A 72,089-nucleotide genomic window follows, 5' to 3' on the forward strand; every position below is an offset into this window, starting at 1 on the left:
ACTCCTCACGATCAATACTTAGCATTCTAAGTTTAAGTCTAGAAATTTCCTACAAATTCCTAGTTCGCTTAAACTAATGCTCTGATACCAACTGTGACATCCCCAATTTCACGGCCAGAAAAGACCGATTTGTTTATGCTTTGTTTTTAAAATCAGAGTAATCTTTTAAAGAAAACAGTTGCGGAATTTGTTCCCAAAACAAAAATATGATAAGAATTTATCAAAGCATTCCTTTAAAGAAATGTATTTTCATTATATAACAAAATCTCGGGATGTCATGTTCAATACAGACCAAAAGCATAAACAGAACAAAATAGACCTTACAACAGTTATTCATAACTACTGATCTATAATCCAAAATCTCTCGTCAGGTCAACCAACTTATGCTCTTGTGCCATTACCTGTAATGCAAAGAAAACTGAGTGGGTCAGGCTTGGGAGTCTGGTGAGCATATAGGGTTTTCAACCCACAATAATATAATTATTACATTTAATCATCAAATAATCAACCCAATTACCCATCCCCATTATCTTCTTTATTTCTTAAGGTTTTACCCTAAGAACCAACTATCCTTCATTCATTCATTCCTAAGGATTTACCTAAGGAATTGGCACGAAGTCCATTGCTGCCAAAGTTTATCTATCAGGTACTAAATCCATAGCTATCAACATTTATCTCTCAGGTACTAAATCCATAGCTATCAGGCGCTAACTCCATAGTCACCAAGGTTCACTTAACAGTAGGCGCTAACTCCATAGTCACCAAGGTTTATCTAATAGGCGCTAACTCCATAGTCACCAAGGTTTACTTAACAGTAGGCGCTAACTCCATAGTCACCACGGTTTATCTAATAGGCGCTAACTCCATAGTCACCAAGGTTTACTTAACAGTAGGCGCTAACTCCATAGTCACCAAGGTTTACTCATACCATCTCTCATCACACACCAACTATTCCATCTACCCATGTTCTACCCAACATATTTGTAGATATAAAATACATATACAGTTTAACTCATTTAAAAACTATATAAAACATCCATTCCACACTCATCTCAAATAAACAAAAATATATAAACACATAGCACGTATTTCATAGAAAATACTTCATATTTATGTGTTAGAAGAAAGTGACTATACACTCACTTAATCAGAAGATGATCGGACAGCGTTACGGCTTGTAGAAGTAGTATTCTTCGGTGAAACCGGGAGATCTTCACAAAAACCGGGCTTCTCGCGGGAAGAGCTTCGGCTCGGAAACTCCACTTCTCGGGATCTTCGGGGATTCGGGACTTGCTTTGGGGCTCGGGATTAATACCGGGGCTTCGGGATATTTCTTGCACGCAAAACGAGGCAAAACGAGAGAGAGAGAAGAGGAATTGAGCAAGGAACTCGGCTGCCCTCGCACCCTTTATATAGGGGCTGATTCTTCAAATTACGTTGGGCGTAATTAGAGTTACGCTGGGCGTAATGTGGATAAGGCCGATGACTCCCCCCCTTTCGGATAATATCGAATTTATATTTAAATTAAATACTTTAATTATTTAATAAACTTCAAAAATTCATATCTTCCTCATACGAGCTCCGTTTTCGACGTTCTTTATATCTCCGCGTAGGTGAGACTACGATCTACAACTTTCGTTTAGACTCCGTTGGCTAATTTTGACTTTATTTTTATTATATTATTTTAGTAGGCCGGGACAGGAAAACTCCGTTATAAATTCATAACTTCTTCATCCGACGTCCGTTTTCATCTGTCTTTTTATCATTGCACTACTAATAACGAGATCTTATATTCTCGTTTAGATTTCTTCGACCAAAAATCACTCGATCTCAAATTCGAGTTTCGGGCTGCAAACTGTTAAGCTGAAATTTAGAAAAATCATAACTTCCTCATACGAAGTCAGATTTGGACGTTCTTTTTATGCACGCTCTCGGTTTAACGTATTCTACGACTTTCGATTAGATCGCTAAGGCCAAATCCCGCTCTATCTTAAATTCATTATTTACGTCGCGCTGCGTCGTGCCGGTTCGGTCGCGAAACTTCGACAGGTCATAACTTCTTCGTTATAACTCGGATTTCAACGTTCTTTATATGTACGAAATCCTTGTAACATATACTACAACTTAGTTAAGATTATTCATTCTAAATAATCTTCTATCAAAAAGTCATTTTTGACGCTTAACGTCTCTAAATTGACTAGCCCGGATCTACGGGCGTTACAATTATCTCCCCCTTAGGATGATTACGTCCCGGAATCATCAACGAAATAGGGCTTGGATAATGATTCCATACATTATCTCTTCATCCTAAGTACTAATCGTAACTTCTATGTCTCCTCGAAAGAGTATTTAACTCTAGCGCTTCTTGACTGCAGACGATGCTCAATCTTGCATCTGCTTTTGTTACCATGTTGTACTTTCAATCGTAACCTTCGAGTTACCAAATAAGTCCTTATTGTGGACTCCTTCTTCTTCTTAGGATAAATACTTTCATTTATCTATTGCAACAGACCGATGGGTCGTGCTCTATTGACCACTCATCGCACGATGCTACGCTTAGACTCGGTCTTTTTAAAGTTAAATTCCAGAATGGAATATACCTTCCTTCATATTCTAATGTGATATAATCACATTTCAGCATGTAGCATTTCTAGGTACAAACTTTATGAACAACGAGCGCGATATCAATGATCGCATTGACTTCAATCTTCTGACTTACGTCAGATGTTACTTCGAACTTGGTTCTCCGAACCACGTAACATACTCACCGTAGTCGGACTCCAATTGGATATGACCACTAGGGTCGGAACAACAACCATCTTACTAGTCATTACCGAAACAATGGTAATGACATACCAGAATAAAACGGAATCAATCACTAGCTTCTTGGTAACCTTGTGACTTTCCCTGATCCAAGTGCGAGTCCTGTGCTTCCGGTAGTATATGCATCTACTACCTTTCACACCTACTCATACTCGTCCCAAGTATTGTCTCGCAGTCCACAAGTCCTAAAATCACAAAACAATTTAACACATACGAATGTGTCCAAATAATCATAAACAATTTCCCTAGACTCTACTAGGACTTCTTCATTGCGTATCTTCAATCATCAATTCTACTTCAAATCGATTGGTCATGGAAATACCGGGTGATGAGACAACCTCAAGAATTACACCAATCTCTCCATCATCCTGCCAATCGAAGGTGTACTTCAGACGTACCGTACTCCTCTAAACGTACTGTTATTTCATAAGACATACTCTAAAGGCAAGATACCACTCTTACGATATCTTCTGATAGGTGTCATCCACTATCATAAGCCTTTTTCATTTCCTCCATTTACTCAATTTCTCTACGAGTCTTCATCATGACCCTTTGTACACCCAAGCAGACATTCGGTGTACCAAGCGAGAATTTTTTTAAGATAAGAAAGCTTTAATTACGATAAACGTATAAATCTCCTTATCACCCCGAAATGTTTACATGCTAGTTCTAATATCGTAGTCATACGCTTAGAATCCTACACACATAAGGTTTCCAGATCCGGTCGGCAACAGACCATAGATCCGAACAAATAATAGCATCAATTTAGCTATCACACAAAACAATTAGCACATAAAAGCATTTTAGGCATCATTCCTAAAATAAACTAGTGCTTGTATCCATTTAGGTGTACTACCTAACATATTTTAGTCACACTCCTCACGATCAATACTTAGCATTCTAAGTTTAAGTCTAGAAATTTCCTACAAATTCCTAGTTCGCTTAAACTAATGCTCTGATACCAACTGTGACATCCCCAATTTCACGGCCAGAAAAGACCGATTTGTTTATGCTTTGTTTTTAAAATCAGAGTAATCTTTTAAAGAAAACAGTTGCGGAATTTGTTCCCAAAACAAAAATATGATAAGAATTTATCAAAGCATTCCTTTAAAGAAATGTATTTTCATTATATAACAAAATCTCGGGATGTCATGTTCAATACAGACCAAAAGCATAAACAGAACAAAATAGACCTTACAACAGTTATTCATAACTACTGATCTATAATCCAAAATCTCTCGTCAGGTCCACCAACTTATACTCTTGTGCCATTACCTGTAATGCAAAGAAAACTGAGTGGGTCAGGCTTGGGAGTCTGGTGAGCATATAGGGTTTTCAACCCACAATAATACAATTATTACATTTAATCATCAAATAATCAACCCAATTACCCATCCCCATTATCTTCTTTATTTCTTAAGGTTTTGCCCTAAGAACCAACTATCCTTCATTCATTCATTCCTAAGGATTTACCTAAGGAATTGGCACGAAGTCCATTGCTGCCAAAGTTTATCTATCAGGTACTAAATCCATAGCTATCAACATTTATCTCTCAGGTACTAAATCCATAGCTATCAGGCGCTAACTCCATAGTCACCAAGGTTCACTTAACAGTAGGCGCTAACTCCATAGTCACCAAGGTTTATCTAATAGGCGCTAACTCCATAGTCACCAAGGTTTACTTAACAGTAGGCGCTAACTCCATAGTCACCACGGTTTATCTAATAGGCGCTAACTCCATAGTCACCAAGGTTTACTTAACAGTAGGCGCTAACTCCATAGTCACCAAGGTTTACTCATACCATCTCTCATCACACACCAACTATTCCATCTACCCATGTTCTACCCAACATATTTGTAGATATAAAATACATATACAGTTTAACTCATTTAAAAACTATATAAAACATCCATTCCACACTCATCTCAAATAAACAAAAATATATAAACTCATAGCACGTATTTCATAGAAAATACTTCATATTTATGTGTTAGAAGAAACTGACTATACACTCACTTGATCAGAAGATGATCGGACAGCGTTACGGCTTGTAGAAGTAGTATTCTTCGGTGAAACCGGGAGATCTTCACAAAAACCGGGCTTCTCGCGGGCAGAGCTTCGGCTCGGAAACTCCACTTCTCGGGATCTTCGGGGCTTCGGGACTTGCTTCGGGGCTCGGGATTAATACCGGGGCTTCGGGATATTTCTTGCTCGCAAAACGAGACAAAACGGGAGAGAGAGAAGAGGAATTGAGCAAGGAACTCGGCTGCCCTCGCACCCTTTATATAGGGGCTGATTCTTCTAATTACGTTGGGCGTAATTAGAGTTACGTTGGGCGTAATGTGGATAAGGCCGGTGACTCCCCCCCCCCCCCCCCCCTTTCGGATAATATCGAATTTATATTTAAATTAAATACTTTAATTATTTAATAAACTTCAAAAATTCATATCTTCCTCATACGAGCTCCGTTTTTGACGTTCTTTATATCTCCGCGTAGGTGAGACTACGATCTACAACTTTCGTTTAGACTAAGTCGGCTAATTTTGACTTTATTTTTATTATATTATTTTAGTAGGCCGGAACAGGAAAACTCCGTTATAAATTCATAACTTCTTCATCCGACGTCCGTTTTCGTCTGTCTTTTTATCATTGCACTACTAATAACGAGATCTTCGATTCTCGTTTAGATTGCTTCGACCAAAAATCACTCGATCTCAAATTCGAGTTTTGGGCTGCATACTATTTAGCTGAAACTTAGAAAAAAACATAACTTCCTCATACGAAGTCAGATTTGGACGTTCTTTTTATGCACGCTCTCGGTTTAACGTATTCTACGACTTTCGTTTAGATCGCTAAGGCCAAATCCAGCTCTATCGTAAATTCATTATTTACGTCGCGCTGCGTCGTGCCGGTTCTGTCGCGAAACTTCGACAGGTCATAACTTCTTCGTTATAACTCGGATTTCAACGTTCTTTATATGTACGAAATCCTTGTAACAGATACTACAACTTAGTTAATATTATTCATTCTAAATAATCTTCTATCAAAAAGTCATTTTTGACGCTTAACGTCTCTAAATTGACTAGCCCGGATCTACGGGCGTTACAATTATCTCCCCCTTAGGATGATTACGTCCCGGAATCATCAACGAAATAGGGCTTGGATAATGATTCCATACGTTATCTCTTCATCCTAAGTACTAATCGTAACTTCTATGTCTCCTCGAAAGAGTATTTAACTCTAGCGCTTCTTGACTGCAGACGATGCTCAATCTTGCATCTGCTTTTGTTACCATGTTGTACTTTCAATCGTAACCTTCGAGTTACCAAATAAGTCCTTATTGTGGACTCCTTCTTCTTCTTAGGATAAATACTTTCATTTATCTATTGCAACAGACCGATGGGTCGTGCTCTATTGACCTCTCATCGCACGATGCTACGCTTAGACTCGGTCTTTTTAAAGTTAAATTCCAGAATGGAATATACCTTCCTTCATATTCTAATGTGATATAATCACATTTCAGCATGTAGCATTTCTAGGTACAAACTTTATGAACAACGAGCGCGATATTAATGATCGCATTGACTTCAATCTTCTGACTTACGTCAGATGTTACTTCGAACTTGGTTCTCCGAACCACGTAACATACTCACCGTAGTCGGACTCCAATTGGATATGACCACTAGGGTCGGAACAACAACCATCTTACTAGTCATTACCGAAACAATGGTAATGACATACCAGAATAAAACGGAATCAATCACTAGCTTCTTGGTAACCTTGTGACTTTCCCTGATCCAGGTGCGAGTCCTCTGCTTCCGGTAGTATATGCATCTACTACCTTTCACACCTACTCATACTCGTCCCAAGTATTGTCTCGCAGTCCCCAAGTCCTAAAATCACAAAACAATTTAACACATACGAATGTGTCCAAATAATCATAAACAATTTCCCTAGACTCTACTAGGACTTCTTCATTGCGTATCTTCAATCATCAATTCTACTTCAAATCGATTGGTCATGGAAATACCGGGTGATGAGACAACCTCAAGAATTACACCAATCTCTCCATCATCCTGCCAATCGAAGGTGTACTTCAGACGTACCGTACTCCTCTAAACGTACTGTTATTTCATAAGACATACTCTAAAGGCAAGATACCACTCTTACGATATCTTCTGATAGGTGTCATCCACTATCATAAGCCTTTTTCATTTCCTCCATTTACTCAATTTATCTACGAGTCTTCATCATGACCCTTTGTACACCCAAGCAGACATTCGGTGTACCAAGCGAGAATTTTTTTAAGATAAGAAAGCTTTAATTACGATAAACGTATAAATCTCCTTATCACCCCGAAATGTTTACATGTTAGTTCTAATATCGTAGTCATACGCTTAGAATCCTACACACATAAGGTTTCCAGATCCGGTCGGCAACAGACCATAGATCCGAACAAATAATAGCATCAATTTAGATATCACACAAAACAATTAGCACATAAACGCATTTTAGGCATCATTCCTAAAATAAACTAGTGCTTGTGTCCATTTAGGTGTACTACCTAACATATTTTAGACACACTCCTCACGATCAATACTTAGCATTCTAAGTTTAAGTCTAGAAATTTCCTACAAATTCCTAGTTCGCTTAAACTAATGCTCTGATACCAACTGTGACATCCCCAATTTCACGGCCAGAAAAGACCGATTTGTTTATGCTTTGTTTTTAAAATCAGAGTAATCTTTTAAAGAAAACAGTTGCGGAATTTGTTCCCAAAACAAAAATATGATAAGAATTTATCAAAGCATTCCTTTAAAGAAATGTATTTTCATTATATAACAAAATCTCGGGATGTCATGTTCAATACAGACCAAAAGCATAAACAGAACAAAATAGACCTTACAACAGTTATTCATAACTACTGATCTATAATCCAAAATCTCTCGTCAGGTCAACCAACTTATGCTCTTGTGCCATTACCTGTAATGCAAAGAAAACTGAGTGGGTCAGGCTTGGGAGTCTGGTGAGCATATAGGGTTTTCAACCCACAATAATATAATTATTACATTTAATCATCAAATAATCAACCCAATTACCCATCCCCATTATCTTCTTTATTTCTTAAGGTTTTACCCTAAGAACCAACTATCCTTCATTCATTCATTCCTAAGGATTTACCTAAGGAATTGGCACGAAGTCCATTGCTGCCAAAGTTTATCTATCAGGTACTAAATCCATAGCTATCAACATTTATCTCTCAGGTACTAAATCCATAGCTATCAGGCGCTAACTCCATAGTCACCAAGGTTCACTTAACAGTAGGCGCTAACTCCATAGTCACCAAGGTTTATCTAATAGGCGCTAACTCCATAGTCACCAAGGTTTACTTAACAGTAGGCGCTAACTCCATAGTCACCACGGTTTATCTAATAGGCGCTAACTCCATAGTCACCAAGGTTTACTTAACAGTAGGCGCTAACTCCATAGTCACCAAGGTTTACTCATACCATCTCTCATCACACACCAACTATTCCATCTACCCATGTTCTACCCAACATATTTGTAGATATAAAATACATATACAGTTTAACTCATTTAAAAACTATATAAAACATCCATTCCACACTCATCTCAAATAAACAAAAATATATAAACACATAGCACGTATTTCATAGAAAATACTTCATATTTATGTGTTAGAAGAAAGTGACTATACACTCACTTGATCAGAAGATGATCGGACAGCGTTACGGCTTGTAAAAGTAGTATTCTTCGGTGAAACCGGGAGATCTTCACAAAAACCGGGCTTCTCGCGGGAAGAGCTTCGGCTCGGAAACTCCACTTCTCGGGATCTTCGGGGATTCGGGACTTGCTTTGGGGCTCGGGATTAATACCGGGGCTTCGGGATATTTCTTGCACGCAAAACGAGGCAAAACGAGAGAGAGAGAAGAGGAATTGAGCAAGGAACTCGGCTGCCCTCGCACCCTTTATATAGGGGCTGATTCTTCAAATTACGTTGGGCGTAATTAGAGTTACGCTGGGCGTAATGTGGATAAGGCCGATGACTCCCCCCCTTTCGGATAATATCGAATTTATATTTAAATTAAATACTTTAATTATTTAATAAACTTCAAAAATTCATATCTTCCTCATACGAGCTCCGTTTTCGACGTTCTTTATATCTCCGCGTAGGTGAGACTACGATCTACAACTTTCGTTTAGACTCCGTTGGCTAATTTTGACTTTATTTTTATTATATTATTTTAGTAGGCCGGGACAGGAAAACTCCGTTATAAATTCATAACTTCTTCATCCGACGTCCGTTTTCATCTGTCTTTTTATCATTGCACTACTAATAACGAGATCTTATATTCTCGTTTAGATTTCTTCGACCAAAAATCACTCGATCTCAAATTCGAGTTTCGGGCTGCAAACTGTTAAGCTGAAACTTAGAAAAATCATAACTTCCTCATACGAAGTCAGATTTGGACGTTCTTTTTATGCACGCTCTCGGTTTAACGTATTCTACGACTTTCGATTAGATCGCTAAGGCCAAATCCCGCTCTATCTTAAATTTATTATTTACGTCGCGCTGCGTCGTGCCGGTTCGGTCGCGAAACTTCGACAGGTCATAACTTCTTCGTTATAACTCGGATTTCAACGTTCTTTATATGTACGAAATCCTTGTAACATATACTACAACTTAGTTAAGATTATTCATTCTAAATAATCTTCTATCAAAAAGTCATTTTTGACGCTTAACGTCTCTAAATTGACTAGCCCGGATCTACGGGCGTTACAATTATCTCCCCCTTAGGATGATTACGTCCCGGAATCATCAACGAAATAGGGCTTGGATAATGATTCCATACGTTATCTCTTCATCCTAAGTACTAATCGTAACTTCTATGTCTCCTCGAAAGAGTATTTAACTCTAGCGCTTCTTGACTGCAGACGATGCTCAATCTTGCATCTGCTTTTGTTACCATGTTGTACTTTCAATCGTAACCTTCGATTTACCAAATAAGTCCTTATTGTGGACTCCTTCTTCTTCTTAGGATAAATACTTTCATTTATCTATTGCAACAGACCGATGGGTCGTGCTCTATTGACCACTCATCGCACGATGCTACGCTTAGACTCGGTCTTTTTAAAGTTAAATTCCAGAATGGAATATACCTTCCTTCATATTCTAATGTGATATAATCACATTTCAGCATGTAGCATTTCTAGGTACAAACTTTATGAACAACGAGCGCGATATCAATGATCGCATTGACTTCAATCTTCTGACTTATGTCAGATGTTACTTCGAACTTGGTTCTCCGAACCACGTAACATACTCACCGTAGTCGGACTCCAATTGGATATGACCACTAGGGTCGGAACAACAACCATCTTACTAGTCATTACCGAAACAATGGTAATGACATACCAGAATAAAACGGAATCAATCACTAGCTTCTTGGTAACCTTGTGACTTTCCCTGATCCAAGTGCGAGTCCTGTGCTTCCGGTAGTATATGCATCTACTACCTTTCACACCTACTCATACTCGTCCCAAGTATTGTCTCGCAGTCCACAAGTCCTAAAATCACAAAACAATTTAACACATACGAATGTGTCCAAATAATCATAAACAATTTCCCTAGACTCTACTAGGACTTCTTCATTGCGTATCTTCAATCATCAATTCTACTTCAAATCGATTGGTGATGGAAATACCGGGTGATGAGACAACCTCAAGAATTACACCAATCTCTCCATCATCCTGCCAATCGAAGGTGTACTTCAGACGTACCGTACTCCTCTAAACGTACTGTTATTTCATAAGACATACTCTAAAGGCAAGATACCACTCTTACGATATCTTCTGATAGGTGTCATCCACTATCATAAGCCTTTTTCATTTCCTCCATTTACTCAATTTCTCTACGAGTCTTCATCATGACCCTTTGTACACCCAAGCAGACATTCGGTGTACCAAGCGAGAATTTTTTTAAGATAAGAAAGCTTTAATTACGATAAACGTATAAATCTCCTTATCACCCCGAAATGTTTACATGCTAGTTCTAATATCGTAGTCATACGCTTAGAATCCTACACACATAAGGTTTCCAGATCCGGTCGGCAACAGACCATAGATCCGAACAAATAATAGCATCAATTTAGCTATCACACAAAACAATTAGCACATAAAAGCATTTTAGGCATCATTCCTAAAATAAATTAGTGCTTGTATCCATTTAGGTGTACTACCTAACATATTTTAGTCACACTCCTCACGATCAATACTTAGCATTCTAAGTTTAAGTCTAGAAATTTCCTATAAATTCCTAGTTCGCTTAAACTAATGCTCTGATACCAACTGTGACATCCCCAATTTCACGGCCAGAAAAGACCGATTTGTTTATGCTTTGTTTTTAAAATCAGAGTAATCTTTTAAAGAAAACAGTTGCGGAATTTGTTCCCAAAACAAAAATATGATAAGAATTTATCAAAGCATTCCTTTAAAGAAATGTATTTTCGTTATATAACAAAATCTCGGGATGTCATGTTCAATACAGACCAAAAGCATAAACAGAACAAAATAGACCTTACAACAGTTATTCATAACTACTGATCTATAATCCAAAATCTCTCGTCAGGTCCACCAACTTATACTCGTGTGCCATTACCTGTAATGCAAAGAAAACTGAGTGGGTCAGGCTTGGGAGTCTGGTGAGCATATAGGGTTTTCAACCCACAATAATATAATTATTACATTTAATCATCAAATAATCAACCCAATTACCCATCCCCATTATCTTCTTTATTTCTTAAGGTTTTACCCTAAGAACCAACTATCCTTCATTCATTCATTCCTAAGGATTTACCTAAGGAATTGGCACGAAGTCCATTGCTGCCAAAGTTTATCTATCAGGTACTAAATCCATAGCTATCAACATTTATCTCTCAGGTACTAAATCCATAGCTATCAGGCGCTAACTCCATAGTCACCAAGGTTCACTTAACAGTAGGTGCTAACTCCATAGTCACCAAGGTTTATCTAATAGGCGCTAACTCCATAGTCACCAAGGTTTACTTAACAGTAGGCGCTAACTCCATAGTCACCACGGTTTATCTAATAGGCGCTAACTCCATAGTCACCAAGGTTTACTTAACAGTAGGCGCTAACTCCATAGTCACCAAGGTTTACTCATACCATCTCTCATCACACACCAACTATTCCATCTACCCATGTTCTACCCAACATATTTGTAGATATAAAATACATATACAGTTTAACTCATTTAAAAACTATATAAAACATCAATTCCACACTCATCTCAAATAAACAACAATATATAAACACATAGCACGTATTTCATAGAAAATACTTCATATTTATGTGTTAGAAGAAAGTGACTATACACTCACTTGATCAGAAGATGATCGGACAGCGTTACGGCTTGTAGAAGTAGTATTCTTCGGTGAAACCGGGAGATCTTCACAAAAACCGGGCTTCTCGCGGGCAGAGCTTCGGCTCGGAAACTCCACTTCTCGGGATCTTCGGGGCTTCGGGACTTGCTTCGGGGCTCGGGATTAATACCGGGGCTTCGGGATATTTCTTGCACGCAAAACGAGGCAAAACGGGAGAGAGAGAATAGGAATTGAGCAAGGAACTCGGCTGCCCTCGCACCCTTTATATAGGGGCTGATTCTTCTAATTACGTTGGGCGTAATTAGAGTTACGTTGGGCGTAATGTGGATAAGGCCGGTGACTCCCCCCCACCTTTCGGATAATATCGAATTTATATTTAAATTAAATACTTTAATTATTTAATAAACTTCAAAAATTCATATCTTCCTCATACGAGCTCCGTTTTCGACGTTCTTTATATCCCCGCGTAGGTGAGACTACGATCTACAACTTTCGTTTAGACTCCGTCGGCTAATTTTGACTTTATTTTTATTATATTATTTTAGTAGGCCGGGACATGAAAACTCCGTTATAAATTCATAACTTCTTCATCCGACGTCCGTTTTCGTCTGTCTTTTTATCATTGCACTACTAATAACGAGATCTTCGATTCTCGTTTAGATTGCTTCGACCAAAAATCACTCGATCTCAAATTCGAGTTTCGGGCTGCATACTGTTAAGCTGAAACTTAGAAAAATCATAACTTCCTCATACGAAGTCAGATTTGGACGTTCTTTTTATGCACGCTCTCGGTTTAATGTATTATACGACTTTCGTTTAGATCGCTAAGGCCAAATCCCGCTCTATCGTAAATTCATTATTTACGTCGCGCTGCTTCGTGCCGGTTCTGTCGCGAAACTTCGACATGTCATAACTTCTTCGTTATAACTTGGATTTCAACGTTCTTTATATGTACGGAATCCTATACTACAACTTAGTTAAGATTATTCATTCTAAATAATCTTCTATCAAAAAGTCATTTTTGACGCTTAACGTCTCTAAATTGACTAGCCCGGATCTACGGGCGTTACAGTATTGGTACATTCAACCCGCTAAACACAATGAGGAAACTCACCTCTAGCTGCTGAATCGCGCAAACGAATCTAGTCCTGCTGATCCGGAAAAAATCCATGCGCTGACATCATCAAATAACATCTAATCAGTAATTGGATCTCGATTCCTAATCAAGAATCCCAGTTCGATGTCCAAATCTTCAGGGTAAAATTCGATTTTACCCTTTCCTCACTTTGCCCAAATCCAAAGCCCAAATTCCTTAAATGGAAACACAAGGCCCAATAAGGCCCAACTTCCAAATTGAGCCCAAAAATGACCATAAACTAATCCCAAGAAAGTCCAATACACTAGCAGATACCCACCATCAGAAGTCTAATGGCCCTACATGGCCCAAACCCTAAAAGTCCAAATCATGACCCAATCCATTAACACTAAGCCCAAAATCCCATCTGCTGAGTACGCGGGCCGTACTCAGCTCGTACGCTTAGTGTACTCCCTCCGGAGCTAGTACGCGCAGGTATGCCCAATGTACTCCCCATATCACCTTTCTACTCTATTAAGCACTTAATCAGTTAAGCCCTTACTCCAAACTCTCAGATCTGGTTCCTAAGGATGACTTATCTTGTAAAGTTGACAAATTCACTTACATGTATGGATTAATGGGACTCAAAAGCTCAAAAAGATCTTAACAAAGGTCTTAATACATGCATGGACCAAAATACTCCATAAAGCTTGCATTTTTATGAACATGGGGACTAAATGGAGCTAAGATCTAGCATCCATTTCTTCTGGAGTAGATCAAAAACTCACATTTAAACTCAAAAGTCTCCAAAAGTGCATAAATTACACCATAAACTAGATCTAACACCAAAGACCATCAAGGTGAGAGCTTTTTACCTCAAAATGCTTGCAAATGAGTAGAAGATCCTGGATCTACAAGCTCAAACCACTCCTCCAATTGTTCCTCTTATTCTTCTCCTTCACAAACAACCAACAATCACTCTTTCAAGCTTCTAGGGTTTCAATTACAGAGTAAAGGGAGATGGAGGCTGGCCTAAAATGACCAATAGATGATATAATGATGCTTAAATAGGGTGCAAACCCTAAAAATTAGGGTTTTCATCCGGCTGGAGTATGCCCCACATACTCCCAGTACGCCCAGCGTACTCCATAAAGTACCCGCGATTCCTTTTGCCTAGTACGCTCAGCGTACTCCCCTCCCTTGTACGCCCTGCGTATAAGGCTTAGCCTTTTAAACCACCAACTTCCGGATGCCATAACTTCTTCGTTTTAAGTCCGTTTCCGGTGATCTTTATATCTAGGGAAAGGTAACGAGAGGCTCTACACTTCTATCAACTCATCATTGCCTTAAAACTTCCCGAACTAAAATCCAATATTCATAAAAGCCCAAACTGCCACTTTACGATTATACCATTGGGCTTCCAATCACAAAATGAACTCCCGGATCATCTAACTTACATTACCCACACCGAAATGGGTCTAAATCTCCCTTTCCCAAAGACCCTAAGCCTTGTGATAACCGATCTTCGGTTCACAACCCCGAATTAGGAATCGATTCGGAATAGGGTGTTACATGGTATTGACTTCAACAAGACTTTTCCACTAGTTGTGAAATTGGTGACTATTAGATGTGCATTGTCATTCGTCTTAAAAATACAATAGGAAGTGCACGAGTTGGATGTAAACAATGTGTTCGTTTATAGTCATCTCAATGAAAAGGTATACATGAAAATATCTCAAGGGTTTACAAATATAGAAGAAAATTGTGTCTGTAAATTACAAAAGTACATTTATGGGCTATAACATGCTTCTATAAATTGGTATTAGAAGTTTACCAAAGCTCTCACCAACAATGGCTTTAGTCAATCCAAATTCGACCATTCGTTGCTCATTTTCAAAGAGAAAAATACACACGTTGTTGTTGCACTAATCTATGTAGATGGCATCAAGATCCTTCATTAAAAAAATAAAGATGTTAAGTTATTTGATATGGATAATGATCATACTCTATGAATCGACAATGTTAGAAACAGTTAGAGAACAAAAAATGTCATCAATAACATCTTACTTGGTGTCAGATGTAGCTTGTAGTCCTAGGAGCATATTGTTATATGAGATTCAATAGAGTCAGCCCTGCTACACACACGACAACATGGGCATGTGCTTTTTCTGCTTAGACATTTGAGTCGATACATAATAATTAAGGTACAAGTACCCACCTATAAGTTATCTTAATGACTCTTGAATATTTAATTTGTAGGTTACAATTGTTTTTTGATGACAATAAATTTACACAATATACATAATACAAAATTTTGAGACTTTTGCATGGTAACTTCACTTTGCTTTGAGTATGAAAATGTTGATATATATATATATATATATATATATATATATATATATATATATATATATATATATATATATATATATATATATATATATATAGGCTTAGGTTATTCTATTCTAACTAATTATTGTGCGGATACAGTATGCTATGAGAATGATAAAGAAAATATGTTGTTTGATAATATAAATACATTCAATCTTACATAACTATTGTCATTAACACACATTCTCACTAATTAAATCGTTTATAAGGTTATTATACACTTATTATTATTATTCTCATTTCTGTCAGAATGTTTGTCAGAATGTTTATTGGGTCGTATTCTGTCAGAATGAAAATGAGTGAAAAACGATGTGTGAGAACACAAATAAATAATAATTAGCGAGAATACATGAAAATGACGATATTTTTGTAAGGTTGAACATATTCGCATTGCTAAACAACTTATTCTCTTAGTAATTCTCATAGCATACGATATCCGCACAATAATTAGTTAGAATACTTGAACCTAGCTCTCTCTCTCTCTCTCTCTCTCTCTCTATATATATATATATATATATATATATATATATATATATATATTTGTTGTTTATAAATATTTTATAATGTATGCATGAATCATGTTTGATCTTCACAACATAATAAAGGGTTGGATTATCCTTTACCAAATTCATAACATCAGGGGAAGCATTTATATGAAAGGAAAATAATATCGAAAAACTCATTCCTACAGCATCTTGCATTGCATTACATCTTAAGGAAAGTCATGGTCTATATAAAAGCCATTTATCTTCCTTTTAATTATTTCATATTACCACTTTCTACTAACAATGTAATTTCAATCTATTTCTTAATAGGACATTACACTTTAATAAAATTACTCATTTATAGCAAGATATATGTTAAAATGCTGATTATACAATTTGTTGGTTGACATGGTTTTTCCGTTTCAGTGACTAATTTTTTCAATCTTATCTTTGTTATAGATATTTTCAATAATTTATTTGAGTTTAACATTTTAGTGTCATAAATTTCTCTGTTATGTGTACCATTTATATAGCAACATACTTATATTTATTAACCAGAATATCAACATACTTATATTTTTGACAGAAATTGCAACATACTTATATTTATCGACAAAAACAGCAAACTACTTAACAGAATTTGAAGTACAATGTTATTAACTAAGTTATTATTATTTATGATTAAGACTATTTTTTAGAGTGTATGTTATTTAAATTTATCACCCGGTGTAGTATATGAGTTATAACATAGTCATCAAAATAAAGAAGATAGTAGATAGTATCTTGGCTTCAATAGAACGTGAAAGGGGGTGTACTAAAATTGCTACTAAGAAATCCTAAAATTGAAAAAATGACAACAAATCGTTGATACCGAACACAATGAGCTTGTTTAATAAATAGCATCTTTAAGCAGATATATATGATATGGATAACTTGATAAGAGACATGAACATTACAAGAGCTTTCTAGAGTTGAGTTGGGTCGTTTCATGGGCTTAGCCCGTATTTGACTTTAGGCCCTACATATATCTCGATTGTACTTGTAAATTCTACAACTGTGACGTTACAAAATTAATATAAACTTCTCTAGTTCGTTTGTTATGGTTAAGCAATTACCTCGAATGTGAGCCACAAATTAAAAGACAAAGGGTCAAAAAAGATGACAACAGAACATACGCATAAACTAATTATGATAACATATTTTTTTATTTGGTTTATTTCCGTATACATCCAAATTGTACCTTTTCCAATGAAGAATAGGTCGGTTTGTGATGAAAATTTAACGAAGTGAATTTCATATTTAGTTCTTCGACTAAGGGATCACTTTCTATGTTGGTCTTCCAAAATTATTTTTTTCCTTTTCAGTCCCTAGATTTTAACTTTTATCATATTCATCCATCTCTATATTCGAGGTTAATTAGGCCCCATCAATAAAAAGTTTAGGGTAAATTACACCATTCGTCCCCTGTGCATATGTCAAAAAGTGTGTTTAGTCCCTATTTTCAAAAATAAACTCGGGCCGTCCCTCATTTGTATAAAACTTGCACATTTCATCCCTCTGGACATAAAATGATAATTTTGCCCTTATTCATTTATTTTTATTTATTTATTAATTATTAATTACTAATCCATTAAAAATATTATTTATTACATATGTGAGCCATTTGTATTCAGCCATTGGAAAATTACTTCCGACTACCATCACCACTAGCCTCCGGTCACCACCACCACTAACCTCCGGCGACCGCCACCACCATTAGCCTCTGTTGCTGTAGAAAACACATTCAATCCATGTTCTAATCCAAAAAAAAATGCTAACCCAAAAATCCATTCAAGACATCAAAGCTATTTAAAAAAATCAAATCCAGAAACCCATTCACGACATCAAATTCATAAATAGACAAAAAAAACTACAAATCTGGTTTATATCTTCGTATGAATATGAAGAAGAAACCCCCATATGAAAAAAAAACCTTCTTACGCAAATTCGATTTCTTATGATTTAAAGCCTAACTAGTCAGATATTGGTTCGATTTCTTCTGAACAGTTAGATATGAGGTGCAATCGTGGGGAGAATACGAAGGATAAGGAGATCTAGGGTTTGGCAGCCACAAGTCGGGTCCCAGAAATCGTTGTTGTTCGTGGTAGCCAGATGATTTGGTGGATCGATCAGGGGTAGTCAGGAGTGGTTGTGAGGTCTCCGTTAGTCGATTTCGGAGCTGCAAAGAGGGTTTCTCTTATTCTTTTTCCGATGAGATAGTTGTAGATTCGAAAATAACGATGGTCGATTTCAAGAAATTGGGTAGTTGAGTCTGTCGGTGGTTTTGAGTCCATATTTGCGACATGAATCGAGGAAGGGAAGTGAGGTGGTGGTTATTGGCGATGGTCAAGCAGGTTCTGGTGGTGGTTGTATCTCCGGTCGCCAGATTTTGATTTTAAGGGAAGGTGAGGGCGATATGAAGAGTGTGAATGGAGAATTAGGGTATTCCTAGGTAAATGGGGGGGGGGGGGTGATAGGTTTAATGGTTTATAAATTATTAACAAATGTAAAAGTAAATGATTAAAATTTATTTTTTGTTTTTCTTATAAAAACAAAATAAAAAGTAAAAAGTAAGGGCAATATAGTCATTTTATGTTAAGCAAAGGATGAATTGTGCAGATTTAAACTAACGAGGGATGAAACATGCAAGTTTAAACCAAACGATGAACGATTCGAGTTAATTTTTGAAAATAGGGACTAAACACACTTTCTGGCATATGCACGAGGGACGATTGGTGTAATTTACCCAAAAGTTTAAAATAGACAAATCAAATTGATTTTTAATTTCTTCACTGCTTTCCAAACTCAAATATTTATCATTAGACCTGGCAAAATTTGACACGACACGGACCTGACACGAAGTTAATGGGTTAGGGTCAGAGATTTCGACCCGTTTATGTACACGGGTTGACACGACACGACACGACACGATAATTAAACGGGTAGGGTTAGGGTCAAGACTTTCAACTCGAAGATGACTCGAAGATGACCCGTTTAATTATATATATATATATATATATATATATATATATATATATATATATAAATTTCATATTTTTATAAATATTTTCAATATTATACATTTGTAGTGGCCCAAATTCAAGAACTAAAAGTAAAATTCAAAATTTCAAAGTGACTTAATTTTACTCCTCCTCACTACCTATCTCATTTGCTTCCTAACTCTAACTCTTTTAATTTTGCTTTCTAAACTTACTACTACCTTCGTCCCATATTTATTGTCCAATTTTGAGTTTTGAAGTCTTTATTCTTCAAATTTGATCTCAAATATTTTTGTTTTTAATATATAACACTTAATGCAAAATATATGAATGGATTATGTTTTAAATGTCTTTTCATTGTTATAAGCTTTATCATGTAATTTATAACACAAATAAAAATATTTAAGGTCAAAGTAGAAAAAAAAAACTTCAAAAGTAAAAAATAAACAATAAATATGGGACGGAGGGAGTATAATTTTTTTTCCGTTTTACCTCCCAACTCCAGCATTTCACTTTTTCATTTTTTTTTCCTCCATTATTCTTACTTTTCAACCTTTAAAATGTTTCAACCCGGCATGACACAACATATTTATAAGGTTTAAACCTTAACCCGAAACCCGACACGAAAATAAACGGGTTGACACGACACGACACGATAATTAAACGGGTCGGGTTAGGGTCAAGCACTCTTAACCCGTTTAATGTCTTGACACGGCACGAACCCGACACGACACGACACGACACGTTTGCCAGGTCTATTTATCATCATGTTTCATCCTTACTCAAATTTAAATTTTTTAAAATGTTTAGGGAAAACCCTGTGAGTTTGAGAAAGTATAGGGACTATTTCTGTAAACATAATATTTTAAAGATATTTTGCGTTACCGTATAAGTTAGCCAATCACAGAACCCATTAAGATCTATACGATCTTTTCGACAAGGAAAACTAACTGCCTGTCATTTTCGTATCTCACAACAAAATCTTGACCATTAATTATTTTAAATCTGATGCTTGATATTTACTCTCATCTCACAAAGCATAAAGTTTCCGTCAGTTTATCAGAAAGTGCACGAAATAAATAAAAAAATACCGCCTTTTCGACAGTCGGTTGTTCTTTACCATTGACGATCGTTCTCATCTGCGATATAATTCAAACTGTGTGTGTGTGTGTTTGGGCGTTGGTGTGTGAGGTGAAATGGACTCCTTTTCGGCGGTAGAGGAGGCAACTTTTCAAGAGAAGCCAAAAAATTCTGTTGATAAAACGTCGGTGAAGCGGTGGCTGACCGGAGCGGAGAAAGACGAAGACGAAGAGGAGTGCGACACCGAAGCCTGGGAGACGCTGAATAAGAGTTTTAAGGAAGCGCAATCGGTGTTAGATCAGAACCGATTGTTGATTCAACAGGTGAACGAGAATCATCAGTCGAAGATTCCTGATAATTTGGTAAAAAATGTCGCGTTGATTCAGGAAATTAATGGTAATATCTCAAAGGTAAGCTCTGTTTATTCGAATCTATCTGTCAATTTCGCAAGCTTTGTTCATCAGCGACGCGTCAAGAACAAAAACGATAAGCTGGATCGCTCAGACTCGTGACTTGCGTTTTGCCTAAAAACCTATCGTATTTCGTCGCTTAGTTTCAGTAATTCTCGATCATCTTTTAATAAAATACTTTTAAGCCATCTGTGTTTACAGAATTTGGCAGTATATTACATCGTTGGAGTCAGTCTGAGTGTCTATTTCGATTGCTTTCATAACGTTCGTGCATGGGGTGTCTTTTGGATGACGTTTGTGGTTTTGTTGTGATTGATCGTATTTTGAAATGAAGATTCGAGTGCTTAACTAGTCATACCTTCATCTTTGATGATTAAGGTAGAGTGATTGCTGCAGATTGCTAATCTTATGAGGTATTTATGTTTTGTCTTGGTTGATTTGCCCTAATTGTGTTGGAGTTCTTGTTCAGACTTCAGTGAATAAATACATACTTGTTTTGTGACAGTGTTTTCCATATTGAGAAAATTTCCTCTGATGTTTCATAAAATTTAACATAATCTTGGAGTTCATGAACTACTGGTGTGGCTATAATTAATCTTGGTTTCCATAAGTAGGTATTCTATTGCTTTTATGTGTTAACTCTTGTCTGAAAGACTAACTGATTTGACACACTGTGCTCCAAATTTCTTTCTGTCATTAAGGAGGTTGCAGGGGACCTGGACTATGATGGGGATTTTGGAACACATTGATGTCATGGATCTGAATCTGATGGTAAGATTGGTTGATTCTAGGGTTCCATGTAATTTGTGAATGTTTTGATGTTGGGATTTTTTGTATATAATGTATGAACTGCATATAAGATTCAGAATTTGTGATTACAATTTATTTGCATCATCAATGGAAAGAATTTGTGTTTATGATTGTGAGTAAAGGGATACATCCACAAGTGAAATGGTTATTGATAGCTGTGTCCTAGTTAATGAGTTATGATCTTGAAAACACAAGACTTTGGTATGTAATATATAAACCTTAAGAGTCCCAAAGTTGTCACAATCTAGCTATTGGAGCAAGTTTCATCTGTTTCCTGGTTGCAACTTGTCACATCGCGGTGTTCTAAATTAAATGAAACGATTTCCGTATTGTATTTAATTTTTGTCCATTATATTGGACTAAGTCCTGTCCTTTTTATATTAGTTTGATCACAAATGATGATGTGTTTGCTAGATTGCTATTTTGTTGTTAATTAACAATTAAATCAGTTATATTATTAATTAACTAATAATTAGTTGTGAAATCATTTGTTAATTGATGTTATCTGAACAATGTTTTCATAGTAAATTGAATTACTTTTGTTTAAGATTGCATTTTGTGCATCACAACTAACTTCTTTTCTGAGTTTTTTAAGTTGTCATGTTTGACAAGTTAAAAAATAACTTATAAGTTAGTTTAAAAAAAAAAAGCTATTTAAACTAGTTTTTTTAGGAGCTTTTTTAAAAAAAGTTTCAAATATATTGTTGGTTAATTATAAATAACTAGGAAGTATCGCGGGGGTTAGGAAGTATTCCCCCTACCGTCATTGTCCCTATTTTCTGATATCATATTTCTTACGAATTTTCCAAATACAATAAAAATAGGCTACAATGAAAGATAATTTAGTTTTATCTACCTGTTGTTTGCATATCATTATCAAGCTATTAAAAGGGAGAAAACATTCATGTTGTTAACAAACTTGCAAGCTGCTGTTATCTATTACATAAACAACTAAATTAAACTAAGAAAAACAAAGAAATATGGGGAGGGACTGTTACTAATCAGGTTCATAAGCCAATCGTTCAGCCATATCATCAATCTCTGGAAGAAACTTGATAGAATGATAGTTAACCCTGCACCTTAGTCTGGATTTCTTGAGGATAAACTTACTTGTACTTTACTAATGATTCCTTGTATGGATGACGAAGCGCACAACCTACACAAGAAAACAAATATGAACATAAAAAAAGTACTTGTATTTGTTATTTTGGTATAAAATTTTAGTTTTATTTCTTCCTGTTATAAAATTGTACTTTGAAAACTCAACCTTATTATAGCAATGCAGTCCAAATACAAAGTAATTTTTCACTTCTATAATACCACTTGAAGACACCTAAACCATATATTCATTATGATAAGTGGAGTTTTCCATGAGTAATTATAGTTTTCTTATAATGCAAAGAGCTTAAATCATTTAGAGCATGTGTATACAGATCATGCCAGAATATTTGATTAGTATATACAATGGGAAAATTAAGTGCATACCAGTTTAAAAGCTGAATTTAACTTCACTAACTCAGGGTGGGAATTTTTCTTGGACATCTCCCCTGTGCTCATTGCAACTATTCATCATAAGCAATAAAAAGTCCAAATTAAAACACTTGTAGTTGGGATAAGAATTGTTCAAAGCAGAATCCTTCCACAGTTACAACAATCGACACATTCCTTTAAAAATCAAAACGAAGTTGTTAATTGATTTATCTGTGTCCATATCTGTATCTAAAAAAATAGATTTTTAGTAAATAAAAGTAATGAAAATGGGATAAATATGATTGTTGTTTGAATTCTGCTTGTCAAATGATCTCAACAGGTAATAAGTTTACCTTTGCACACTGTAAGTACAACCTCAATGCCAATTCAGGTGCTGGAACATATTAAAGTGCCTCAATTGTCTAAAACTGAACCCAAGGGTAAATCCGTAAATGTACAATACTGCTATCTTTCCATAAACCCATAGAGGTATATTTTCGTCCACCTAATGAAGCTGACAATTGTTGATCTGAACAAATGCCAACTAAGCAAAAAGGAACAAAGGAAATCAAGGAAATAAGCAGGTATATACGTATATGATGGTCTACCTAATGAATTTACATGTTTTACTAACTCTACTCTATGTATCTTTCCTAACGTCAATATATTTTGACTCTCTATTAATAGGGTTCCTGGTTAGATATATTAACTGGTGTTAAAGGGTAAAAAATGGAAATAAAGAAAGATAGAGCCAGTAAAGCAATAAGATAAAAGATTCAAATGAAATTATAGATCAAGTAGATGGAACTATACGGTAGATTACCAAGATAATAGGGCTGTCAACTGAAGCTCAAAAATCCTCTTGTATTCCACCCATACACACATACACTGAAAAAAAAATAGACCATTCAAACAGCCTAGAGTAAGGTTTCTGAGACAAAAGAACAAAAAGAAATTAAAGAAATAGGTAGATGAAGAACAAAATTGACAATTACCTCAAAAACTAAAGTTTATAAACTTCAACATGTCGATAATATACCAGCCAGATTCAATGAATGTAAGATCATAGGAATTCCCAAAATACCCTTTAAACAAAAGTTTATTCCAGTCGTAAAAAATTTTTAGAACCAACCACTCTTTTTTACCTTCCATGCTCCATAAACAAAACCCAGACCAGTACTTTATTCTTGGAACTGAAACCATCATTAGCAACTTTCAAGACATGGTAAGAAAATAACCTAAAATTCGAAGGACTTTATCCACGTGTATTTCACAATTTCCTTTTTCAGATTATAAAGATCTTAAAAAAACACCCAGAATTCAAGAAACAGTCATATATAACTACATATCAAAACACCCAGAAGTCATTACTCGAATCAAATTCTTGAAAAGTTTCAATTGTTTGTGCATGAAAATACAAAGGGAAATTTATGTTGAGCTTTTTCGTTCTTATAGACCTCGTTATCATCTGAAGTGGAGCAGAAACATTGCGAATAGGGGAAAGACGACTTCATTTTTAAACAACATCCAGAAATTTATAGTTAATTGTGGATGGATCTTGATTGAGTTTTGAAAGACGAAGAAGACTGACAATTTTTCATACGATCAAAACAAATACATCTACCTTTTATAGACAACTTCCTATCCAAGAGGTGAAATTGGGCATGAAGAACTTCAGAAGTGGAGCCGGTAAAGAAAAAACGGAACCGATGATTTAGAGAGAATGAAATTAATATAAAGCATATTCAATGAAACTAACCCGAAGCTTCAGGTCTGACTGATGTTGACTTTGGATAAAAGCAGAGCACAATCCCAACTTTCGTGCAACAAAGGTCCAAGTGACGCTTAAATGGGAGCTGAGTCGCAAAGGAAACAACAAATCAAATTCAAAGAAAAGAGTACATCGGAAGGATTTGGTTAGGGTTAGGAGAAAATACCTGTAATTGACTCATTTGCCCTATCATCTCCGGTCTGAAAATATGAAGAAATAGAGGCATAATCAGTTTCGCCCAAACCGAAACTGCATCTGTTGTCCAATAAAGACCAATCCACATCCAGGTGAAGAAAATTACATACGTTGAAGAAGGAACATGGAGAAGCAGAGATAACGAAGATGGTGGAGCGGGAGTCAAGCTGAAGATGTGAGAAACAATGGAAGAGACGATGGAAATAGGGAGAAAAACTGATGAGGCAAAGAAGCGGTGGGAAGGGGCTCGTGGAAGAAGTTTATTGGACAAAAGATAGGTGTATGGACAGCAAGTCCATTTTTATTGGCCTATACAGGTGGTGGTGCCTTGGTGGAAGATACGTCCCCTACAGACCACATAGAAAAAGAAAAAAAAAAGTTTGATGGTGTCCAATAAGATTATGTTACTGTGCATAAGGGAACTTAAAATTAATACTATTATAAAGTATATATTTTTAAATGTTTTTTTATGTCATTTTATATCTTTCAGGTAGTTTATCAGTTATTTTTTGTTGAAGGTTATTTTCTATCAGGTAGTTTATAAGCTAACAACTAGTTTTTAAGCTAATAGCTAGTTTTTCAACTATCAGCTAACTTTTCAGTTAATACGTCAAGCATAGGTTCAGTCATTTTAATATTATGATTGTTTGTGAGAGTTGTATTAAGTTGTTTCCAGGAGAGGGTTTTGTATGATTCAAACATATAATATATTTGATTTTGATTCAATTAAATTTTATCGGTTAAGAATCTTTTATCGTGATTAGGAAAAACAAGTTGTGGTTAGGCAAAAGGTTGAATTGAAATACGCTTTATGATGGTTACTACAAAAAAAATCCCAACCTTGAGTGTAAGGTACAATCGTAGTTTGAGAAAATCTTTCCTTTTTTACTTATGAAATTGTCAAAAAGGTGTTTATGTGCCACATGATGGTATCCGTTATAAATGGTAAAGTGATGGGATAAGATTGAGAAAGTATTGAAACATTTGGGAGGGATGATCATATGTCAGATTCTGTTAACTTATCAACACCTTTATAATGACGAGTTAGTTTAACCAAAAATGATATACAAAAACTTTTGAATCTATCACTTTTGATAAAGGAGTATATGATCTCAAACGTCACAAATATATACGATACAAAACTTAGTTGAGTCGTTTTTATGTTAATATAAAGAACACGGTATTGTATCATGTTGTGTTCGTGTTACGTAAAAACTTGTCAAGTCATATTGGATCAAACAAAAACACGACACGATTGTCTTAGTTGACACTCCTAAAGTAGAAAGATGAAGTAATAGCGTTTTATGGAATTTCCAAAATAATATTATTTTCAGGTCACAAGAAATATACAGGAGAAACTATATATGACAGAGGTGAGCAAAATTGAACTCGAAAATCGAAAAAACGATGATTGGTATTTGATTAAAAAAAAACGAAATACTGGTTCGATTTTGGTTTTAGAAAATGCAAAAATCGATTATAACAAAACCTTACCGAATTTATAAATATATTTTTTCTATACATATTATATGGATATATAGGTGTTTCGTAAAGTCATATCAAAAATTGCTTCTAGGTCGATTGGTTCAACGCGTTGCCTATAAACCTTGAGGTCCCGTGTTCGAATCTAAAATTGAACCGGGAAAAAAATTGAAAAGTTAGAAACCGTTCTTAACTTGTCATTAAATTGGATCTTTTGGTAAATAACTTAGTTCTTATGTCTATTCCATGGTAATAGTTTGAACAACACTTTAAACTACAATTAATCATTATATATCATTAGAATTCAAATTAGAAGAGTATAATGGTCGTTTATGGAGATTTTGCCATCAACTCCGACTGTATGGTCATACCAAATGAACCCATAAGAGAGCCTTAGTACATTTAATATATTTTGGGGAAAGATTATAATAGCCATAAAATATTGTATGCCTATACAGGAGCACAATATACACGCACATTTTTGACCTTATAATATTTTTGTAAGAAAACCTTTTAAAATGAATGGTATATTTGTATGAGACATTTTATAAACCATATCAGATGACGGTACAACTATACAATAAGTTTTCTAGACCATACAAATCATATTGTAGGAAAACGGGTGATAACATACATTAGATGATATGTAAGCATTATACATTAGTTGTATTGACTTATAGGAGATCAAAGGATACTCTCGGGAGTAAAAAGTTATTATTCAAGGTCATCAAGGTGAATTCATTGCCCAAGAATACATGTCCGTATTCTTTATTTTGGCTAGAACCTTTTTGAAATGATTTAGTATGTATATCTACCTATTATTATGCGTTGCACTCGTTGAAAAGATTTTTTCACAATGAGTTTTAAAATAAGGATAGATTTTGTGTTTGAATTGATTTTAATTATGATAATGTGCTTCTATTTAGGACGAGTTGAGACTTGTGTGACCGGGATACCTAATTGTGGTGTTATAGGTTTTATGTGTTTAGTGTTCTATGTACTACCTTTACAAGTGCCAAGTTTCCATCCTTTGGCATGTGGGATGTTTTGGACTTGAGATGACATAAGTTTTCAGATAGTAACATTCATGCATTGCATTCCATATAAATATTAGAAGAAGCTTGGAGATTTGGAAGAAACTTGGGTTATGATGATTGAGATAAGGTTTATATTAAATTATTTTCTTAGTTACTTTGTTATACCCTCATATCACTTATCTATTTTAACCTTTAATAAATGTGAAGGACTTAACTGTTTTAGACCATTCTCTTGATTAGTTTCTTATACTATCGTATAACTTGTCTATTTTACCACTTGTTTCACATTGGTACTTTAACGGCAATTGCTTTTGGTGTTGGAACATTCCAAAATTTTCATGGTTGATCCAAAACGGACTAACCAACAAATATAATGCTTTTTTGACCATTTGGGATTATTAGGGGCCAAAATTGATGTTTTATTTTTCATTTTCTACTATAATAATTCGTTTTGTTTTTGCCTAGAATGTATCATTGACGTAGTCTGGCTTTTTAAGATCGGTTTCGAGCGAGGTGTAGTATTGATTTCCTTTGCCCATATCTAGATCCCAATCTAGAAGCTGGGAATATTACAAGGGGGTAAAATGTAAATATGAGGTATTGGTATTTGGAGAGAAAATGTCGGTCATTGGACTTTTGGAGTAAGATGCGGGAAACGCTATCAAGTAGTTGAGCTCCCCACTCCACTCCATGTGAGAGAGACAACTCTTTGAGCAAATGATGGAAACGAAGTCTGTTTTCAGAATTATGTTTATATCGATTGTACGACACCAAATTACTATCAATCACCATTGTCACCAATATCAATTTTGAAGTATGGCATTGTTTTCGAGAAAAACAGTTCTAAGCCTCTCCCCCCTCCCCTCTTTCTTTATTGTGTTGTTAATCTTTAGTCTCACGCTTCTTGTTCTATATAAGGTACATTTTCTCCTTCTTACACATTTACTTGTTCGAAATTAAGTGATTTCACAAGATCAATTCGGCAATTTGAATTCTGGAAAAACCTTTCTGTGGTTCTGATGATTTTTCCATCATAAAATTAATTAATACGCTTCTATCCGATTGTTTATCCTTCAAAATATAATGGAAGCAATGACTGCAAAAGAAAAATTACGTAGTTTTGATGATTTTGAGATTGTTAACCAGCCATTCTTCCATGGATCGTTATACCCTTTGTAAGTTTATGTACAAGTTTTGAGTACGTACTTTATTTATCGTAGGATGTGTATTTTTTTGTCTGTGGCATTTCGTCGAACAGGTGGACAACTTGGCTAGTCAGACAAAAACTATCATCGGTCATAACTTAGAACCAACCCCGTGGCATTTATTCCCTGCGAAGACGTTCAATAACGAAACAAAGATCGGTCGAGCTTCCAAGATTGTACGATGCTCTTACCTTTCCTGCTTGACCAAGTCCAAAATCGGCCAGACGACCTTCACTCGCGAATCAGAAAAATGCCCTGATTTTTACAGATGGATACATCATGATCTTGAGCCTTGGTCTCATACTCGGATTTCATATGCCAATTTAATGGAAGCGAAGAAATTTGCTTCTTTCCGTATAGTGATCATTAGTGGGAAATTGTATGTGGATTATTACTACAATTGTGTTCTGAGCCGAGCTTTGTTTACAATTTGGGGGTTATTGCAGCTTCTTAAGAGGTATCCAGGAAGCATACCAGATGTGGATATGATGTTTGATTGCATGGATAGGCCTATTGTTCACAAGAGAGATCACTCTGCTATGCCTTTGCCAATTTTTCGTTATTGCACCACACCTGATCATTTTGACATCCCTTTTCCTGATTGGTCTTTCTGGGGTTGGTAAGCTCAAATTTTTTTGATTTTTATCATGACATTCTTTAAAATCTTGAATGTATATCAAAGTCGTTACAATAATGTGTCCAGTTGATATACATTCTTTTATCCATCATACCAATGTACTAAAAAATAATGATTTGGATATTTATATTCAGGGTGGAAGTTAATTTGGGACCTTGGGAAGAGGAATTTGAAAGCATTAAACAAGGTTCACAAACTATACCTTGGGAAAAAAAGTTACCATATGCATATTGGAAAGGAAACCCATATGTTAACTCTCCCGTTAGAGAAAAAATGCTCCTCTGTAATGACACAAAAAAGTGGGGAGCTCAAATATTGCGTCAGGTGCCTATTTTTTAAACAGTTAACACTGATTTAATGAACCCAAAGCAATAACATGTGCAATTTGTATATAATTGCTTACCTTTCTTGTTGTAACATTGTATTACAGAATTGGGCACATGAAATATCGGTTGGGTTCAAACACTCCAAACTATCTAGCCAATGCAATCATCGGTAAGTTTCAAGTGTGTTGAAGGGTATTTTAGTCTTTTTTTACAACTTTTATCAGAAAACATGTGTTTGTTTATGCAGATACAAGATATACGCTGAGGGGTATGCTTGGTCCGTAAGTTTAAAATATATCCTGTCATGTGGCTCTGTTCCTTTAATAATCAACCCGCTATATGAAGATTTCTTCAGCCGTGGCCTCTTCCCCAAACAAAACTACCTTCCTATCTCCCCAAACAACATTTGTCCTTCAATTAAAAATGCAGTCGAATGGGGGAATTCACACCCATCCGAGGTAAACCCTCATATAACACACACTGGTTATACTTATACTGATACTGATACTGATACTGATACTGATACTGATACTGATACTGACACTGATTCTTAACAGGCGGAGGCAATAGGAAAAGCAGGGCAAGGTTTTATGGAGGAATTGAATATGGAGAGGGTGTATGATTATATGTATCATTTGATAACTGAGTACTCAAAGTTGCTGGATTTCAAGCCCGTTAGGCCCAAAAGTGCACTAGAAGAGTGTATTGAGTCGCTGCTTTGTTATGCTGATGAAACTCAACGTGGGGTTCTTGAAAGATCAGCTACTTTTCCTTCATCAGCCCCTCCTTGCAAACTCCCTCCTCCAAATGCTGAAATTATTAAGAAACAGATAGAGGCGAAAAGAAACGTTATTTTAAATAAAACCCAACCCATAACTTAGTTGAGAATGCTAATTTCTTGTGTAGACCAACTTGTGTTAGTCATATTGAGGAGTTGTATTTATGATGGATCATGGGTAAATCAGTAATTTCAGTTTCACATGTTGTGGTCATTGTTTTCTTCCTATGTAAATGTAAACTGGATCCACAAATGAGTGGAATAGTTTTTCGTTTCTTAGTCGGAAAGGTAATGAAAGAAAGACTACAGTGCAAACTAATACCTATTATTAAATTCATCTTTTTTTTGTACCATGTTAAAAAGAGTTTACTCCATAAAATGTATATGGATTTTTAAATGTAACCTACTTGTGTGAGCAATTAGTTACACAAAAAGAGTTTGATACATTATTTGTGGTATCCTAGGTATAAGTATGTTGTTATAATGATACTAAACTTTTCTTTTTAATAAAAAAAATTAAAATCACAATATGTTTTTTGCTAAAAAGATCTTTTATATGTATTTTTCGGCCACTACACCTCTGCTTAGACTTTCTTTAGACGTTCAGAGTATGTGGTTGACTGCCATGTTGACTTTCTTTTAGTTGTTCGGAGTATGGGGTTGAGTTGTTTTTATCTTATCTCTATTCAGATTTATGGACATCTTATGTTCTCATCCTGAAAATATTATGTCATTTTTGGATTATTTCTCCAATTTCTTATGGGCATCTCCACTTCGTCTGAAACCTCCATACCAAAGCTGATTTAACAGTGTCATCATCCTATTTACAATTCTTTTAAAGGCCCTTAAATCAGTGCAAGATGACTATAATGCTCTTATTACAAATAGTACTTTGGTTATTTTTATAATTTGTAAACAACCCTCTTTTCAGTACTTACTTTAAGGGTTAAAGTCAAAAAATAATAACCTACTATTTTGGTTGTTTACCTTTAATTGTATTCGGTCGGTCACTAAACTTTTTTTTAGGTTCTCAGTGCACTAGTGGGGTAAATTTCAAACGGGTAAACTGATATTAGAATCCTACATGTCATCAATTGTGACATTTAATATGGCTTTATTTGTTCATTTAGGTCAACATGACATTGATATTGTGTCTACTGTGGCATCTAATAGTGACAAAATCACTTAATTGAAATGCACATTCCAACCCCTCTTTGGCCCTCATCACACTACCACCATACCTACCTCCACCTTGTCGATGCTAACTGCCACCTCCACCCCTCCTGGTCCGTTTCACCATCCCTACAACAACCCATCTAAACACCCCACATGGTGTTAGATGCCAACTCCCACCCTACCCACCACGATGCATATTGCAGCTCCTCATAATAATGCTCCCCCTCCACAAACACTCACCCAATAATCACTCGCCCGCAATATGGCCTCCACAAACCCAGGGGTGGAGCTTCAACATTTGATTCGGGGGGCCGAAAATAATATAGATATATATATATATATATATATATATATATATATATATATATATATATATATATATATAAATTGGTAAGCAGGGAGCCACAGCCAAAATTTTATATTTTTAGGCCTAAAATGTATAAAATTGAAACTATAAGGACTGTTTCTAACCAAAAAATGAGAGAGAGGGGGGGGGGGGGGGGGGGGGGGGCTAATAAAGTTTCACCAATGCACAAACCTAAATTAATCTTCACTTTGCACACCACCCCGCTAATCCCCTAGTGAAGTCCAATATTTAGTATTTCACGATCCTAACTTGAACACTTCCATGCGAGCCGAATTTAATACATTATAGAAAAATCATACATGTGATCATGTGCCTCCTCATATTCATGGTCACTTTATCATTTCTAGTTAGACAGCTCAACGTAAACAAAAATACATTTCTTCATGAGTCTTCAGAAAAATCACCTACATGCACAACCCCCTTAGTTTTGTCAAACAAATAGATTCCCCTTGTGAATGGTACCACTGCTTCAAACAGCCCCCTTGTCTATTTACTCGTGTATGTCAATGATTTCCTACTTATAGATTCAACTACCAACCTCTAGCATTGCCTTGTATCCTGGCTACCTTAGGAATTATCTATGTCAAATCTTCGACCTCTCAACTATTTCCTTGGCACCTCTGTCACACAAAAATAAAATTGGGCTATTTCTCTCCCAAAATCAATGTCACTGAGTTACTTACCCGAGCAAAAATGCAAACATCCAACCCTACGAGGCTATGACCATGCCAATTGTCTAGCACTTCGGTGCTAAAGCTGAGTACCAGAGTGTGGTCATGTAACCAGTTGGATTCATATTCTTCTCCTCGAGCTTCATATGCTTATACACATCATTACCAATTTACCATTGTCTACTGCAGCAATGTGTTTGTCGTTATTCCATCGACTTCTCCAACATCAACATATCAAATATGTAGAAATTGACATTTGATTTTTTTGTGCGAAAAAGAATGTATCAATGATATCCAGGCCCTTCATGTGCAAACCGAGTTTCATAACATATATATCTCCACATAAGGCCTCCAATGACAAATTTTTAATTATTCCAACTCGGAACGTTAAATCATGAAATATTAGACAAAATATTTATACATTTTGTATATGTCTATAAAAATTCGTATTATAATAGACTCGGTCAGTTATTAAAATGTATGTTAAATATGTTATCCCCATGAAACGTAAGAGAGAAAAAAAAAATTATAATCCTTTAAGGAAGATGTCGTTCGTACGGAAACATGTGCGGCACCACTACCGTTAAAGAAAAGTTTTGTTATAAATAGTTGAACTTTCTTTCTTTTCCCCTGAATTTATGCTCAAATTCAGATCAATTCAGATCTCCTTTTCGGCCTTTTTTAATTCAAAATTATTATATTTGGTCACATCAAATTTTGAGAGGGGATTTTGTTATTTTTAGTAGATTTTACCAAATCCAAATTAGACCGTTCGTTTTTTTATTATTAGGGTGGTTGAAGTACCGGCAACGAAGGGGTTCGTTGTCTGTGTGGCCACAAGCATTGTCCGTGCACACCAGTTCGAGCCTTCATGGTCGGGCATAGCCGTGATGATTTGTGGTGGTGAGGACGAAGGACAACGCCCGATCGTTTTCTTCTTCTATCTCTCTCTTCTAAAAAGTTTTTCAATATGATATTTTTATATGCTTCCACAATCAAAATTGATTAATGATAGTCGAGTTTATTAGTTGAATATATGGAAATATACGGAAAAGCCCAATTTTTATATGCAGAAAAACCCTTTAAGCTATTTTTTGTTCAGAAAAACCAAAACTATTTTATTTTACCGTTTAAAAAAACAAATAGCAGGTTTTCATATAAATTGACCGGCTAATTATCTGATGTGTCAAATAAATATATATTTTTTAAAACATTTAATGATGTGGATATTTTTTTTCCATAAATCGATTAGTTAAAGGGCAAAACAAACTAGGGTTAACATTTTTGAAGTATCGGCAAAGGAGGTTCGAAGATGTAGGTTCAACATAGTGAAACATAAGCCAACAAATGAAAGGAAATTAGTAGGGTTGACATTCTTGATCATGGTAGAGTCTATCACCCCACTACACACTTGTTCGATCTCTGTCCCAAGCAAGCAACATGTATCGTTTTTTTCTTGTTAACATTTTGAGTAATACACGGTTATTGTTTAACAATCATATTATTGTAACAGCCATGCCATGTTGTTTTTAGTGTTTAAATTCGTCTATTTGTTGTCATTATGTATTGTTTTTCTTGTATTTTGTAGTGCATATATGTTTAAATCTTCCATTTGTTGTCATTATGTAGTGATTTTATTTTCCATTTGGAAGGCCTAGAAATAAAGATTTTGATGATTGCAATATAAAAGCAAGAAGAGGTACAAGAGGTGGAAGAGGTAATAGAGTGGAACGTTCCAATCATAGTAAAAATTTTCATTTTTCAAAATCATTTTTATAAACCATAAGTTATACAAAACAGTGTTTCCAAATCATAGCCATAAAAATCATAGTATCAAAATCTCTCAGAAACAATTATCAGCAGGATGATGTGTACGATCACGCATTCGCATTACATCGATTATCTGATGTACCTTTTAAAACCATGAAATCAAACTGTAAGCACGAAGCTTAGTGAGTTCCCTCAAAATACCTCCCACAATAATAACAAGTACGATACATGCATATAAGGTTTGTTGGCCCATGGCCTCAACCCAAACGTCCAGGGTTTGTTGGCATATTGCCTCAACCCAACCATTCGGAGTTTGTTGGCTTATAGCCTCAACTCAACCATCCCGGATTTGTTGGTTTACCGCACGAAGCAGTACCACCTCAACCCACCTATCCAGGGTTTTTTGGCCTCCTGCCTCAACCCAACCACCAATATGTCGACATACGCAACAGATAAACAATAATCAACAAGTATAGGTAATCATACAGATCTACCAATCTAACATATAACCATGAAATATAGGTAATCATACATATATACCAATCAAACATAGCATCATCCTATATGTTGGGTGACAACAAAATAAGTTAAGCACTTCAGACAAATATCAAAACAAACTTCGGTGAACTTGCGGAAATAAAACTTCTGAAAAAAGTAAATCAAGTGAACACAATATTTAACGTGGTTCGGTCAAGGTGACCTACATCCACAGGAGAACGAGAAAGAGAGGATTTTATTAACTTCCAAGAACAAATACAATCACACACAAAGGTTACACCTCACTTGAGCTCTCAAAACAAAAGAATCTCTTTTGCTTACTAACTGCTCTAAAGGAGTGTTTCCTCACAGCGAATACTCTCTTGAAATTTCTGCACACATACAATGATGGAGATATGAATCTATTTATACTTGAGGGATCATACCTAAAACACTAATGGGCCAAGCCCATTGGCCCATGAAATGTGACAATCAATCATATCCCGCCATGCAACATCTTCTGGAACATTCTTCCATGTCATACAACCCATGAGCATCAACAACACATATGATGGACCACCTTGACCATAGTGGAGCATCATGATGCACAGGTGGCACATCATGAACACTAATGGTCCAACATCCATCATGGTGACACAACATGGTGTAATCCTCGAGCAATACCAACTTCTGAGCATCCTTGAATGATCTTGAGCATCATAGAGGACTTTATAACGTACTTGGCTCATCAGGGATACCATGGCTCAGCAAGGAACCAAAACGGAACATCTTGCACCATGATGGCGCAATAGGAATCAAGTATGGCGCAATAACTTCTAGGTTGGAACAACATCACCATCTTGGCACAACAACAACAACAACATACATGGCGCAACAAGGCCATGCTTGGCGCAACAACATACTCCATGGTGCAACATGATTACCTCATGGTGCAAGAGAGGTACCCCATGGAGCAAGGGGGAGTAGTTTGGCGCAAGAAGGAGTGCCCTTGGCGCAACAACATCCTTCTTGGCCCAATCCTTCAACAGATGGCACAACAAGGTTCCTTTGTTGCTCCATATCACTCCTAAGTGCTCCAAACCTCTTCCAGATGCTCTAATCCACCTTTTATATGATTCTTTCCTTTGGAACTTGATATGTTCCTTTGTCAGACGATCCATTCCCTTCTCAGATGATCCGTTCCTTTGTCACATGCTCCATGAACCTCAAGTGCTCCACAGAGTTCCAAGTGCTCCAAATACTCCATGAACATGATCCAAATGCTCCATGTTGGACAAGACTTCATATCTCAACAATCTCCCACTTGAAGGCTTGAACAAATTCATCTGCCATTCAAAGTCTTCATCATTCTCTCAATCCCCTCCCTCTCTACGCCAACCCCCGTCCTCAAAATCTTGGAAGGGAAGTTGAAGCCATGCCTAGCTTCAATTTTTCAGTGGTAAACACCTTAGTACATTCATCTACTGATTTCTCCATACTAAGGACTTTCTTCATCTTAGTAGCCCCTTGGTTCATTATCTTGAACTCTTTGGCTAGCCGCATCTTAAGCTCATTGATCTTCTGCGTGTTGGAGCAAACAATCAACACGTCATCAACATTTAATACAAGGATGATGTATGAAAAGCTTAACTTCTTCAAGTAACAACTGTGATCAACCTCACGTCTTATAAACCCACTCCTCCTCATGAAGTTATCAAACTTTAAGTACCATGGGCCTGGGCAAGCTGGGCGACCGTCCCGGTCCCCCAAATAGTAAAGGGCCCCATATTTCTATATGTTATTGGGTTATACTGGTGACAACCCAAATTTTTTAAGCATTATGTACTTGGCCCAAGATGATCCAAATTGAAAAGGCAGGAGTAAGCGTGCGGCATGCCTACTGACCTACTACGGTTCCGACTTCCAAGGCCAGTTTAATCTCTTCAATCTCCGGCTTTGCTTGAATCGCTTCCATGGAAAACCCAAACGACACCATCATCCATCTCTCCCGATGCAACACCCTAATGTTTCGTTCACATTCTTCTATTTCTAGTTCAAGTTAGCCAGTTCTTCTCCTTTTTCTGATTCTCCGAATTCGCAACCCAATACTCAATACTCTTTCTTTCTCTTCTAATTTCTGATTTCATTTTTCTGAAACAGCAGTAGCAGCAATCGAGATTAGTGGAAATTGAATTTCTTTTGATAGTTGAGAGTTGAAACTCGAGATTAACTGCAACACCAATTGGATTTCTTTGAATCTTTCAGAATCGGAAGTTTTTATCTGAGTAAGTCTGTAATTTCTGAATCTATGGACTTGATTTCCTTTTTTCATTAAAAATATGTTGGATGTAGACTGCAGTGGACAATAATTTTGTTTATTCATTTCTGATTCTACAACTGCCCAATCTATCTATGGACATTGATTCATTAAAATAGAAATAGGGTTTTATGATTTCGTATTTTCATTTAGAGTCTGCATAATCGATTTTGTTATGAATCATTGTTCATCATTGAAATAGAATTTTCTGATTTCGATTTTGTATGAATCATTTCTTAATTTGATTTCTCTGTTGAACTGTTTTTTAAACTTCAGAATTCTCATTTCTTTTGGGCTGCTGAAGGATTATTAGTTTATTAATAGCCAAGAGGCAAGACTAAGACTCTAAGAGAGAAATTAAGCAGCAGGTTACAGGTACTCTCTTTTTCATTTTTTTGTTAATCTGAGTTTTGTGATTTTGAATAATTCGAAATTTCTTAATTTTAAAGACATTTTGTTTTAATTTGATATCTCTATTTTTAATCTTCAGATTTCTCACTTCTGTTTTGAGCTCAATTGAACGAGGATATAAACAAACCAAGAGAGAGTTGAAGCCTGTTGTGCATGTAGTCTCTTCTAATTTTATTTTGTTTATCTGTTTGTTTGTTTTTTTTTTTTTTGTGATTATTTGTGATTGATTGTTGATATATCTTGATTTTTATAAGTTAAAAATGCTCCTAGAAAATACAATTTAATGAAGATCAAAAAGGAACTATGAATAAGTTTGTAAAAAAACTTAATTTTTTTATTGTACAACATAATGCTATCTTTAGTTTTTCTTTTCTATGTATTTTCTAACGTTTTTATAAGGGTTGAGAGTATTTTCTAACGTTTTTATTCTATTGTTTTAAATTAATAGTTGCTAGGTGTTTTGGTTTGGGGCTTTTCCTGGAGCCTTTTTTTTCATAGGTGGGGAGTATCCGGCCTTCGATTGTATTTTTTTAATCAATAAAAAACTATGAGGGTGACTCCCTCGCTTACACAACAAAAAATTCTAAGGGCCCCAAATTTTTATTTTGCCCCGGGCCCCAAATTGTTTAAGACCGGCCCTGGCCATGCAACATCTTCTGGAACATTCTTCCATGTCATACAACCCATGAGCATCAACAACACATATAATGGACCACCTTGACCATAGTGGAGCATCATGATGCACAGGTGGCACATCATGAACATTAATGGTCCAAGATCCATCATGGTGACACAACATGGTGTAATCCTCGAGCAATACCAACTTCTGAGCATCCTTGAATGATCTTGAGCATCATAGAGGACTTTATAACGTACTTGGCTCATCAGGGATACCATGGCTCAGCAAGGAACCAAAACGGAACATCTTGCACCATGATGGCGCAATAGGAATCAAGTATGGCGCAATAACTTCTAGGTTGGAACAACATCACCATCTTGGCACAACAACAACAACAACATACATGGCGCAACAAGGCCATGCTTGGCGCAACAACATACTCCATGGCGCAACATGATTACCTCATGGTGCAAGAGAGGTACCCCATGGAGCAAGGGGGAGTAGTTTGGCGCAAGAAGGAGTGCCCTTGGCGCAACACCATCCTTCTTTGCCCAATCCTTCAACAGATGGCACAACAAGGTTCCTTTGTTGCTCCATATCACTCCTAAGTGCTCCAAACCTCTTCCAGATGCTCTAATCCACCTTTTATATGATTCTTTCCTTTGGAACTTGATATGTTCCTTTGTCAGACGATCCGTTCCCTTCTCAGATGATCTGTTCCTTTGTCACATGCTCCATGAACCTCAAGTGCTCCACAGAGTTCCAAGTGCTCCAAATACTCCATGAACATGATCCAAATGCTCCATGTTGGACAAGACTTCATATCTCAACAATCTCCCACTTGAAGGCTTGAACAAATTCATCTGCCATTCAAAGTCTTCATTATTCTCTCAATCCCCTCCCTCTCTACGCCAACCCCCGTCCTCAAAATCTTGGAAGGGAAGCTGAAGCCATGCCTAGCTTTAATTTTTCAGTGGTAAACACCTTAGTACATTCATCTACTGATTTCTCCATACTAAGGACTTTCTTCATCTTAGTAGCCCCTTGGTTCATTATCTTGAACTCTTTGGCTAGCCGCATCTTAAGCTCATTGATCTTCTGCGTGTTGGAGCAAACAATCAACACGTCATCAACATTTATTACAAGGATGATGTATGAAAAACTTAACTTCTTCAAGTAACAACTGTGATCAACCTCACGTCTTATAAACCCACTCCTCATGAAGTTATCAAACTTTAAGTACCACTACTTAGAAGTTTTCTTCATTCCATATAGGGTTTCTTTCTTCTTGAACACCAGCTTTTTCTTACCAACTGTAAGAGCACTCTCTGGTTGTGCCTTCAAGATGTCTCCTTCCAAGTTATCATAAAGGAGATAAGTTGTATTCACATCTAGGTGCTCTATATGGAGATTTTCAGAGGCCACTGCATTTTACATAGAACTAATTGTAGTCATTTTTTCAAGTGGAGAATTATCCTCTCTTTTCTGTTGTATTTCCATGACCGCCAATCTTCCATCGCAAGTTTTACCACCATCTATCTCATCCTTAACTTGAAACATCTTACTGTTCTGCAGTCCGCTCAACTTGTCATCCATAACCTTCTCCCACTGTATGGAGTTCATACTCAAGGCCTCTGGTTTTGACTCATTCTCACACATCAACATGTCATTGGTTGATGGAGAATACCTCACTGTCGTACTTTACTTCATGGTCCTCTGGATAGTATGTGGTTTAATCTTTGAAACAACTACAACTCCAACCTTATAACCATTATCACCAGAGCTCCCACTATTTCCAGGTTTATCAGAGCTCCCACAACTTCTTGAACATCTGCCTATCCTTTGAACAGAGATATGTTTTGCATGATTCTAGGATCCTCCCACTAAAGAATCTGAAGTTGGATTGTAAACACCAGAATGAATTGGACCCGACTTCCCAAACTTAGGTGGATTTCCTATCTTTGTAAAACTGACTTTCTTCTTTCTGCCAATAGAACATGGATTAGAAGCATCTGTCACATTCTCCGAATCTAGCATCCTCCCACTGGATACATGCTTCCTCATTCCCTCCTCACTCATATGAACAAATCTTTGGTGGCATAAAGTGGATGTTCCAACTCCTTCAACAGTGTTTGCTTCCTCTTTAGAAACCTCCATCATATATAGTATACCTGTAATGTCCCATTTTCACAACCAAAAATTTTCATTTTTATTAAGGTAAAACTTCCCAATTTATTAATCCATTAATTAAGAAAACCGTTTATTCTGAATTACATTTATTAATAATCGGAGTATTGTAGAAACGCGGAATCTTCAATGTGGCTGATGAGTGTGTACAGTCCCGCCTTCGCCTTCCAGCAATAACCGATGATGCCTAAAACCATAAACAACTGGGTAAGCATAAAGCTTAGTGATTTTCCCTTAAAATACCACAATATAAACAAATCACATATATAATCAAACATGTCGGGTCCAGTCAACCATCGGGTTGGAATACCCCAGGCCCAGTCAACCTTCAGGTCCAGCCATCCTCAGGATGGAATACCCCAGGTTGGAATGCCAATATAAAATAGTTCCAATCATCCATCGGATTAAAATACCCAGGGTTTGTTGGCCTACCACCTCAACCATATCGCTCTTCCTAAGCCTCCGTGCCTACGACTTATAGCCGGCTCGCACCGGGTATCCTGGCCCACCGCACAAATCGGTACCGCCTCAACCCAAACCAAACACAATATGTCGACATATAAAAATCAAGATCAACTAGGCACATAATACAGGCAAACATCAATCATACAGCTCACTACTACCTACTAATCCTCTTACGATATATAGTCCCGCTACCAGCTAACCCCCCCCCCCCCCATAGAATGCGTAACCATAAGTAACCAGAGGTGAGATAGCCACCCGAACAGATGGTCCTACTCTAGAGCCACAACCAAACTGGAAACAGGAAAGAGAGCCTAGACCAAGAGTTCTCATGCTATCCTATATGACTACCGACAGTCCCTAAAGGCACTCCATAGATGATAACCAGCAAGCACAGATAACATACAGTTCTACAGATTATTACCACGAAGCAACATACTCAATACTAGGAGACAGATCTAACAAATCACTACAACATAACAACATACTCGATACCAGAACACAGATCTAACATAACACAACAACATAGTAGCATACTCAATACCAAAACACGTATCTAATAGATCACTATAGCATAACAGTATACTCAATATCCACAATCCAAGGAATGCATGGCCGTATATACTCAGAGGTGAGATAGTCACATGGACAGATGATCCCACTCTAGAACCATACCCTAATGAGGAACAGGTAGAGAGATTGGATCAAGAGTCCTCAGTCTATCCTACATGACTATACATAATCCCTAAGGTATCCCTCTACTAACATATAACCGAAACTAGTGGGCCGACATTGGTGCCTTCGACCCACGGGTATAGTGAGGCGAAACTCACCTTGATATGCGCGTAGATAATCAATGTAGCAAAAAAGAACTCTACCAGATTCAACTCACTTCCAATCACCTACAAGAAGATACTTGAGTCAATACCCGATCACAGGTCATAGTCATTAGCAACAGTGACCACCTCACATGAAATGACGATTAGGGTTTCGCATGAAATGACTATTAGGGTTAAGTAATAACACTTAACAAATTAAGGAATTAATCATCTAAGGGTAGGACTGATTAAGGTTTGACTTAGTCATTCTCGGGTGAAATAATAAGCCAATCAACAGCCCAAATACGTGCCCGGTCAGTGTCCAAATAGAGCTCCCCGACTCTAGGGTTTTCACATAAAATGATAACTAAGGTTAGTGTTCCACACTTAACACCTTAAGGACTTAATTAAGTATGTGCAATATTGCATTAAGTTAATTGTAGGGGCATTATTAAGTATTATTTAAGGTTTAATTAACAGCTTTAACACGGGTCCCGACCAACTCCAAAAACTAGGGTTTCTTGACATTAGGGTTTTCTAAACCCTAATTAGGGTTTCCAAATCCTAAATTTAGATGATTAATTAATTAAATAAATATATATTTTAATAAATCGGGCACCACCCACTACCACCACGGGCAGTGGTGGTCGGCGGCGGTCCATGGCGGCAGGAGGCGACAACCACCATTTCAAGGGAGGGAGTTATAAATTGTAGGTCCAAACACCATCCAAAGCCTCTCGGTTTACACGTAACGTTAATCCAACACCCACACACACACAACCACCCGAAGTGGCGGTTGGTAGTGGTAGAACGGCGGCAGAAGGCGGCATCCACCACCTCACGATGGTGGTGGTGGGTTTCCTTTGGTTTTCCGGATGAGCAAGGCACAAACATGCCCTACAACACTCAACACACATACTAACGCCACACAATCGGCTGAAACTAACACACACACATGCATTACACACACCCACACTTAACAACTGTGGTGAGCGATGAAAGCTAGATGGTTGTCGTTGGTTCCGCGCACGGAAGAAGGGGAAGAAGCCATATAAAAACACGTCCTTTCAGGTGAAACGAATGCAACAGTAACACCTCACCACTTCTTTATTTGATTCTCCTACTCGGCTTCTCCAATTTCTCTCCGGAAGTGACAGTAGTGACAAAAGCAAGGCGGTGGTTGCTCGGTTTCATGGCAGCAAGCCACCACGAAGAAGACGATGGTGTGACAGCCCTAATCTCCTTTTTTTCCAACTGTCTTGCTCTCTTTCTGACGTAGGGGGGAATTGCTCAGCCAAGATGGTGGCGGTCGAGTTCGGCGGAACTATGAGACTCGATAGATGGCGATGGCGGCTAGGGCACAAGGTGGCGGCCACAACGATTTTTAGGGTTAGGTTTTGGGTGTTGCACTCTTAAAAACGGGAGGGGTAAGGAACCGGGTTCAAGTCCCATGTTTTACCAAACTTGAATGCCTTTTTACGAGATTGGTCCCTGCCTCTACAATTCCTTTTCAATTTAAATCCAATATTAACTAAACAACCGTTGCTTCACGAATTTCTTACATTTCAAGCCCTAATGTTACAATATAGACCCCAAATTCAGGAAATTATCTCATTTAACTCCTTATGGCTAACACCGATAAATTATTACGGATTTAGAGCTAAAAAAATATAAAATACATCTCGGGGTTTTAGGGCTTATTATTTATTTATTTACTTATTTTATTTTATTTATTTTATTTTAAACGGAATGTTACAATTCTCCCCACTTAAATTAGATTTCGTCCTCGAAATCAGCTCTTGCTTCTACTTCATGATGCACTCCCCCACAGCAAACAAGATGAACGAAAATCCGCAGAATCAATCGGTCTCCGAGCTTCTTGGCCAAACACCGACACTTTAATCCCGCACCAAAAGGGCAGCTGCAATGAAAACTAATTGGTCCCCTACTGAACTGAACCACACTCTTACTCTGCTCCAATATCCCAGTTGAGCTATCCACTATCGACACTGGGGCTCTCCCCCGATCAGACGATAACATGCAAGCAAACCCTCAACCTGAGCTCCTAACACCTTAGGGCCTAAGCATAAGCACGCCCTATAGATGCTATGGAAAATAAATAAAATATGAATCGAAGGGAAAGTCCAACAGCTGATGGTGATCTCGTCGCGAAACCCGAAGATTTAGTATTTTCCCAGAAATCTGGAACTTAGAGAAATCCAAAAGAGAACTGAATCATGGCTAAGAGTCTACCTGCTGCGAGGTTATATTCTCCCCCACTTGAAATATGCTAAAAACTGATAAATTCATAGTCCTTCGAAACCCAGACTAGCTCGAACTCTACCACTCGATTCCAACCCCTGATATCCTGATACACGGTAGGATCTGAATCCACACATCATTCATCCATTCCAAAACACATATAATCGAGGACAAAGATAATTAATCCATTCATAATAAGAATTCAATCAGAATAGAGCTAATAAGATAATTCCAGTTAACTGATCATCCAAAATTACAACTGAACCTTGAAACACAAACAAAATTACAGATAAATACCAATACCACCACAACGGCTAACTAGAAGAACTGCCAGCTCAAATCTCGCTCCTTAGGACCCCGACGGTCCCCTGACGACCATCGGGTAACTACCAAGCTAAGGGCGTAGGATCTAGCACCCCACTAAGAAAAGGACAATGAGATCTAATGTGGCCTTCCTGACCGCAATGAAAACAAACTCGCACACTCTGCATGAAGTCCCTTCCAAAATGACCCTCATTGCCACACCGGTGACATGCAACATCTGCGCCTCCCTCCATCTGATCCCGAAACTTTGGCCGGCAGACTTGTACCGCTTCTCTGCCGGCTGGGACTGATCCGGAGCCTGGAATTTCTCCCTTATCTGGGTATATATCTCAATCTCTCGCCTCCTCGGGGCATCCTGAAGCTCAACGAGAGAACCATAATGCTGGATGGACACGAATTGTCGAATATATGTCTTGAGCATGCTCAAATACCAAGTCATCTGGCCTGCTCTGAAGCAACAAACTCAGGACTGCACAAGGCCCTCTCAGTGAATATCTTGGTGATCTTCATCACTGACTCGGTCGTCTGTCTCAGATCCAGGTACTCTTGGGCCAGTCTCTCCCTCTTTACCACGGGAACATACCTTGCACGGAACATCTTCGAGAACAGCTCCCAAGTCATCACGACCCTCTACTCAGGAGTATAAGAACTAGTCAACAGTCTCCACCAATCCCTTGTCCCCAACCTGAGAAGGTTCAGGGCGCACTTGACCTTTTGGCCATCCGTACAAGAACACGTGAAGAAACAACCCTCCACGCCAGACAGCCATCTCATCGTCATGATCGGGTCCGAGACCCCATCAAACTCTGGGGCCTTCATACGATCGAAGTCCTGATACTGGAAATCTCTCTCTCCGCGAGCCCAACTGGTAGCAACAGCCGCAGTGGCTGCAACAACATCAACCTCAGAAAGTGTAGCATATCGATCATCGAAGTACTCCATCATAGCGGCCTTGACAGGCCCAACCAGCTCTGATATTTGATCCTGAATCTCCAATAGCCTCCATACTGAAAATATATTAAGGAAAGATCAAACATCACAATACAGTGCTCTACACGAGGTCCTAGTCCTATTAGTTCTTTAGCAGCCTCAAAATTCCTCTTGAATCTCATATAGATCCTGTGCTTTCAGTAGTACGGACCCATACTACCTTCCACACCTATCCTTAATTGATTGAGAATTCCTCCCAAGGTTCTAAGTCACTGCACTAATCAACTCCTAGGTGTGCTAACACGCACTACTCCTGTGAGTTACAACTAACTTCCTAGGCACTCTTCCTAGGATTACCCACGCTCCTGCACCACTGGTTGCTTTTGTGCATGCTTGTTGTGCATAATACAAGATCAAATAGACTGTCAAATAATCGACTCCTCCCTAAATCCACAAATAAACAAGGAACAGGAAGTAAGGCCAAGTCGATCATTCTAGGGTTATTCAATCCCGACCATATACAACAAATCAACATACATGTAGCAATTACACAATCAAAAGCATATATATCAGATAAGCAACTCTCTAAATCAGAAAGTATCGCAGAAATCAAGTATCACCATCCAACAGCTTCTAAAAGGGCCTTATCCACTAGCATGCTTTTCTAACAATTCATATATCAGCAAAAATCAAAACTCAGCAAACATAACAAGTATGGGTATTTTGGGAACCACTCTCCTGTTCGGGCTCTGGCTGACTGTACACACCGCATCCTCCTGAAATTCAAGATTAAGTCAAGGTCCACATTCTCGATCCCAAGCCATCAATAAAACAAGAACATGACAAGGGAACGAACCCATGTCCTTAACCCAACTCCTTTTTATTATAATTTCTTTTTCAAAAATGTTTTGCAAAAACTCTGGAATCCTATTTTGAGACTGGATTAACACAAGTGTTCCTCCAATTCACTCAAATCGGGGATCTGATACCAACTTGTAACATCCTATTTTCACAACCAAAAGTTTTCATTTTTATTAAGGTAAAACTTCCCAATTTATTAATCCATTAATTAAGAAAACCGTTTATTCTAAATTACATTTATTAAAAATCAGAGTAATGTAGAAACTGATGGGTTTTGAGCATTCTAACACTTCCTAAGTGTACATGCAACCCTAATAACCTTGGATCTATGTTTGTCTAATTATCATGCAAAGTTGAATTCCAAGGTTATATTCCTATCTAGCATACATGGGGAACAAATTTTAACTTGCATGAAAGATAGAATAACTTACCTTATTGTTGCTTATGATCCTTGAAACCTTGTGAGCCTAGCACCCCAAGTGTGATGCCTCAAATGCTTCACACAACACCAAATGCTTTTGGAATGACTTTAGAGAGAATACACACTTCTAAAATCGGCCTAGCCCTCTTGTTTCTTATGTGTAGCCAATTTTGGTGGAGAATGGGTTTCTTATATAGTGTTGACACATCTAGGGTTACACCATGTAAACCCTAATGTGTCATGACTCTTCATTTCCATGACCCATGGGTTTGTAACTCCCATGGAGCATCCATGGAGCATCCTATGGGTGGAACCCAACTTGATAATCCATGGAGCCTCTTAGCCCACTATATAAGATATGGAAGATTTACATAATCTACCCATATATTTAATTAGTTATCTTTTGATCACTTAATTAATTCTAAATTAATTCTTGATCAAACTAATTAAATAATATTATTAATATATTAGAACTTATAATATATTAATAAACCATAAGTGTTATTTCTCTCATTTTAGTTTATCCAATTGCATGGTGCCATGCAACCCAAATGGACCATGCCGGGTCGGGTCAAGTACATACCAGAAATAGTTATGGACTTAGACACCTTATCCAACAGTCTCCCACTTGGATAAGTCTAATAACTATAACTGCAATACTTCAGGAACCGATCGGCAATCGTAGCTCTTTCAAGGTTTCTCGGAACTGAGAAGATGATGATACGCCATTTAAGATAAGTGATCATATAATCCTCTGTTCTAGATATCAGCCGGACAAATACATGGAACAATGTCTTACTTATTGTCCAGCAGTTTGTTTCCCGATTTCCGATTTGTTTGACAAAGAACTTAATTGAACACATCAACTTAGTTCTGACCGGGCCCGGTACATAGGTCAAAACAAAATCATCGAGGGGCGCAGATATCAGCTTCTAATCCAAGAAGGAACAGATAAACTTCGACTCATATGTTTGTTCTACCACTCATTGAATTATACACAAAAGCACGTTTTATAACATCGAGTTACCAATGCGTTAACGTACAATCAATGCATCACCAACTCATAAGTAACAAATCATATCTCTAGGTTTGAAGACTTATATGATATTACCGTCTCACGATCACTCGAGATAAATTCCATGAAGTGATTCCAGTGAGCGTGGGTTGAGTCCAATGCTCAGAACTTATGAGCACTCATGAGTGTTGTAGCCATGTCCAACAACTTAGACCTCTGCAACCAATCATGACAGTCTTGATTCATACCTACTTCCGACATATGACCGACTGTGGAGGTTCGAATAATATGATATACCAAACATAATTATTCTGGAAGTCAAAACATGCAATAGAAATATAGTAAACGATCGACAAGAGATAGCAACACTTTACTCATAAATAAAACACCTTTTATTCATCATCTAATGTCAATTACACTTTACAAATTTCAAGGTTATCTAACTACTAAATCTAATATCATCCTTCAGCCCTATGCTCCGAGCATGCTGGAGATGCTTAACCCGAGTCAGTCCCTTCGTGAAGGGATCTGCTGGATTCTCATCCGATGATACCCTCTTTGCCACGAGGAGTCCTTCTTCTATTCGATGTCTGATGAAATGGTATTTTCTGTCGATGTGTCTGGATCTCCCGTGATCCCTTGGTTCCTTGGCTAAGGCAACTACACGTTCACTATCACAGAAAATTTCCATTGGCTCTTTAATAGCTGGTACAACTCCAAGGTCTCCAAGAAATTGCTCCTCCATTTAAGGTAAAGACCCAGCCTGACTGAGAGCGGAAATTATCCCTATCAGTCTGAAAGCTAGCATCACTATACCCTACAACTCTCAAGTCTTCACTCCCACCGAGGGTAAGGACCCAGTCCTTAGTCCTCCGTAGGTACTTGAGGATATTCTTTACCGCAGTCCAGTGTGCCTTGACAGGGTTCCCCTGATACCTGCTAACCATGCTCAAAGCAAAGGCTACATCAGGTCGAGTACACGTCATAACATACATGATCGATCCTACAGCCGAAGCATAAGGTATTCGACTCATTTCTGCTATCTCAGCCTCAGTACTAGGGCTTTGTGTCTTACTCAATCTGGCATTACTCTGGATGGGTAACTCTCCTTTCTTGGAGTCCTGCATGCCGAATCTCTTCAACACCTTATCCAAGTAAGTACTCTGACTAAGTCCAATTAGTCTTTTACTCCGGTCTCTCAAGATCCTTATCCCTAGAATATAGGCAGCTTCTCCTAGGTCCTTCATAGAGAAACACTTCCCAAGCCAGGACTTAACTTCCTACAGAGTTGGGATGTCATTTCCTATGAGTAGTATGTCATCCACATATAATACCAAAAAGCTAACTATACTCCCACTAGCCTTGACATATACACAAGATTCATCTTCAGTCCTAGAAAAGCCAAATTCCTTGACTTTCTCATCAAAGCAAAGATTCCATCTGCGAGGTGCTTGCTTTAACCCATAAATGGATTTCTCAAGCTTACACACTCTATTAGGGTACTCTGTGTTGACAAAACCCTCTGGCTGACTCATGTAAACATCCTCAGCCAACTTTCCATTAAGGAAAGCGGTTTTGACATCCATTTGCCATATTTCATAGTCATGAAATGCGGCTATGGCTAACAGAACCCTAATAGACTTAATCTTGGCCACTGGAGAAAAGGTCTCATCATAATCAACTCCCGGAGTTTGTGAGAAACCCTTTGCAACCAGTCGTGCCTTATAAGTGTGTACATTACCATCCATGTCGGTCTTCTTATTGAAGATCCATTTGCACCCTATAGTCTTACGACCTGGTACATTCTCAACCAAGTTCCAAACTTGATTGTCATACATGGACTGTATCTCGCTATCCATTGCCTCTTTCCACTTGGCTGACTCAGGGCCTGCCATGGCTTCCGCGTAACTGTTAGGTTCATCCAGACCTATCAGTGTCTCATCACTGATAAATGTATCACCTTCCGCAGTAATATGGAATCCATAGTAATGCTCAGGTGCATTCCTAACCCTTGTGGAACGCCTCAGAGGTACAGACTTGTCAATTGGCTCAACAGAAGTTTCCTCCTCAAGTTGAGTGCTAGGGTTTGAAGTTCCTTCACCACTTGACTCTTGAATTTCTTCAAGGTCAACTTGCCTCCCACTGTCTCCTTGGCTTATGAACTCTCTCTCTCGAAAGAAAGCCCTCCTAGATACAAAGACCACATTCTCACTAGGTCTGTAGAAGAGGTAACCAAAGGATTTCTGTGGGTAGCCGATGAAAATACACCTCTCACTTCGAGGTTCGAGCTTATCATGAGTCTCGCGTCTCACGAAAGCCTCGCAACCCCAAATCTTAATGTGGTCTAGTTTGGGTACTTTACCAGTCCACATCTCATGATGAGTTTTGGCAACTTTCTTTGTGGGAACTAGATTAAGGATATGGGCGGCAGTCTCTAAGGCATACCCCCAAAATGAGATTGGTAGCGAAGCTTGACTCATCATGGAACGAACCATATCCAACAAGGTTCGATTATGCCTCTCAGCTACACCATTCAACTGCGGTGTCCTGGGAGGTGTCAATTGTGAGACAATCCCACATTCCCTAAGATAGTCGAGGAACTCTGAACTAAGATACTCACCACCTCGATCGGATCGAAGCATCTTAATGTTCCTGCCCAATTGATTCTCGACTTCCTGTTTAAACTCTTTAAACCTCTCAAAAGTCTCTGACTTATGCTTGATTAAGTAGACATATCCATATCTACTATAATCATCAGTAAAAGTCAAATAATAACGATTAGCATCCCTTGTGGCATGTTTGAAGGGCCCACACACATCCGTGTGTATAAGATCCAACAAACCTTCACCACTCTCACAAGAACCTGTGAAGGGTGACTTTGTCATTTTTCCAAGTAAGCATGATTCGCAACTATCATCTGACTTTAGGTCAAATGACTCCAATACTCCATCTTTTTGGAGTTGGCCTATGCGTTTCTTGCTTATATGTCCAAGACGACAATGCCATAATGATGCTTTAACCAACTTATTATCATTAACAGAATCAATACACAATACATTATTTCCTAAGTTATCAACCACAAACACAGTTTCATACACACCATCACAAGGTAATGCTTTAAAATAAAGAACATTATTAAAGAAAGCATTAATCGAACCAACTTCATTATCAAATGAAAAGGTGAAACCTTGTTTATACAATGCATGAAAGGAAATAATATTTCTTGCCATTTCTGGCGAATAACAACATTTATTCAAATCTAAACTAAACCCACTACTTAGCGATAAAGTATAAACTCCAATCTTGGTGACAGGTAAAGCTTTCCTATTCCCCATGATTAAGTTTATTCTTCCATGCTCCACATTCTCACTTCTTCTTAGTCCCTGCAAATCAGAACAGATATGAATACCACAACCGGTATCAAGGACCCAAGAGTTAGAATGGGGTGAGTTATTAGATAAGATAGTGTAAATACCTGCATGGTTGGGTTTAACTTTCCCATCCTTCATATCTTGCTGGTACTTTGGGCAGTTCCGCTTCCAATGTGACTTTTCATGGCAATAGAAGCATTCAGCCTCTTTAGGGTCAGAAGAAGGAGTGACAAAACCTTTCTTGGTTCCACTTGAAGAAGAGCCATCAAGGGTCCTAGCCTTGGTACCCTTCGAAGATCTCTTCCTCTTCTTCCCTCTACCTTTCCCGATTGCCAAAACCGGGGCGGAGTTTGGAGTAGGAGTGTTAACAACCGACTTACCCTTAAGACCTGTTTCTGCGGTCTTGAGGAGTCCCTGAAGTTTGCTGAGTGTGACCTCTTCCTTATTCATGTGATATGTCATGCGGAATTGATCATAGCACGATGGTAAGGAGTGCAAAATGATATCTATTGCAAGCTCCTCAGGGAAGTTCACATTAAGCTTCAGCAACCGATCCACATACCTTTGCATTTTCTGCATGTGGCTCGTGACGGATTCCCCGTCCTTCATCATGGTTGTTATGATAGAGCATATGATTTCATACCTCTCTTGTCGTGCACTTTGATGGTATCTTTCCTTCAGATCTTGGTGCATTTCAAAAGGGTAGAAGTCCTCATAGGACTTTTGGAGTTCCGCTGTCATGGTGGCCAACATGATGCATGCCACTTTTGTAGCATCCCTTTCATGTGCCCGGAAGTCAGCGATCTCCTGGGGAGTTGCAGTGGTCTCATCAATCTCCTTAAGCTCCTTGTCAAGGACATATTCTTTGTCCTCGTAGCGGGTAATCATCCTGATGTTTCTGATCCATTCATTGAAGTTGGATCCATCAAAAGTGACTTTCCCACACAAGTTCATAAGGGTAAAGGAGCCATTAGGATTAGAGCCAGAAGCAACATTGTTTGAAGACATCTGAAAGAAGAGAACAAGATTAGTTTAGATATTAAGAGAGTCCTTAATAAAACACCCAAATGTAATATTAAGACTAGGATCCAATCACAATATATTATAACTTAGAAGAGGTATGCCGTAATCCAAGCTATAACATATTTGAAAGGTAGGTGAATGACGATTCACCAATTTCCACCATGAAAAACGAAATATAAATATTAGGTTTTTAATTGGTTCTTAGAAATTCCTAGATTCTTTTGAGATTCAATGAACTTTTCAAAGGCATGTTTCAATCTCGAGTGTGCCCTCCAAGTTTTGTGACTGGGATACCGAGGATCACAAAACGAGGTGTGAATTAACCATGCAAATCACTTGGTACCCTCAAGGTTTATCACTCAATCGATGTGCCGGTAAACCACACACGCTCCACCGATGCTATGGTAAACCATAAGTCACCCTTTACCTACCTTGTTAAGTCCAAGTTAGTGTGCCTGTTAACCACACACGCTCCACCAACGACTTAAACAAAGTGTAAAGTGTAATTTCATGGATTAGCACCTTATTCACATTTTCCTAAAGTAACTAAGATTGGGAATTTAATAAAAGCATTTAGTTACTTTATAATATTCATCATACTTTTAATGAGAATTTATAAGTCCTTGTCTTACCCGTTCGGCTAACGACCCTCCACCGATCAAGGAAGCGGTGGGTGAGAGTGGACACCCATTAAGTTGGCATTTTATAGGCAACAACCTTATACCCCCTTATAGACCGGCTTCGTGAATGAGGCGTACTAGCGGTAAGACGACTTGTTGTTATACATATATATATTAGTAACTTATAATATTATAAAGTATAAGGGTTGAATTTTAACTTTTAAAATTCTAAGGGTTGGAACTAAAGTTTTAATCAAGACTTTACATGTTCCAAAACTTGAGGGCAAGTTTTGTAAACTTCCAAAACTTTTCATTTCTTATAACTTATGAATTAATTGAGTAATAAAAATGAAGACTCTTCATTTTTATAACTCTTGTGTTCTTTTAATGGCTTTAATAAAAGTGAGACTTTTGGTTTTCCATAACTTGAGGACAAGTTATGGACTCCATTAAAACACATTATGATCATGAATTAAACTACCATGAAGGTTACAAACAATTCCTATGATCATCTAATCTTCATAAGTTCAAGAACATGAATATGAACACTTTCAAGAATCAAAAAATTACACTTAAAAAAAACTTGTAATTTTAATAATTGCCATTATAAATGGATTAGCATAAACATTACACCATCTAAAACAAGCTTTAAAACATCAAAACAGTTTAGGGTAATGTTTCTAGTCCATTTCCAGCAACAAATGTGCAAACTTTCATAAGAGCAGAAAACAGAAAAACGATTTTTTTTCAAGCTGTTTGCACAAAAAAAAAACAACAACAAACAAACCTAGTCTCTGATACCACTGATGGGTTTTGAGCATTCTAACACTTCCTAAGTGTACATGCAACCCTAATAACCTTGGATCTATGTTTGTCTAATTATCATGCAAAGTTGAATTCCAAGGTTATATTCCTATCTAGCATACATGGGGAACAAATTTTAACTTGCATGAAAGATAGAATAACTTACCTTGTTGTTGCTTATGATCCTTGAAACCTTGTGAGCCTAGCACCCCAAGTGTGATGCCTCAAATGCTTCACACAACACCAAATGCTTTTGGAATGACTTTAGAGAGAATACACACTTCTAAAATCGGCCTAGCCCTCTTGTTTCTTATGTGTAGCCAATTTTGGTGGAGAATGGGTTTCTTATATAGTGTTGACACATCTAGGGTTACACCATGTAAACCCTAATGTGTCATGACTCTTCATTTCCATGACCCATGGGTTTGTAACTCCCATGGAGCATCCATGGAGCATCCTATGGGTGGAACCCAACTTGATAATCCATGGAGCCTCTTAGCCCACTATATAAGATATGGAAGATTTACATAATCTACCCATATATTTAATTAGTTATCTTTTGATCACTTAATTAATTCTAAATTAATTCTTGATCAAACTAATTAAATAATATTATTAATATATTAGAACTTATAATATATTAATAAACCATAAGTGTTATTTCTCTCATTTTAGTTTATCCAATTGCATGGTGCCATGCAACCCAAATGGACCATGCCGGGTCGGGTCAAGTACATACCAGAAATAGTTATGGACTTAGACACCTTATCCAACAGAAACACGGAATCGTCAATGTTGCTGATGAGTGTGTACAGTCCCGCCTTCGCCTTCCAGCAATAACCGATGATACCTGAAACCATAAACAATTGGGTAGGCATAAAACTTAGTGAGTTTCCCTCAAAATACCACCATATTGATGGGTTTTGAGCATTCTAACACTTCCTAAGTGTACATGCAACCCTAATAACCTTGCATCTATGTTTGTCTAATAATCATGCAAAGTTGAATTCCAAGGTTATATTCCTATCTAGCATACGTGGGGAACATTTTTAACTTGAATGAAAGATAGAATAACTTACCTTGTTGTTGATTATGATCCTTGAAACCTTGTGAGCCTAGCACCCCAAGTGTGATGCCTCAAATGCTTCACACAACACCAAATGCAAAGGAGTAAACTTTGAGAGAATCTTACACTTGCAAAATCGGCTCTAGCCCTCTTGTTTCTTAGTGTCGCCGATTTTGGTGGAGAACATGTTGCTTATATAGTGTGTCACATCTAGGGTTACACCATGTAAACCCTAATGTGGCATGACTCTTCATTTCCATGACCCATGGGTTTGTAACTCCCATGGAGCCTCCATGGAGCATTCAATGGGTTTAACCCAACTTGATTATCCATGGAGCCTTTTAGCCCACTATACAAGTTATGGATGATTTACATGATCAACCCATATATTTAATTAGTCATCTTTTGATCACTTAATTAATCCTAGATTAATTCTTGATTAATACTAATTAAATAATACTATTAATATATTAGAACTTATAATATATTAATAAACCACAAGTGTTACTTCTCTCATTTAGTCTATCTAAATGCATGATGCCATGCAACCCAAATGGACTATGCCGGGTCGGGTCAAGTACATACTAGAAATAGTTATGGACTTAGACACCTTATCCAACAGTCTCCCACTTGGATAAGTCTAATAACTATAACTGCAAGTATGACTTCAGGAACCGATCAGCAATCGTAGCTCTTTTCAAGGTTTCTTGGAACTGAGAAGATGATGATACGCCATTTCAGATAAGTGATCATATAATCCTCTATTCTAGATATCAGCCGGACAAATACATGGAACAATGTCTTACTTTGTGTCCAGCAGTTTGTTTCCCGATTTCCGATTTGTTTGACATAGAACTCAATTGAACACATCAACTTAGTTCTGACTGGGCCCGGTACATAGATCAAAACAAAATCATCGAGGGGCGCAGATATCAGCTTCTAATCCAAGAAGGAACAGATAAACTTCGACTCATATGTTTGTTCTACTACTCATTGAATTATACACAAGAGCACGTTTTATAACATCGAGTTACCAATGCGTTTTCGTACAATCAATGCATAACCAACTCATAAGTAACAAATCATATATCTAGGTTTGAAGACTTATATGATATTACCGTCTCACGATCACTCGAGATAAATTCCATGAAGTGATTCCAGTGAGCGTGGGTTGAGTCCAATGCTCAGAACTTATGAGCACTCATGAGTGTTGTAGCCATGTCCAACAACTTAGACCTCTGCAACCAATCATGACAGTCTTGATTCATACCTACTTCCGACATATGACCGACTGTGGAGGTTCGAATAATATGATATACCAAACATAATTATTCTGGAAGTCAAAACATGCAATAGAAATATAGTAAACGATCGACAACATATAGCAACATTTTACTCATAAATAAAACACCTTTTATTCATCATCTAATGTCAATTACACTTTACAAATTTCAAGGTTATCTAACTACTAAATCTAATATCATCCTTCAGCCCTATGCTCCGAGCATGTTGGAGATGCTTAACCCGAGTCAGTCCCTTCGTGAGGGGATCTGCTGGATTCTCATCCGATGATACCCTCTTTGCCACGAGGAGTCCTTCTTCTATTCGATGTCTGATAAAATGGTATTTTCTGTCGATGTGTCTGGATCTCCCGTGATCCCTTGGTTCCTTGGCTAAGGCAACTACACTTTCACTATCACAGAAAATTTCCATTGGCTCTTTAATAGCTGGTACAACTCCAAGGTCTCCAATGAAGTTCTTCAGCCATATCGCCTCCTTTGCTGCCTCGCTAGCTGCTATATACTCTGATTCGCAAGTTAAATCAGCCACTGTCTCTTGCTTGGAACTCTTCCAAGAAATTGCTCCTCCATTTAAGGTAAAGACCCAGCCTGACTGAGAGCGGAAATTATCCCTATCAGTCTGAAAGCTAGCATCACTATACCCTACAACTCTCAAGTCTTCACTCCCACCGAGGGTAAGGACCCAGTCCTTAGTCCTCCGTAGGTACTTGAGGATATTCTTTACCGCAGTCCAGTGTGCCTTGACAGGGTTCCCCTGATACCTGCTAACCATGCTCAAAGCAAAGGCTACATCAGGTCGAGTACACGTCATAACATACATGATCGATCCTACAGCCGAAGCATAAGGTATTCGACTCATTTCTGCTATCTCAGCCTCAGTACTAGGGCTTTGTGTCTTACTCAATCTGGCATTACTCTGGATGGGTAACTCTCCTTTCTTGGAGTCCTGCATGCCGAATCTCTTCAACACCTTATCCAAGTAAGTACTCTGACTAAGTCCAATTAGTCTTTTACTCCGGTCTCTCAAGATCCTTATCCCTAGAATATAGGCAGCTTCTCCTAGGTCCTTCATAGAGAAACACTTCCCAAGCCAGGACTTAACTTCCTGCAGAGTTGGGATGTCATTTCCTATGAGTAGTATGTCATCCACATATAATACCAAAAAGCTAACTATACTCCCACTAGCCTTGACATATACACAAGATTCATCTTCACTCCTAGAAAAGCCAAATTCCTTGACTTTCTCATCAAAGCAAAGATTCCATCTGCGAGGTGCTTGCTTTAACCCATAAATGGATTTCTCAAGCTTACACACTCTATTAGGGTACTCTGTGTTGACAAAACCCTCTGGCTGACTCATGTAAACATCCTCAGCCAACTTTCCATTAAGGAAAGCGGTTTTGACATCCATTTGCCATATTTCATAGTCATGAAATGCGGCTATGGCTAACAGAACCCTAATAGACTTAATCTTGGCCACTGGAGAAAAGGTCTCATCATAATCAACTCCCGGAGTTTGTGAGAAACCCTTTGCAACCAGTCGTGCCTTATAAGTGTGTACATTACCATCCATGTCGGTCTTCTTATTGAAGATCCATTTGCACCCTATAGTCTTACGACCTGGTACATTCTCAACCAAGTTCCAAACTTGATTGTCATACATGGACTGTATCTCGCTATCCATTGCCTCTTTCCACTTGGCTGACTCAGGGCCTGCCATGGCTTCCGCGTAACTGTTAGGTTCATCCAGACCTATCAGTGTCTCATCACTGATAAATGTATCACCTTCCGCAGTAATATGGAATCCATAGTAATGCTCAGGTGCATTCCTAACCCTTGTGGAACGCCTCAGAGGTACAGACTTGTCAATTGGCTCAACAGAAGTTTCCTCCTCAAGTTGAGTGCTAGGGTTTGAAGTTCCTTCACCACTTGACTCTTGAATTTCTTCAAGGTCAACTTGCCTCCCACTTTCTCCTTGGCTTATGAACTCTCTCTCTCGAAAGAAAGCCCTCCTAGCTACAAAGACCACATTCTCACTAGGTCTGTAGAAGAGGTAACCAAAGGATTTCTGTGGGTAGCCGATGAAAATACACCTCTCACTTCGAGGTTCGAGCTTATCATGAGTCTCGCGTCTCACGAAAGCCTCGCAACCCCAAATCTTAATGTGGTCTAGTTTGGGTACTTTACCAGTCCACATCTCATGATGAGTTTTGGCAACTTTCTTTGTGGGAACTAGATTAAGGATATGGGCGGCAGTCTCTAAGGCATACCCCCAAAATGAGATTGGTAGCGAAGCTTGACTCATCATGGAACGAACCATATCCAACAAGGTTCGATTACGCCTCTCAGCTACACCATTCAACTGCGGTGTCCTGGGAGGTGTCAATTGTGAGACAATCCCACATTCCCTAAGATAGTCGAGGAACTCTGAACTAAGATACTCACCACCTCGATCGGATCGAAGCATCTTAATGTTCCTGCCCAATTGATTCTCGACTTCCTGTTTAAACTCTTTAAACCTCTCAAAAGTCTCTGACTTATGCTTGATTAAGTAGACATATCCATATCTACTATAATCATCAGTAAAAGTCAAATAATAACGATTAGCATCCCTTGTGGCATGTTTGAAGGGCCCACACACATCCGTGTGTATAAGATCCAACAAACCTTCACCACTCTCACAAGAACCTGTGAAGGGTGACTTTGTCATTTTTCCAAGTAAGCATGATTCGCAACTATCATCTGACTTTAGGTCAAATGACTCCAATACTCCATCTTTTTGGAGTTGGCCTATGCGTTTCTTGCTTATATGTCCAAGACGACAATGCCATAATGATGCTTTATCCAACTTATTATCATTAACAGAATCAATACACAATACATTATTTCCTAAGTTATCAACCACAAACACAGTTTCATACACACCATCACAAGGTAATGCTTTAAAATAAAGAACATTATTAAAGAAAGCATTAATCGAACCAACTTCATTATCAAATGAAAAGGTGAAACCTTGTTTATACAATGCATGAAAGGAAATAATATTTCTTGCCATTTCTGGAGAATAACAACATTTATTCAAATCTAAACTAAACCCACTACTTAGCGATAAAGTATAAACTCCAATCTTGGTGACAGGTAAAGCTTTCCTATTCCCCATGATTAAGTTTATTCTTCCATGCTCCACATTCTCACTTCTTCTTAGTCCCTGCAAATCAGAACAGATATGAATACCACAACCAGTATCAAGGACCCAAGAGTTAGAATGGGGTGAGTTATTAGATAAGATAGTGTAAATACCTGCATGGTTGGGTTTAACTTTCCCATCCTTCACATCTTGCTGGTACTTTGGGCAGTTCCGCTTCCAATGTGACTTTTCATGGCAATAGAAGCATTCAGCCTCTTTAGGGTCAGAAGAAGGAGTGACAAAACCTTTCTTGGTTCCACTTGAAGAAGAGCCATCAAGGGTCCTACCCTTGGTACCCTTCGAAGATCTCTTCCTCTTCTTCCCTCTACCTTTCCCGATTGCCAAAACCGGGGCGGAGTTTGGAGTAGGAGTGTTAACAACCGACTTACCCTTAAGACCTGTTGCTGCGGTCTTGAGGAGTCCCTGAAGTTTGCTGAGTGTGACCTCTTCCTTATTCATGTGATATGTCATGCGGAATTGATCATAGCACGATGGTAAGGAGTGCAAAATGATATCTATTGCAAGCTCCTCAGGGAAGTTCACATTAAGCTTCAGCAACCGATCCACATACCTTTGCATTTTCTGCATGTGGCTCGTGACGGATTCCCCGTCCTTCATCATGGTTGTTATGATAGAGGATTTGATTTCATACCTCTCTTGTCGTGCACTTTGATGGTATCTTTCCATCAGATCTTGGTGCATTTCAAAAGGGTAGAAGTTCTCATAGGACTTTTGGAGTTCCGCTGTCATGGTGGCCAACATGATGCATGCCACTTTTGTAGCATCCCTTTCATGTGCCCGGAAGTCAGCGATCTCCTGGGGAGTTGCAGTGGTCTCATCAATCTCCTTAAGCTCCTTGTCAAGGACATATTCTTTGTCCTCGTAGCGGGTAATCATCCTGATGTTTCTGATCCATTCATTGAAGTTGGATCCATCAAAAGTGACTTTCCCACACAAGTTCATAAGGGTAAAGGAGCCATTAGGATTAGAGCCAGAAGCAGCATTGTTTGAAGACATCTGAAAGAAGAGAACAAGATTAGTTTAGATATTAAGAGAGTCCTTAATAAAACACCCAAATGTAATATTAAGGCTAGGATCCAATCACAATATATTATAACTTATAAGAGGTATGCCGTAATCCAAGCTATAACATATTTGAAAGGTAGGTGAATGACGATTCACCAATTTCCACCATGAAAAACGAAATATAAATATTAGGTTTTTAATTGGTTCTTAGAAATTCCTAGATTCTTTTGAGATTCAATGAACTTTTCAAAGGCATATTTCAATCTCGAGTGTGCCCTCCAAGTTTTGTGACTGGGATACCGAGGATCACAAAACGAGGTGTGAAGTAACCATGCAAATCACTTGGTACCCTCAAGGTTTATCACTCAATCGATGTGCCGGTAAACCACACACGCTCCACCGATGCTATGGTAAACCTTAAGTCACCCTTTACCTACCTTGTTAAGTCCAAGTTAGTGTGCCGGTTAACCACACACGCTCCACCAACGACTTAAACAAAGTGTAAAGTATAATTTCATGGATTAGCACCTTATTCACATTTTCCTAAAGTAACTAAGATTGGGAATTTAATAAAAGCATTTAGTTACTTTATAATATTCATCATACTTTTAATGAGAATTTATAAGTCCTTGTCCTACCCGTTCGGCTAACGACCCTCCACCGATCAAGGAAGCGGTGGGTGAGAGTGGACACCCATTAAGTTGGCATTTTATAGGCAACAACCTTATACCCCCCTTATAGACCGGCTTCGTGAATGAGGCGTACTAGCAGTAAGACGACTTGACGTTATACATATATATATTAGTAACTTATAATATTATAAAGTATAAGGGTTGAATATTAACTTTTAAAATTCTAAGGGTTGAAACTAAAGTTTTAATCAAGACTTTACATGTTCCAAAATTTGAGGGCAAGTTTTGTAAACTTCCAAAACTTTTCATTTCTTATAACTTATGAATTAATTGAGTAATAAAAATGAAGACTCTTCATTTTTATAACTCTTGTGTTCTTTTAATGGCTTTAATAAAAGTGAGACTTTTGTTTTTCCATAACTTCAGGACAAGTTATGGACTCCATTAAAACACATTATGATCATGAATTAAACTACCATGAAGATTACAAACAATTCCTATGATCATCTAATCTTCATAAGTTCAAGAACATGAATATGAACACTTTCAAGAATCAAAAAATTACACTTAAAAAAACTTGTAATTTTAATAATTGCCATTGTAAATGGATTAGCATAAACATTACACCATCTAAAACAAGCTTTAAAACATCAAAACAGTTTAGGGTAATGTTTCTAGTCCATTTCCAGCAACAAATGTGCAAACTTTCATAAGAGCAGAAAACAGAAAAACGATTTTTTTTCAAGCTGTTTGTACAAAAAAAAAACAACAAACAAACCTAGGCTCTGATACCACTGATGGGTTTTGAGCATTCTAACACTTCCTAAGTGTACATGCAACCCTAATAACCTTGGATCTATGTTTGTCTAATAATCATGCAAAGTTGAATTCCAAGGTTATATTCCTATCTAGCATACATGGGGAACATTTTTAACTTGAATGAAAGATAGAATAACTTACCTTGTTGTTGATTATGATCCTTGAAACCTTGTGAGCCTAGCACCCGAAGTGTGATGCCTCAAATGCTTCACACAACACAAAATGCAAAGGAGTAAACTTTGAGAGAATCTTACACTTGCAAAATCGGCTCTAGCCCTCTTGTTTCTTAGTGTCGCCGATTTTGGTGGAGAACATGTTGCTTATATAGTGTGTCCCATCTAGGGTTACACCATGTAAACCCTAATGTGGCATGACTCTTCATTTCCATGACCCATGGGTTTGTAACTCCCATGGAGCCTTCATGGAGCATTCAATGGGTTTAACCCAACTTGATTATGCATGGAGCCTTTTAGCCCACTATACAAGTTATGGATGATTTACATGATCAACCCATATATTTAATTAGTCATCTTTTGATCACTTAATTAATCCTAGATTAATTCTTGATCAATACTAATTAAATAATACTATTAATATATTAATAAACCACAAGTGTTATTTCTCTCATTTAGTCTATCCAAATGCATGATGTCATGCAACCCAAATAGACCATGCCGGGTTGGGTCAAATACATACCAGAAATAGTTATGGACTTAGACACCTTATCCAACACATATATCCCCTAAAATACCACCATATAAACAGATCACATATACAATTAAATATGTCGGGTCCAATCAACCATCGGGTTGGAATACCCCAGGCCCAGTAAACCTCCGGGTCTCTTACTTGTTCCTCATTTGGAATACATATCAAGATGTGTATAGTCATGTAGGATAGACTGAGGACTCTTGATCCAAGCTGAGGTTCGCCTCACTATACACATCGGGTTGGAAGTGAGGTTCGCCTCACTAGTGGGCCGGCATTGGTGCCTTCGACCCACGGGTATAGTGAGGCGAACCTCATCTTGATATGCGCGTAGATAACTACTGTAGAAACGAAGAACTTTACCATCTTCAACTCACTTCCAATCACCTACAAGAAGATACTTGAGTCAACACCCGATCACAGGTCATAGTCACTTGCAACAGTGACCTCCTCATATGAAATGACGATTAGGGTTTCACATGAAATGAGAATTAGGGTTAAGTAATAACACTTAAACCATTAAGGAATTAATCATCTACGGGTAGGACTGATTAAGGTTTGACTTAGTCATTCTCGGGTGAAATAATAATCCAATCAACTGCCCAAATACGTGGCTGGTCATTGTCCAAATAGAGCTCCCCGATTCTAGGTTTTTCACATAAAATGATAACTAAGGTTAGTGTTCCACACTTAACCACTTTAGGACTTAATCCATTGTAACGCCCGTGTTTCTGGGCTAGGCATTAATGATGATGTAATAGTCTAGGTTAACCTTTGTAACTCATTTTGAAATAATAAAGATGTATTATTTGAGTATTATGTATTTTTTTGCTTAATTGTGTGACTTAAATGAATTAAGAATAAAAATAAGCGTAAAAATAAAATGTTAGATAGAACCAATATCGATACATGAAGACGAAGTGGTCGTGACAAGGTTTCCGAATATATAAAGAATGTCGAAATCCGAGTTATAACAAAGAAGTTATGACTTGTCGAAGTTTCGCGACAGAACCGACACGACGCTGAATGACGTAAAATACGAATTTAAGATAGAGTGATATCTAGCCTTGGTGATCTAAACGAAAGTCGTAGAATATGTTAAACCGAGAGCGTGCATAAAAAGAACGTCTAAATCTGACTTCGTATGAGGAAGTTATGTTTTTTCTAAGTTTCAGCTTAGCAGTATGCAGCCCGAAGTTCGAATATGAGATCGAGTGATTTCTAGCCGAAACAATCTAAACAAGAATCGAAGATCTCGTCGATAGTAGTCCAACGGTGAAAAGACAGACGAAAATGGATGTCAGATGAAGAAGATATGATTTTCTAACGGAGTTTTCCTGTCCCGGCCTACTAAAAATAATATAATAACAATAAAGTGAAAATTAGCCAACGGAGTCTAAACGAGAGTTGTAGAGCATGATATCACCTACGCGTGGATATAAAGAACGTAAAATATGGAGCTCGTATGCGAAAGATATGAATTTCTGAAGTTCGGAACACAAAATTCGAGGCTGTGTCGGAGCTCATGACGTGAGCACAGTGTTCACGACGTGAGCAAGTGATGGACGTCTTCCAGAGCAAGTGGACGAGTGACGAATGCAGTGACCTACTAGGCTCACGACGTGAGCATTGGAAACTCACGACGTGAATCCCGAATATTGGCCCTATAAATAGAAATCGAGGGTCAGCCGATTTTGGTTGCTCTATCCCTTCTCTCTCACTCCCGATACTCTCTCTAAGCCCTATTTTAACCCCCCGAAGCCCCGGTATCATCTCGAGACCTGAAGCGAGTCCCGAAGCACCGAAGATCCCGAAAAGAAAAAAGTTTTCGAGCCGAAGCCCTGCCCGCGAGAAGCCCGGTGTGTGAAGATCTCCCGGTTTCACCGAAGAACACTACTCTTAGAGCCGTAGTGCTGTCCGATCATCTTCTGATCATGTGAGTGTATATTCGTTTTCTTCTAACACATAGATATGAATTATTCTTTATAAAATACGTGCTATGTGTGTATATATTATTTGTTTATTTGAACTAGTTGTTGAATGAATGTTTGTACAGGTTTTAAGCTGTATATAAATGTAAATATTTTATCTACTAATATGTTGGGTAGAACATGGGTAGACAGTTGGTGTGTGATGAAATAAAAGTGATGAGAGGCCTCAATGTTGTTGTTGATCTAGTCATCTAGCGGAGTATGGATGACGACCACGGACTCCTTCTAGACAGTCCAGTGGAACACTAGCAGGCTCATAACCTGTAGGTGTTGTGAACGATGTGTTCACCGGTGTACTCTATCCCCCTCATGGTTGCCTTTAGGACATCTATTGTTAAGGAAAACCATTTGCAGTAATGTCCGTCCCGATGAAAATCCTAGATTAGGTCCCTTGTAATAGTTGTTGTTTTAGGGACATAAAGTGAGGATAACGGGAATGGGTAATCGGGTTATTGTTGGTCGATGAACTAAATAAAATTGTTTATTGTGGGTTGAAAACCCTAAATTCTCACCAGGCTCCCAAGCCTGACCCACTCAGTTTCTTTGTATTACAGGTAGTGGCGCGAGAGCATAAGTTGGATGACATTGTCAAGATATTTTTGGATTATAGACCAGTAGTTATATGTAACTGTTGTAAGGTCTATTTTGTATTGTTTATGCTTTTGGTCTGTATCGGAACATGACATCCTGAGTTTTGATATATAATGAAAATACATTTATTTAAGAAATGCTTTGATCAACTCTATTTTATCATGTTTTGTTTTGGGAACAAATTCCGCAACTCTTTTAATCAAAGGATTACTCTGATTTTATTTAAAAGCATAAATGAAACCGGTCTTTTCTGGCCATGATTTTGGGGATGTCACATCCATTAAGTCCAATATTGCGTCAAGTTAATTGAAGCGGAATTATTAAGTATTATTTAAAGTTTAATTAACAGCTTTAACACGGGTCCTGACCAACTCCAAAAACTAGGGTTTCTTGACATTAGGGTTTTCTAAACCCTAAACAAGGTTTCCAACTCCTAAAGTTAGATGATTAGCTAATTAAATAAATATATATTTTATTAAATTGGGCACTACCCATTGTCACCTCGGGCAGTGGTGGTCGACGGGTGTCCATGGCGGCAGGAGGCGACAACCACCATTTCAAGGGTGGGAGTTAAAAAATTTAGGTCCAAACACCATCCAAAGACTCTCGGTTTACATGTAACGTTAATCCAACACCCACACATGCACACAACCACTCAAAGTGGCGGCTGGTGGTGGTGGATTTCCTTTAGTTTTCCGGCTGAGCAAGGAACAAACACGACCTAAAACACCCACAACACCTACTAACGCCACACAATTGGCTGAAACTAACACACACACGCATTACACACACCCACACTTAATAGATGTGATGAGCGGCGGCAGCTAGATGGTTGTCGTCGATTTCACGCATGGAAGAAGAGGAAGAAGTCGCGGAAAAACATGCCCTTTCTGGTGAAATGAATGAAAAAATAATACCTCGCCACTTCTTGCTTTGATTATCCTACTCGGCTTCTCTAATTTCTCGCCGGAAGTGACAGCAGCGATAAAAGCAAGGTGGTGGCTGCTCGGTTTCACAGCAGCAGGCCACCACGAAAAAGACGATGGTGCGACATCCCTAAGCTCCTTTTATCCTGACTGTCTCGCTCTCTTTCTGACGTAGGGGGGGGGGGATGTCGTCGATCAGCCAAGATGGTGGCAGTCGAGTTCGATGGAACTATGAGACTCGATAGATGGCGATGGCAGCTAGGGCACAAGGTGGTGGCCACAACAATTTTTAAGGTTAGGGTTTGGGTGTTGCACTCTTAAAAACGGGAGGGGTAAGGAACCGGGTTCAAGTCCCATGTTTTACCAAACTTGAATGCCTTTTTACGAGATTGGTCCCTGCCTCTACAATTCCTTTTCAATTTAAATCCAATATTTACTAAACAGCCCTTGCTTCACGAATTTCTTACATTTCAAGTCCTAATGTTACAATATAGACCCCAAATTCTGGAAATTATATCATTTAACTCCTTATGGATAACACCGATAAATTATTACGAATTTAGGGGTAAAATAAAAAAAATATAAAATACATCTCGGGGTTTTAGGGCTTATTATTTATTTATTTACTTATTTTATTTTATTTATTTTATTTTATTTTATTTTAAATGTAATGTTACAGTACCATGTTTCTGACCCTTAGCAATGATATAGTTTCCCTTCTTCACTTTCCATTTGTGATCACCAAATGTAAGATGACCTTCATTGTCAACCTATCCATCTGATATCAACATCCTTTTTAGATCTTGAATGAACTTGACCTTCTTCAAAATCCAATATGTACCTAGAGTCATCTTTAGAACCACATCTCCGACACCCATGATATCCAAACACTTGTTATCCGCTAGCCTGACCTTCCCTTGGTAATGCCTGAAGTTCTGCATCACATCTTTTGAATGACTAGCGTGAAATGACGCACCAAAATCCAAGACCTAGGATTCTGTTGAATTTTTAACTGAACAAATGAGCGTGTCACCTTCAAAATCTTCTTCCATATTCATCTCCTTGTGGCCTTTATCTGCCATGAGCAGTGGGCAATGAGTTTTGACATGACCACTCTCTTTACAGTTCCAACAGGTCACGTCCCTCCTGTTATTCTATCCACCTCTCCTTCTCGACTTCGATCTTCCACTACCCCATATCCTCTGTTGGACCCCCTTTCTCTATCTTCGGTACTCAGAAGACTATTAGAATCTTCTCCAGCATTCCGTCTGCATACATCCTCACCAAGGATTAAATCGCTAATGCCTTCGAATGTCAGCTTAGCGCCCCCAGGTGAGTTGCTAACTCCTGTCACTATACCGGACCAACTATCAGGCAAAGATGATAATAGTAGCAATGTCATGACTTCATCTTTAAATTTAATATCAACCGAAATCAACCTTGATAGGATTGAATTAAATTCATTAACATGACCAGTCACTAAGCCACCCTCCTCCATCTTCAGATTTACCAACTGTCGAATCAAGTGAATCACTGTTGAACGTTTTTCATACATGTTAGATAGTTCCTTGATCAACTTATGAGTAGTCTTCATATTGACAATGTTGTATACAACATTCTATGCCAAGGATAATCTCACTACACCAAGTACCTGTTGGATTAGGTGTCTAAGCCCTTAACTATAACTGGTATGTACTTGACCCGATAGTAGCATGGTCCTTTTGGGTTGCCTTCACCAGAGCAATTTGATAGGATGGACTTTTAAGAAAGAGGCTATTTGTGATTTATTAATATATTATAAGTATAATATATTAATTGAGAAATCATATTATTTAATTAGTATTGATCAAGAATTATTTTGGAATTAATTTAGTGATCAAAAGAGACTGATTAAATTTACGAGGACTGATTAAGTAAATCAGTGATACTTATAGTATGGGCTAATGATCCATGGTTTATTAGGATGGGCTAAAAGGTTTAACCCATGGATCCTAAGAAATATGAATGGTCATGGTGCATTAGGGTTTGCATGGATGAAACCCTAGTCTTTGCCACACTATAAAAGCAACCCCCTAGCCGCTAAAATCGATGCTCATGCATTCTAAGAGAGTGACAACCGATTTTGAGCTATATAGCCTCTTCTCATAAAGCCTCCTCTTGTATTTGATGTTTATGACACATTAGAGGCATCACACTTGAGGTGCTAAATCTTTCTAAGGCCAAGAACTACTAACTACATCAAGAGGTATTCATCTAACTTGGTTTTTATGTTATATATCCTCTATTGTATGCTAGTTAGGATGTATGCTTTGGAAAATTGAAATTGTATGTATAATTAGAGAAAACTTAGATCCAACGCATCTAGGGTTGCATGTGCATCATAGGAGTGTTATAGTGCTGAAAACTCATCAGTGGTATCAGAGTGTAGGATTGTTTTTTGTTATATTGATGCTTGGTTATTTTTCAAAGCTAAAAAATCGATTTTATGGTCTCTGACTGATGAACTCACCGAGCCCAATGATCTGACTCAACGATTCACTCACAAAAAGGGAAACTCGACGAGCCAGTTCATGCACTCGTCGAGTAGAACCTTTTGTTTGCAGAATTTCAAGTTTTTGACCAGAATTAGATTAGGATCATTACCACAAACTGTTTTGTATCATAAAATTTGTATTTTCTGATATGGTAATGATGATCCTCATCCAATTAAACGACAATTGTCAAATTTTAAGATAATAAGATGATTATTTGTATTATTTGATATGAATTTCCTTGCTATATGAGTTAGATTAGATCAATGGTAAATTATATGATAATGTTGTTAGTTAAAATTGATCTAAATTGTTCTTGAAGAGAGTTTTGTAACTTGTCCTCAAGTTATATGAAAAGTCTCATTCATGAACATTCAAACTCATAAGTTTTCATAAGTTATGGAAACCAAAAGTTTGAAGAGTTATAAAACTTGCCCTCAAGTTTTGGAATTTGTAAAGTCTCACTTATGAAACATTTAATTCCAAACCTTAGAATTTTAAAAGTTTAAAATTCAACCCTTATACTATAATAATATTATAAGATTAATAATAATATATGTATAAGACAAGTCAGTCTTACCGTTAGTAGGTCTCATTCACGAAGTCGGTCTATAAGGGGGTATAAGGTTACTGCCTATAAAATGGTGGTTTAATGGGTGTCCACTCTCACCCACCGCTTCCTTGAATGGTGGAGGGTCGTTAGCCGAACGAGTAGGATAGGACATTAATTCGCATTATAAGTATAATGATAATTGTAAAAGTAACTAAATGTTTATTAAATTCCCAATCTTAGTTACTTTAGGAAAAATGTGAAAATGGTGATATTCCATGAAATTGCACTTTGCACCTTGCCAAGTCGTTAGTGGAGCGTGTGTGGTTAACCGGCACACTAATTTGGGACTAACAAGGGTGGCAAAGGGTAGCTTGATGTTTATCATAGATCAATGGAGCGTGTGTGGTTAACCAGCACATTGATTAGGTGATAAGTGACACCAAGAGTAGCAAGCAATTTGCATGGTTATTCACACCTTGTTTGTGATCCTCGGTATCCCAGTCACAAACTTAAAGGGCATAATCGAGATTTAAACATGCCATTGAAAAGTTCAATGAATCTCAAAAGAATCTAGGAATTTCAATCCAATTTAAAACTAAATAATCAATTTTGTTTTTCATGGTGGAAATTGATAAATCGTCATTTACCTACCTTCAAATATTTTGCAATTGGATTACAGCATCCCTCTTCCGAATTGTAAAATATTGTGTTGGGTCCTAGCATTAATATTTCATTTGGGTGTTATATTAAGGACTCTTATCTAATCTAAACTTGTTCTTTTTCCTTTTCAGATGTCTATCCCAAACAATGCTTCAGACTCCAACCCTTCTAGCTCATTCTCCCTCATGAACTTAGTTGGGAAAACTATCTTCGATGGGTCAAACTTTAACGATTGGATTTGAAACATTCGAATGGCCCTTCGCTACGAGGAAAAGGAATATGTCCTCGATAAAGAGCTAAAGGCGATTGATGAACAAACTGCTACTCCCGAGCAAATTGAGGAATACAGGGTTCATGAGAGGGACGCGACAAAGGTGTCGTGCATTATGATTGCTACCATGACTGCTGAGCTTCAAAAGTCCTATGAGGACTTCTGGCCCTTCGAGATGCACCAAGATTTGATGGAAATGTACCATCAAAGTGCTTGGCAGGAAAGGTATGAGATCATTACCTCCATGATCATAACCAAAATGAAGGATGGGGAGTCCATCACAGCCCACTTGCAAAAGATGCAGAGGTTTGTGGACCGTTTGCTGAAGTTGAATGTGAACTTCGATGAAGAGTTGGCTATTGACATCATCTTACATTATTTGCCTTCTTGTTATGATCAGTTCAGAATGACTTCTCATATGAACAAGGAGGAAGTCACTCTGAGCAAGCTTCAAGGCCTACTAAGAACTACAAAAAGCAATTTGAAAGGCAAGGCTGTTGTACCTACTCCTACTGTTGCTGCCCCTGTTCTGGCAATTGGGCATGGGAAAGGAAAGAAGAGGAAGGCTCCTTCTAAGAACCGCAAAGGAAAGTCTCTTGATGGATCCTCTTCAAGTGGGACCAAAGTTGGTTATGCTAATCCCTCTTCCAATCCAAAGGAATCAGAGTGCTTCAATTGTCATGAAAAAGGGCACTGGAAACGAAGCTGCCCCAAATACTTGCAGGACATTAAGGATGGGAAGATAAAGCCCACCTTCACAGGTATTTACATTATTTTATCTAATAACTCATCACATGCTAGTTCTTGGGTCCTTGATACATGTTGTGGATTTCACATTTGTTCTGATTTGCAGGGACTAAAAGGAAGTAGGGATGTGGAGCACGGGAAGATAAACTAAATCATGGGGAATAGGAAAGTGTCGCCTGTGACCAAGATTGGAGTTTATTCTTTATTGCATAGTAGTGGGTTAAATTTAGATTTGAATAATTGTTGTTACTCATCGGATATGGCGAGAAACATTATTTCTTTTCATGGTTTGTATAAACAAGATTTTAGATTTTCATTTGATAATGAAATTGGTTCTATAAATGCTTTCTATAATGGTGTATTTTATTTTAAAGCATTGCCTTGTAATGGTATATATGAAACTGTGATGGTTGTAGATAACTTAGGAAATAATATGTTGAATATTGATTCGTCCAATAGTTTGGACAAGGCATGCTTGTGGCATTGTCATCTTGGACATGTCAACAAGAAGCGCATAGCCCAACTCCAAAAGAATGGAGTCTTGGAGTCATTCGACTTAAAGTCGGATGACACTTACGAATCTTATTTGCTTGGAAAGATGACCAAGTCACCCTTCACTGGTACTTGTGAAATGGATGAAGGTTTTTTGGATCTCATACACACCAATGTGTGTGGACCCTACTGAACCACCACAAGGGATGCTAATCGCTTCTATGTGACTTTTACTGATGATTACAGCAGATATGGCTATATCTACTTAATCAAGCATAAGTCAGAAACCTTTGAAAAGTTCAAATAGTTTAAGCAGGAAGTGGAGAATCAATTGGGCAGGAAGATAAAGATGCTCCGATCCGATCGAGGTGGTGAGTATCTTAGTATCGAGTTTCACGACTATCTTAGGGAATGTGGAATTGTTTCACAGTTGACGCCACCTAGGACACCGCAGTTGAATGGTGTGGCTGAGAGGCGCAATCGAACCTTGTTGGACATGGTTCGTTCCATGATGAGTCGAGCTTCGTTACCTATCTCATTTTGTGGGTATGCTTTAGAGATTGCCGCCCATATCCTTAATCTAGTCCCTACTAAGAAGGTTGCCAAAACACCTCACGAGATGTGGATAGGGAAGGTACCCTCGTTAGCACATGTCAAGGTTTGGGGTTGCGAAGCTTTCGTAAGACGAGAGACTCACGAAAAGCTCGAACCTCGTAGTGAGCGATGTATTTTCACCGGGTACCCGCAGAAGTCCTTTGGGTATCTCTTCTACAGACCGAGTGACAATGTTGTCTTCGTTGCGAGGAGAGGGGTTTTCCGAGAGAGAGAGAAATCATATGCCAAGAGGAAAGTGGGAGGCAAATTGACCTTGAAGAGCTTCAAGAGTTAAGTGATGAAGGAACCTCAAACACTAGCACTCAACCCGAGGAGGAAACTCCTGGTGTACCTATTGACGAGTCATTACCACTTCGACGTTCCTCTCGAGTTAGGATGGTACCTGAGTTTTATGGTTTCCATATTACTACTGAAGGTGATACGTTTATCAGTGATAGCACACTGGTAAAGTTGGATGAGCCATCTAACTACAAGGAAGCCATGGCAGGCCTTGAGTCTGGTAAATGGAAAGAGGCGATGGACAGCGAGATTCAGTCCATGTATGACAAACAAGTTTGGAACTTGGTTGACAATGTACCAGGTCGCAAGACAATCGGGTGCAAATGGATCTTCAAAAAGAAGACCGACA

At 37.8% G+C, this 72,089-nt stretch overlaps 1 protein-coding gene and 3 long non-coding RNA genes across 8 annotated transcripts; 3 read left to right on the plus strand and 1 right to left on the minus strand.

The window, feature by feature from the left end:
* Window positions 1-20,412: 20,412 nt before the first annotated feature.
* LOC145134804 (uncharacterized) lies at window positions 20,413-21,645 on the plus strand. Its single transcript, XR_013719355.1, has 3 exons — window positions 20,413-21,141; window positions 21,234-21,338; window positions 21,430-21,645. It is a non-coding gene; the product is annotated as an uncharacterized LOC145134804 (long non-coding RNA).
* A 753-nt stretch (window positions 21,646-22,398) lies between these two features.
* Window positions 22,399-25,058, minus strand: LOC145134839 (uncharacterized). 5 transcript variants are annotated; one of them, XR_013719387.1, is made up of 6 exons: window positions 24,946-25,058; window positions 24,768-24,864; window positions 23,832-24,680; window positions 23,362-23,552; window positions 23,024-23,100; window positions 22,399-22,694 (listed from the first exon to the last, which is right to left on the minus strand). It is a non-coding gene; the product is annotated as an uncharacterized LOC145134839 (long non-coding RNA). The 5 variants fall into 5 exon arrangements; XR_013719388.1 differs by having other exon boundaries at window positions 23,832-24,201; window positions 24,633-24,864; XR_013719385.1 differs by having other exon boundaries at window positions 23,832-23,896; window positions 24,004-24,864.
* Window positions 25,059-28,115: 3,057 nt separating this feature from the next.
* On the plus strand, window positions 28,116-30,758 carry LOC145134542 (uncharacterized). Its single transcript, XM_079069379.1, has 6 exons — window positions 28,116-28,411; window positions 28,752-29,317; window positions 29,470-29,659; window positions 29,766-29,830; window positions 29,909-30,119; window positions 30,219-30,758. The coding sequence occupies exons 1-6, from the start codon at window positions 28,310-28,312 to the stop codon at window positions 30,540-30,542; spliced, it is 1,458 nt and encodes a 485-aa protein (XP_078925505.1). The 5' UTR covers window positions 28,116-28,309; the 3' UTR covers window positions 30,543-30,758.
* Window positions 30,759-36,851: 6,093 nt separating this feature from the next.
* On the plus strand, window positions 36,852-37,749 carry LOC145129592 (uncharacterized). The gene is made up of 4 exons (XR_013717557.1): window positions 36,852-36,958; window positions 37,064-37,185; window positions 37,494-37,592; window positions 37,708-37,749. It is a non-coding gene; the product is annotated as an uncharacterized LOC145129592 (long non-coding RNA).
* Window positions 37,750-72,089: the final 34,340 nt, after the last annotated feature.

This window comes from Lactuca virosa, chromosome 8 (assembly GCF_052849685.1).
Source record: "Lactuca virosa cultivar CGN04683 chromosome 8, Lactuca_virosa_CGN04683_v6, whole genome shotgun sequence".
Taxonomy (NCBI): domain Eukaryota; kingdom Viridiplantae; phylum Streptophyta; class Magnoliopsida; order Asterales; family Asteraceae; genus Lactuca; species Lactuca virosa.

Coding starts and splice junctions, on each gene's coding strand:
- LOC145134542 (XM_079069379.1), top strand. CDS start 28,310: ATGGCATTGTTTTCGAGAAAAACAGTTCTAAGCCTCTCCCCCCTCCCC. Junction 29,660..29,765: donor GAGCTCAAATATTGCGTCAG/GTGCCTATTTTT, acceptor ATTGTATTACAG/AATTGGGCACATGAAATATC. Junction 30,120..30,218: donor GGAATTCACACCCATCCGAG/GTAAACCCTCAT, acceptor GATTCTTAACAG/GCGGAGGCAATAGGAAAAGC.